Source organism: Fringilla coelebs (genome assembly GCF_963513975.1).
Source record: "Fringilla coelebs genome assembly, chromosome: 5".
Lineage (NCBI taxonomy): Eukaryota > Metazoa > Chordata > Aves > Passeriformes > Fringillidae > Fringilla > Fringilla coelebs.
Window position 1 is genome coordinate 31065070 of NC_140033.1, and position 72089 is coordinate 31137158.

The 72089-nt window shown below is 38.4% G+C and overlaps 1 protein-coding gene across 1 annotated transcript; it reads right to left on the minus strand.

Moving 5' to 3' along the window:
- Nucleotides 1-1602: 1602 nt before the first annotated feature.
- Nucleotides 1603-39199, minus strand: LRIG3 (leucine rich repeats and immunoglobulin like domains 3; the record flags this gene model as incomplete). Its single annotated transcript, XM_084206278.1, has 19 exons — nucleotides 1603-2234; nucleotides 4709-4984; nucleotides 5069-5212; nucleotides 6296-6454; nucleotides 6664-7116; nucleotides 7566-7847; nucleotides 8371-8691; nucleotides 11552-11715; nucleotides 12642-12713; nucleotides 13089-13160; nucleotides 13853-13933; nucleotides 15182-15325; nucleotides 15752-15895; nucleotides 16208-16351; nucleotides 18264-18407; nucleotides 19042-19176; nucleotides 31520-31594; nucleotides 31866-31937; nucleotides 39012-39199. The coding sequence occupies 19 exons, from the start codon at nucleotides 39197-39199 to the stop codon at nucleotides 1990-1992; spliced, it is 3315 nt and encodes a 1104-aa protein (XP_084062404.1). The 3' UTR covers nucleotides 1603-1989.
- Nucleotides 39200-72089: the final 32890 nt, after the last annotated feature.

Below are 72089 nucleotides of genomic sequence, written 5' to 3' on the forward strand. Positions count from 1 at the left end.
GTTGCTATTTTTAACTTGGGTATTTTTTAATATGTCAGAAAGCAATGTCTGGTTTTAAACAGGAGCTATCACTGGCCCCAGCTCTCTTCTCCCTAAAAACAGGGCCACTGGGGAGTGGGGTTTGGGGGAGAAAAAGGAGAGATATTCAGTGAATCAAATGTTAAGATTTCTTGCCCTACTGACCTACAGGTTTGTGCTTGAGGAAAAATTAATCTCTTTCAAATGCACTTAATTATAATCAAATACCCATACCAATGTCTTTCACCACATCAGCACATCTGGCAGCAATGAAAACAAATTAACAATAAGTCAAAAAATCTGGCAATATGATCAACTAAAGCACGCAAAATCCATTCTGTACGCTCAGACCACCAGTGACTAAGGATGGATTAACTTCCTGTCTCTAATACTGGTGCCTAAATTAAAGGGAAATTGCATTGCAATCTGGGTACCAGGTTTCTGGCTGCAGACAACTAAAGCCCTTAGTTCAGCTGTACCAGACAACAAAATCTTTGCTCTCGCTTTAGCCCTGATGCCTGTGATGGCCTACCCTAACAGCTGCTTTTAATTTAGTTTAAAAGAAGCTATTTGGCAACCATGTAAGTTTGCACCTTCAAAGCAGACAGATTTAAAAAGCCAATGTCCTGCAGAATTAACCATTTTGAAGTCTCGCTGTTTTAGTGCAGTGATGACAACACGATTCACAGCTTTTTAAAACAATAGGCATCTGTACATGGAAACACAAAATAAAGACTGTTTTCACTCAGTTTAAACTACTATTTATAGTAAGAAATCTGCAATCCTCTTTGTCTTGTATAGGTAAAGATACTGCATTCATTATACAAATATAATCCAGCAAGAGTCTACAATTGCTCAACTTGACTGAACAATTAAATAAAGCACAGATCTCATCTGTAACCAGAGAAGGGCAGCCAAGTAAGGAACAGAAGCATGAATTAAACCAAAAAAAACATTATCTTGTTCTTGGATTACCTCCTCATGTGGAGCAGGGAGTGGTTGCAGAAGCAAAAAAGAGGGAGAAAGGGTATGGGAAAGCAAAGACTCAGGCATGCACTGCATATTTGGCAAACACTTGACACTAAGCCACTCAGAGAAAAGCTAGGTTACCAGGCAGATATCCAGTGCCTTTTTTCTCTTTTACTAAATAGCTCAATATGAATTTGTGCATCTACCAGATGCAGGCACACTAACAAAGGCACAAGGAAACTGCCAGTACTACAGCCTCACAGGCATGAAAACTGAGAGCATGTGTGTGCACATCTGACAGGGGGAATTCACAAACGGGAGGATTTACAGCCTTGCTTTGGTTCAAATAGCTGCAAACCACCTTACCAGTAGCTGTGGCAGAACCACACCCACTCTTTGAAGATGAACATATTTTACACAGTAGATCTAGAGGTTTAAGTCAAATGAAGGTGCAAACATGCATCAGAAAGCACCTACATTTGCAACAATGTCTACAAATGCAAGTCACACTTTTCATTCTTCATACACTAATGTGGGTCAGAGACCACATGGCAGCATATTTTATTAAAGTAATGTGCAAATAAGATGCATGGTACCTGCAAATAGCATGGAGTTTCCATTTGTAAAAAGGTACAAATAACAGTACAAAATTAGAATGCTTACTACTCATTTCAAGAAAATGAAGTGTGACATAGAAATACATACACTGTATTATTTACACCATTAATTTACAAAACATATTATTTTCATTAAAAAAAGGCTATAAAATAATTACAAATACAGTATTTTTTTAAGGATTTTTCCCTGTATAACCAATGTAGAGCATCTTGGAAATTATGCTTCATGGAAAAAAAAAATTTTTTTTTCTTCTGATTTCAGAGCATCATGTGGTTTCTTTCTTCCCTTCTTCTCCTTATTCCCTTTTTAAATAAAGTTCCATACTGAGGTAGTAGTATGTCAAATTATTTCTTTGGTTCCAGAAATCATTAAGTCCAAAAGGAGCTATGTATCTGAATCACACGATTGGAAAGTAGAAGTCCTAAAGTTTTCAAAGGACTGTTTGCAAGTATAAAAGCTATTTTCTCCTCTAGAAACTGTCCTTTCCTTTCCCTCTTCATCTGCCTCTGCATCAAAGTCCAGTGAGACATGATGATTATTATGGGAGGTTTTTGGTTGGCAATTTGCTGGCTGTCGACAGCTTGAAAGAGAGTCCAGCTGAGGCCTCCATAAAGGCTTTCCAAATGTTCCTGAAAGACAGTAAAACAGTGAGCACAGAAATATTGATGCTAAAAGATTTGTGTTTCACCCTAGTGTACATAAGTGACATTGAAACGCAAGACTGACAGAAACTGATGTGACATTGAAATGCAAGATTGACAGGAAGTTCACCAAAGTGAGATTTTACTTAAATGCTGTTCCACCATTTAAAAAAAAACATCCATGTGATCACAAGCATAAGGCAAGATTCTGCCACAACAGATATTAAAAAGATTTCCAAGTAGTTGTATAGCTACCAACAACTTCATTTCTTTTGTTTTCATGACTACTTCCATACTCATTTTTCTTTGGGGAGGGTGGTGAGGGGGGAGATAGGAACAGGGATTAACCTGCAAACACATTACAAGACACTTTCTAATGCAAAAGTCACTCCCTGTTTTGTTCTTCAATAAATGAATGGCACGTGCAATCTACCATGCGGTTCAGAAAAAATAAAATAGGAATTAAAAAAAAAATGCAACCCCACAACCCCTATCAGGTTACACAACATTGTCCCACAGTCCAATCTGAATGCTAACACAATCTTTTTCTGGCTAGAATCTCCCATTAATAAAAAAGATGCAGATAGCCACATGCTGCATTCACCACTGATCAACCAGTCAGTTGTGGGCAAAGAGAATAGTAGCAACCCAAAGAGAATTACACATTTCAGTTTAACTATAATTAATAATTATCTGTATTTACTAGCCAGTAAACAATCACTGTGTGTGTCATTCTTCATCATTGGGAAGCTGTTAGTATCAACACTTCTGCAAGAAAGGCCTTATACACCCATCCTAAGTCAAAATGTCTGTAAGGACTTATTTTCAGAGGACAATGTGTCACAGGCTGACTTTGAAGAACTCAAGTTTTTATTAATAATTTAACACTACATTTTAAAATAAATTTTTGAACCCAAAATGCAACACTTCTGCTTTTGTTTAGTTGCTAGAACCAAAGGTTTCAAGTAAAACTCTGAACTAAGAAGTTACTAAAAATGGAACTGGACAAAACCCCTATTTCCATCAATAGTTTTGACCTAATGCAGTATGAAACGATGCTCCCCACAGCACCAAAGCTACAAATGAACTGTCTTAAAAAAAAAAAATCCAAGACACAAACTTTCTGGCAACTGGGATGCTAATGCCAGCTGTTGACTTCACTGATTGCACAGGCAAAATGGGGCTTGAATTTGAGGACCATTTTGAAGAAGCAAATCCACAACTAAAGACAAGAAGAAATCTATCACAACTTCTTCCACAGCCACCACATCCCAAGATCTAGCCATAGGCTCTTTGAAGGAAGAGTGCTAATGATTATGAAGCATCCAAGGCAATGACAATGCAACGTAAGTGGGGTAGTACACTCAGAGAACTGATCAAAGAAGTAACTCTGCATAAATTTTTAGGGCAGAGGACTATGCACCCTTGAGGTGACATTAATTCCTGGATATATGAACATACAGTTGGACTGCTTTCTGTAGGAGACACACTAAAGCCCTATCTGCACGTTCCCACCACAGCAAAAGTGGCAGGCAGCCAGGAGGCCAGCCATGTGCAGTCCCAGGGTCTCTGCCAGATGTCCTGGCATCTGCAACATTTTACAATTCAAACATCTGGCTTTTGAAGGGGGAAGACTTCAGAGTTTGTGCCTCCCTCCCCACCCCCTGAGAACAAAGAGCCCAGTGATGCACATTCCCCCAGGTCCCCTTCAGAGCCAACAGACCCAGATCTTGATCAGCCGGTGCTGACACACCAGCCGGGAGACAATCCATGGTACCAGGGCTGTTTTTGGCGCTAAGATATCCCAAAGATGAAAGCAATATGTGGTTTTGTATGCATTTTAAACCAAGCAACCAAACCAACTTCCAAAATTTAATGAGCTTCAAGGATAAAGCAATGCTTTTCTTCTTCCCCCACCCCTCCCTGCAATCTGGATTAGAATTGTAAACCCTAAACTAAACTTCAGGAATTCTTTTATCATGCACATCATGAGAAAATGACAAAGGAGGGATAAGGGAGGGCATTTTTACATAGTGCCCATTTTTACATAGTTCTGGCTGACTGTGTTATACAATATATACGCATACAAGTTCAAGTCTCCCCACCTGCACTCCCCTCCTTACACACCTTTTGCCTGTCAGGCAAATCTTCTGGTATGCCTGAAGTTTCTAAAGGTGTATTTAAGTTATGTATGCTAACGTTTACAGAAATCTGCCAGCTATATTAAGACAGAAGATAAGAATCGCATTACTGATGAGATTTTTACATAAGTGTGAGCTATTAAGATCTGGTAATCTAAATATCCTCATTACACAGTTTTACTATAGTCACTTTTCTGTTCCTCAGCATCAAACATTTGGGAAAGAAAGAAGTGAGAAATCAGTTTTGCTTGGTGTTGTAGGTAGGAAACAAGACAGCAAAGACAAAGGCAGTTTGAATAAAAAACAATAGCTAGAACATACCCATGAAAGTGCTTTTACTTGTAATAGATGACGGTTCCAAACTTCTGTTTAAATCAAATACGTCTGAATTGAGACTTCTGCTTTTCAGTCCAGTTCCTTCATTTTGAGTATAAATAGAGTTCATCAATCTGCTACTTGTAGCCTGTGTTCCAATAATGCCAACACACTGGTCAAAGGGATCTTCCTGTGGAGGTGAGTATTGACAACATTCCTTTTTCTTTAAATATCCAGACTCATAAGGGCCCAAGCCTGCTGTTCTCTGGTCTGGGCTGCAACCTAAAGGAAATGTAAAATTCATTTTATATAGATTCATCTTAACAAAGACTGAGTTAGGATTAAAGCTTCTCCCCACCAACTTACTTGTACTGTATGCTTCAAATGTATCAGAACTGTAGGCACTGCCTTTTACATACAAAGTCCCCGAAGTCCCCAGATAGTGGCACAGGAATGGATCTGCAACACCCTCCAAATCTGTTTCACTGCTGTTATCTAGATGACAAATGCCTTAAAAATAAAATTGATGTGTCAGCACACAGTCTTTTCTGAATCTCCAGCTTAGAGTTTCTTGAGTAAATTTTAAGAACCCCACGTGTTCAACTGCATTTCATAGTGTAGTTTAGATTTTGCTTAGGTTTAACCTAACTTTTGGATGAGAATTCTAATTCCAGCAACTGTTCAATTAATTAGGCATGACAGAGAATGTGTCACTTCACTGTACAATCCCTGAATAACAAAACAAAACAAAACCAATTACAGGGATCAGAACCAGGGACTTCCTCCTTCCAAGGCACAGAAGACAAATTCATTATCTGTCTCACAGCCTCTTTCAAAGCAGAATGTCAATGTCAAAGTCCTGGCTGAAAGAATCTGAGGGAGTCACTGGCTGCCTGAACAGCTATAAAGATTTTTAGTTCAATGGCTCCTGAAAGCTTTGGACACAGTCTCTGGCTCTTGATCCACAAAAAGGCTGATCCTCTCACTACCCCACAACTGTAAAACTATCTCACCATCACTCCGTTCTCACCTGTCCCAGCTCCTGAATGTATCTCAACCCCAAGCCCTTTCCTAGAAAGGCGTTTTTTCCTCCCTTGTGCAGGTATATATGGGATTCTACAGGTATAAATGTCAAGTACTGCAGCTTTTAACTTGCAGTCACCTTAAATTCTTTATTGACTCTGACCGTAATGATTTTTTTTAACCAGCCAGTTTAAACAGTTACACTAAAGTTCCACTGGTATTACCACACAAGCCTACACTCCACTTTTCAAGCTGTAAGAGAGGAAGACACGCTGTGGTAATTTCTTTTGGACATTTCTTTTTTTGCATATGTCCTCATCAGTTTAAACTCACCCTTGAGACTAGTGAAAAGCTTCCTGATTTAAATAAACACCATAACGTCATCTGGATGAACAAAACCAAGCTCCAAAAACCAAGTTATTATCGTGTTGAAAAAATCCCAAGCAATAAATTTCATGTCTTCTATTAAATTGTGTAAACATGCTTCTTCAGTGTTCTTTCTATTAATTAGAAAGACAATAGCCAAACTGCAGCTCCTCAAGTTACATGAAAAATCTATTTTCTACCTACCATTACTGTCCCTTTGCTGCAGGAAATACCCTCCTACAGAAGATGAGAGGAACTGATGGTGACTGCCATTTTCAGATGAGCCATATCCATCCTGCCTTTCAGCCAATGTTCCCTGGGATGACAAGTAACTTGGAATGTCAGCAGGCAAATTTGTTTCATCTGTGGGGGAGCAAAACACATACAAAAGCCATCAACACACTTCAGTTTGTAGAAACATTTTTAAACTTGTCAGCAAAGCACTGAAAGTAACAAATAATTCACCTTTCTGCCTCTGAGTCAAAGTACACAAATGTTCCTACAATAAAGTCACCACAAGGTAACCACAAACATTTGTTTTCCTTTCCAAGGTAAACCTTCAGTTTACACACCTGTATTTGTGATGCTGCAATCTTCATTTCTCCTTCTGGTGTGGTAGATGATGACCACCCACACCAAGGAAGTGCCCACCACACAGCAAACCACAACTATGATCACAATGCCAACTGTGGCCCATCCATCATCATCAAGTGATGGGGCAACGTTTTGAGGAGAGTCACAGGTGGGAGTAGGAATTACATTAAGACGGATGTTGCCTCGTTCCGTTCCAAGTGTATTAGACATTTCACAAGTGTATTTCCCAGCATCTTCTACATCTGTATCCACAATAATTAGTAACTGATTGCCTGCAGCAAAGAAGTGTCTTTCTGTTACCATAAGAGGGCTGTCATCCTTAGTCCAGTTCAGTCGGGGTGGAGGGCTACCACCAGCAATGCACTGCAAGACTGCAGTTTCACCTTTTGTTACAGTTCGATCCAACAAAGGCCGCAAAAATGATGGTGTTTCTGAGAAGAAAGCACAAGCCTTATATTCTAAATGATTTCAAAAGAGTAAGAAGTGTCCCTTTCCTTCACAGCTCAAGAGGAAAAGCTAAATTAAATGCATCAGTGAGGCCTAATAAAGCCTACTCTCATTCTAAGAAGAAACTCAAGAATTTGTACTTAAAGACTACAATTTACTTGCCAATTGATCCGATTTACATGCTTGATTACCTTACAAGGCAAAAATACTAAATCATACATGCTTAAGATTGCAGAGAACTACAATAAAAATGATTAACAAAATGTCAATAAATCAAAAGTGAAAAAAATCAACTGTCTCTAAACGAAAACAGAAGCCCCTTCTTCCCTCCATCCCATGCATACCAGGTGTGTATACACTAAGAAACATAACTAACTTTTATTATTTTGAATCATAATATTGATTGTGCTGTTAAGGCTTGCCAATATCTTACCTAGTACTGTTAATGTTGCGTTAGCTGAAATGCTTCCAGCAGTGTTTTGAGCTGTACAGCTGTAAACACCTGTGTCCTCGATCTTTACATCAACAATAAAGAATACATCATCTTCAGGCATGACATGCATACGCCTCTTGCGTGCTGCAGGAAAATCTGTTCCACCATCTTTCTGCCAAGCAATCTGTGGGATAGGATGCCCAACTGCAGCACATTCCAAACGTGCCATTGCCCCAGCTCGAATGGTTAAGTCCATGGGGATTTTTGTAAATGAAGGCAGCACTAAAGAAAAGTTGGTGATACCAAAATCAATACATGAAACATACTTTTTCCTGTTTTGTACAGCCTTTTCTTAACACCCCTCATGGGTCTAAAAACACTAGAGAAACATACAATCTAAATTGATCAACAGCCAGCAGAAAGGGAGGGAACTGTTAAGTATGTGAGACTACCTAGATCAAAATCTCATTTTTGCTAACAGCCTCCCATATGACCTTTCCATAGCACCTTGAAACAGAGCATACACTTACCTCCTGTGAGAAAAAGTTAACATTTTTTCATCTTGTAACATTGATTTTGCCAGGTTTACTACAAATTAGGTATGTTGCTTTTTCCTATACTATGCTTCAGCACACTGGGACCAGAGGTAAAACTGAATGGTGACCTTGGAAATGGATAAATTTTTAAGAAATAATCTCATATTATAGATCTTCTAAAAGATGCAGATGACGAGAATGGAAAATCTATGAATCCTTATCTTGATGAAAATCATTCTAAGTCCACGAACAAAACATAACATACTTACTGTTTACTGTAAGTTTGGCTTTGACAGAGTAGGATGAACCAAAATGATTTGAAATAACACACTGGTATTTCCCCTCATTAGTGAATTCCACATTGCGCAGTCGAAGGATGGTGGTGTACTCCATCACTTCTCCACCCTGGGCCCGGAGGTGTGCGTAATTCTCCATTTCAGCGTCTTGCAGTAATTCGTTGTCTTTCTTCCATGCAAAAGTCATTGGGGAATCACTGCTGCTGGCTGCTGAACACACAAAACTCAAATTGGAGCCTTTAATTGCTGACTGGGTTTCTGGCTGGACAGTGATCTGTGGCTTAGGAAAATCATCTGCACAGAGGAAAAGAAAAAAAATATTATGTGATGCCTGAGGACTCTTTCCAGAGTTAGTAAGCCTTGTTTTATAGGTTTGAGAGAAGAGTCAGATAAGTATTTATTAAATGGATCCACAATGCTTTTGTTTTAAATTTTGTTAGCCTTAGGGCATTTGAAGATGCAGTATTTATGAGTTTATTGTGCCAAGCCATCTCTTATTGAGGAGAAAGCACATTTAAAAGCAGACTGTGCGCATAGCTTCTTCAATAGCAGCACTAAAGATAGAAGAACTACCCCCTGACATCCATAAGAGCTATTCTGAACATCAATCATGAAGCCTACCTCTCATCTTTACAACACCTCAGGCTGCTGGGAGTTTTTCTTTATTGAAAGCATAGTTCTTCTACTATCAGAAACTGCAAGTTACAGTTGAGCATTTCACCCAAACCCACAAAAAAAATCATGTACAAAAGTCAGTGTTCCAGTGATGTGCGACTGTTTGGGCCAAAGGGGATGTAAGGTCCCTTAAGCAGGGCAGAACACAAGAATTTTAAGAATTCCTGGAGGTCCCTTTACTATAGGAATGTTACCTTCAAAGTGCCATGTTATGAGTTTACAGATTTAGCTTCCTTCTGAATTATTTATTCAATTGTGTGTACACTGCATGCTCAAAAGGAGTGGGAGAGTAAATGCCTGGTCTCCCAAAACCAAAAGCCTTGGTATATTCCCAACTTTCAATAAGTGTCCAATCTCCAGACAAAGAAAAGCCCTGTGCTCCAGAAATTCCTCCCTGCAGATCCTGCTGTCTCTCACATTTGTCTTATTATAGCTCAAATGACTGGGAACAAATATGGGGTCAAAGTGCTATTTCCTTGAAGAACCTCCACTCTGTTACAAATGAAAATGGGATGTGCAGATAGCCTAACCTTGAACCATCTGCAAAACTCCAGCAGGTATGATGCTGTGCTCCAGTGACAAGGCAACATGGATCTGGGACTCTAAGCATGGGCTTTAAGAACATCCCAGGCCATTTGCTTTTCACGCTTCATACCCATGTCTTCATACCATTTGCAAACTGAGTGAAGACATTCAGCGACTTTGCACAGGAAAAACTAAGTAAAACACTCCAAGTACTTAAATTAGCCTTGTGAAAGGACAGCAGAACATAATTCAGTCTTAATTATCTGACAGGAAGGGTGATAAAAAGGTCACTCAAATAAGCAAACAGTACAGAATACAGAACACACTAGGATAAGACTAGCATTGTGTTTTGTGAGAACAGAATAATCCAAGAGCATATTTGAATGAATGTATCACAAAGACATCCACATATATACACGCCTTTTAAATTCAGACAGGAGTCAACACACTCCACTTAAAAATTCTATAAGCGCAAAAGCAGCCTTTGTAAACTTGTAAGGCAAGGTGGGTACACCAGAACGTCTAGTGTTAACAGACTTTATAGGTATAACTGAAACACTCAATGATTTTATTAGGAGAATTTAGTTATTTCTGCATGGCAATTGAGAAAGTTAAGTATCAAGCACAAAAACTGATTCAGTATTCTTTTTGCTAATACATCTTAAATGGTTTAAAATTAATTACTTAAAAATAGCATTTGGCAGCCAAAAGAAAGATCACAATTCCCCCAATTTAACAAATGGAAGACATCCATTTAAATCCCCAGCTTAGTTTTTTGACAGAATGCATTTCGTATAAATTAGGAAGTCTACTTCATATATATTCCTCTAGCCATTGAGTAATCTGTAATTCCCTGCATTACGTCAACCTCTGCTTCTCGGCAGTAGCTAGAATCTGATGATTATTTATTAAACATCTGGTACACTATTTTATATTCTGGACTTGCTTTCCCACTGAAAAAGGGCAGCAACAGTAAAAATTAACCAGCTATGTTTACCATGAGATGAAATTATTGAGAAGACACTTATCTTTTTGTGTCCAAAGAATATAATGTTTGAATTTTCTTTACTAAGAAAAATAAAACTTATTCAACAAAAATACATTAAATGCAATTAGTTGGCTTTTAAATTACCTGATATTTTCAAAGTTCCCACTTTATATATCAGAGTAATCAAACACGCCCTTACTCTGAATGCTTAGCTTCACTTTGCTTTAGAGAATGTAACACAGGCGTTCGTGAATGCTACTAAACACACATAGAAAAATTTCCTTTTTAAAGCAGATACTAGCAACTCAAATTCTCAGGTCCTGAAGTAAAAGTATTTTACTAGTACTTTTGCTAGCATTTACTATCTGGCAAACCAAAATAAAAAATACCAGTATCGTAACTGTGGTAATGAGGTATTTTTTAAACACAGTTTAAAAGGCAGTGATTTACATACTCCAAATAATTTTTAAAACCCAACAAACACACATAAAAAACATCAGAGCTGAGGCCAGGACGGCTTTTTTACCTTGAAATTTTATCAGCGGTGGAATAACCTCAAGACTAATGGAGTATGAAAAAAATTTACAAATAACCAAACCCAAAACTACATTTTAATTTTGCCAAAATATGTCTCACTTGAAAACACAGTGATCTAAACAATATCTTTTAAATCTAGAGGCACATACATTTACCCTCACAAAGTACTGAGCTTTCACTTGCTCGCTATGAAATAATGTTCTATGTAAGCAAGCTGTACTTAGTATAAAAGTCAAAATATCATCACTCCCTGTCTTGAACAAAGCCTCAAGCTTTAAACATCTACATCATTGCGAATGGAAGAAAATGTTAGTAAGTATCACATCTCTATTTTGTTATAGAAATCACAACATACCAAGGAACCACAAAAAAATCCCAAGCACACAGCAATATTTGTTTTATAGAATGAGAAATAGAGGCTACACTCACCACAGACAAACCCATCCAGGCTGACAGCAAAAATACTTCTCCCTTTTAGCAGCTGAGGATGGGCACAACTAGCATTTACAAAGCTCTGGAAGTTGTTCTCTGACATCCACTGTGGTAGCCATTTCAACTGACAGTCACACAAGAGACTTGATGTGTTGAAGTGCCTAAGAAAAAGCAATTAAAATCAAAGCCTGTTTGTTTGTTTTTTTCTGTTTGTAATACAGACCTGTATGAGCACACTTTCATAACAAAACTAAGGCTTTAGGTTAAACACACATATTGCAAGAGAAAGAGAGCAATATTGCTCAGCTCAAACCCCCTCCCTTGCCCAGCTGCTGATGCTGTGCCTGATGCTCCCCGAGGATATGGGTGGCTCTCCTCCCAGTTTTGCACCCTCTGTGAACTTGCTCAGTATCCTTTCCAGTCCTGAGTCCAAGTCATTTATGAAGAGCACAGGGCTGATGATGGAGCCCTGCTGAACCCCACCAGTGACAGCTTGCCAATTCGATGCCATCCCTTTCAGTATAACCCTCTGCACCCAGCCTGTGAGCCAGTGTTGCTCTGCATTGATCAACAGAAAAAAAGGGTGAGAGGACAAAAACTCATCTTCACTAAAATACATTTTCCCCAGTGACCGCTTCACAACTTCTCTGAATATCTGTCTCTCTGCTACTACAGGAGAGAAGGACTCAATTACAAGCAGTGATAACCAGGTCTTTACAAAAGAATTACAGCACTGCATTTCACTGGTCCAGCACTGCTGGTCTTAGAGCACGTTACATTAAAGTCTCCTTCATCTAAAACCTGTTAAGAGAAGACCCAATTTAAAATAAGGACTTTAGAGACAACAAATGGAGCAGAAAATTAATGTAGCCGCCTATCCTACATTCTCTCACTTAAATACATCCATCATACTAAAAAAAGAAAAAAACTCCAAAACACCAGATAAGCTTTTAATGTTATTTCAGAGATTACAGCAGGTGTTTATCACTGCACCAGGTGACATCTTACAAGGCTTTTATTTATACATTCATATGTTTAGATAATAGCTATATACTTAATAGAGATTATGGCTTTGATAGCAACTTACAATTCTTTGAGTTTCTTCATTTGTGAAAATGCATTTCCTTGAACTGACATAATTGCATTGTTACTTAGATCTCTAGGAAGAAAAAAAGAAAAATAGGATTAGATGAAAATAATAGATTTATTAAACTGAATGGATTTAAGACTCAAGCAGTAATTTGCTATTTTAGTGATATACAAAGGACTCAAGCTCAAGCTCAAAATCAAAAGAGATGCAAATAAGGAGTTTCATAGCATGCTTAATATGTAAGAATTTCTGCCTTAATTCCAAAATTCCCACTCAGTGTAACTTCAAAACTGAAAAAATCTTCTGAAGATCATAGTAGCAACCATGGTGAGTGTATTTTATCCCAAATTATAAGTAAAGCTTGTTAGTCCTACTTTAAATTCAGTTAGTATCAAAATTCATTTTTTTCCTATTCTGGGTTAAATGTGAATTTCTACTACTTACAAGTGTTCAAGTGCATCCAAACCAGAAAATGCTTTCTTTGTAATGGATCTAATCCTGTTTCCTTGGAGTATCCTGAAAAATTTAAGCACATGATGCAAAAAGAAATGCAATTAAATGGGAGCATTTTTGAGCTGAATAATTGCATTTTTGGCATCTATTTTTCAACTGTGACTAGTATTCACCACTCACACATTTCCAATGCAGCAAAATGTATCACATCTAAAAGATACTAATTTATTCCCCTTGAATAAATAACTAGATTTTACAATGATTTTAGAAGACATTTAAGATGTGCAGTTAAGTGACATGGATTATTCTAAATGTAAAACTATAAACATTTTTTCATTTCATAAATCTGCATTTGAACATATTAATGCAATGGAGCCACTTCCACTGGATGTTGCTTTACCCTACTGAAGACTAAGCCTGCCACTATGCCACTGTCATATGATACACTTATTATTTTTTAGTATGGGAAAACCAAATTCTTTGATAAATATGTCCATAAATATTAATAATACTTAAAATATTTCAGATTAGTTTGACTTGGAGAACCTTGAATTTCTTTTATTGAAAAGGAAGATATTATAATGAGGTAAGGGAGAAAACAATGAGGTAAGGGAGAACAATGAGATAAGGGAGAAAAAAATAATCTCTGCTATGGAAAATTTAATATCCGTAAGTGTAGGGCTTGTCCCTTGAAAGACACATAATAAGCTATATTTTAAGGCATGATGAGATACAAATATTGTAGCAATACTCACAGTTTTTTAAGTTTATCTAGGCCAGAGAAAGCACCATTCATATCTTCAATAGTCCATGATATTTCATTGTTTTTCAGATCCCTGTTTAAGAGGGGAGTGGAAATCAAACCACAAAAGCTATTAAAAAGAGCAAGGTACATACTTCTCCAACAGCAGGTGTTACTTAAAAAAAATCAAAAATAGCTTTCTAGGTTGGATTTTTGTTCAGTCAGTTTTTGTGGGTTTTTTAAAACAAGTTTTTCCTGATTAACTTTATCATTTCCATTTCTACTGAGAGACTTTTAAGACTATTAGTATTTTTCCCACTGATAATTAAAAAGATCACAAACTCAACAATTTTTAGAATTGTGAGCAAACTAACCCCCATACCCCTCCAAAGGTATTCAGATACAGGACTATTTAAGCAAACACGCACTGCAAGGAAGGGAGAGGACCAACTGTTGTCCCTTTGAAACAGAACATCCTCATGACTTTTTAAGTCCTTAATATTAACACCCAGAGAGCCATTTTAACATCCCAAAACACTTGCTTAATTATCTATGAAGCATAAAGAGACTTGTGTGGAGAATAAGTGTGTCTGCCAACAATCTACAGGGCTGGATGAGAAAGAAGAATCTAAGAGAAAATGCCTAATACTTAATACCTAAACAGCTCACAATTCTCTAACTTCCTCTCTTTATCAGCTCCAACTCTCTATATTCTTAACAAACACAGTGTACACTCCTCTAATTTGCATCTTTCCTAGATGCCCTAAGTGTGAGTATGTGAGCAAACCCCTGATAATAATGCCTAGAGGCAAAGGCAACAGTTTTGTTCATCTGGCTGACAGATGGGTCAGTGGTATGCAATGGGAAGGCTTTAATGAAGAGGAATGTATTTAGATTAGTTCTTTCCCTTCCTTTAAAAAATGCTATTTCAAAACATGCTCTAATACTTAAAGCAATTGTCCAGTCCTGACAATGAGTTTTGTCTTCTTATTTCTGCTGTGAGAGAAAATGATTCAGTTAAGACACAACTATGATCCAGATCCCTAAAACTGTGGGTACCGTGCTCTGCTTGCTGCCTTCAAAAGATTATGCCCCTCCCACAACAATGCTACTGAAAGTCTGTACCACAGTTACCATCATCCACTGTGCACAGCCTTAACAAAAGAGGAACTCCTCCCTTTCTCAACTATTCTGGAAAGAAATCTTACTGTAAGAAAACCATACACTGATCAGGGGAAGTTAACAAAATGTTCTTGTCTCTTTCATACAGAAAAGAAATAACCTATAAATACAGGATTTTTCTTAAGGTTTTTGACCTTACAACTTGAGTTTGTCAACTTACAAAATCTGTAGACTGGAAAGTCCCTTGAAGGCACAATCAGCAATGTAATTTACTTTGTTGTTTCCAATGTACAGCCCAACCAGCACGCTTAAACCAATGAAGCTTGAATCATCTAACCTTGCTAATTGATTGGACGTCAAATCTCTGGAAATTTAAGGGGGGGAAAAAAAGCATTTTAATGTTCATGCTGCAGTGCTTATTTAACTTAGTTCAACCCACATGAATTTTCAAGGGGAAAGCACCAGTATTCCCCTGATGATTATCACAGAACCCACTACACCACTTCTGACCACAGCATTTTGCCTTGTTTCAAACAATTCACACATTACTACAGAATTAATTTCTCTCTTTTGAAAATTACTGTGTTACGGCTTTAGTACAACTGCTACAGTGAAATGGACCAATCCCAGTTAACTTCAAACTTCTTTCAACAAGATTTAACTGTCTTATACAGCAAAGCTGTAGTCATCTTGGAAACTTTGCTATGAAAAATTCACAGATCAGTGCTAAGAAGCTCACATTTTGGCATGTACCCGGCTCTTGAAACTGGAAGAGAATAAAGGTACTCACAGTTCACTGAGTTTTTGGCAAAATTCCCAGGCATCAGGACTGATCCTGCTGATGGCATTTTGGCTGAGATGGAGTTGCTGCAGCATCAGTAAGCCATAAAGCCAGCCTTTGGTTACCTCTGTTAAATTGTTATGGTCCAACTGCCTACAAACACCCACAAACAGAAAAAGACATAAGGTTCACAAACTGAGCAGTATGCATGCTATGCCACAGTCCACCTCTGACCTCACAACACTGGCTAGATAGCTGGAGCCTCTATTTAAATCTTGAGTTGTATGCATGCATTTAAAATGTGCTGCTCTACATATTCACTACTGACTGCTTGCTCCTTTTCAGACCACAACAAAACAATTCAATTCATGAACACCTTCACATTTTATCACACAATTCTATTCATTTGGTGCAAGTCTACTTAGTAAGTTATCAGCAGAATCTACCAGCAAGTTCAATACTTACAAGACTTCCATGTTGGTCAAACCCCAGAAAGCACCATCCATAAGCCTCGTAACCCCATTTCTCTGCAGTTTCAATGATTTCAAAGCAGGAAGTCCTTGGAAAGTGAGCCCATCTATTTTTTTGATTTTGTTGCGATTCAGCTCCCTGCATCAATAGAATTTACAGTTACAGCACAGTAATTTTACCTACATGCCAATAACCTTTCTTCCCTCTCTGGAACCAACTTTATTTGAACACTTTTCTTGCACATGAAACAAAGACAAGAAGTAATAAAAATCAAATATTTTATTGCAACACATTATGTTCAACCATGTTAATACTGTTCTGCCTTTTTGATACTGAGAACAAGTACTTGGTAGTTCCTTGATTTTCAGACTTAAAGAATTCCTGTAGACCTAGAATGTCATGGTTAATCCTGTTCCCAAATTCAAAACTGAGAGTGGTGTTTATCCAGCAGTAGAGCTCCTAAGGCTGGTTTGTAACTGCAATCAATAAACAGTCCCCAAAAAAGTTAAAATTTTAGTTGTGATAACTAGTCAAAATTGAACATCCTGGGTGATCTCTTTCTGTATCTGTAGTCAAGCTCTCATTACATCTCTGTCTCCTCCACAACAAGTTACACATAGTGCCTTCCCTCTTTCTCAAGTGGTCTTGGCACTTGCTCTTCTGCTGGTCTTCACCCTGTGCAGGTCAGAAACTGGGAGCAATGTGAATCCTGTGAGGGAGATGTAGGGTGTAACTAGCTGGAGGGCAAGATGCAGGGACAGGATTAGACAATACTATCAAAAGGTGGTAAAAGCAGTGATCATCTGCCCCTTCAAGGAAGTCTTAGGTCTACCAAAGGAAGAATCTGTCCTTTCAAAACTTATTTCCTCATGCCAAGTAAAGGTCTAAATAATCCTCTCCCCATAGTTATACAATCATTATTTTTCAGAGTCACAACCCTGTAAGAATTCCACTTGTCTCTATGGCAGTCTGACACAAAATCTACCTGATAACAGAGCTGAGAGAGAACCCTGCTTCTTATCCTGTGTTTAAATATGAACAAAAACTGAAAAACATTCAGTAAGAACACGCTTTAGTTCTTCCCCATTCTTCTTTGAATACTTTCAGATGATGACACAATTTTTTGGCCTTCCTTGCAGATAAGCTACCTAACGTAACTCAGTCAGCATAATAACTATGAACAAAGGGAACATTTTTAGGCAAGTATGTATCAAACATCCAAAATTCAACGTGAATCTGAAGATCAGAAAGTCTACCAAAATGATTAACAAATCCTGAGCTTTGCAGAACTATTCTCATACTCTTCTACTGAGGCCGGACTAAAACTGTTCCAGCACTTGTATACAGAAGAAACGCAGTCACTCTTTCCAGAAGTGTCAAGCACCCTAATATTTCAGCATTCTTATAACCTATCACTTTCAAGGCTAGCCTAAGAGACTGTGTAATTTTTAACTCGTGACTATCTGATATGGAATGTAATTATCCAGGATTTGACAAAGTGCAACCCCTTCTCTTGTCCATTTTCTGCACTTTCTAAATTTTCCAATTAAACCCCACAGTCTCTTTCAAATAACTTTGTTATTTATTTGGTAAAACATTTATGGACAGCACTGTATCAGTAAAGCTGAAGGTCTATTTATTCAAGCATATTGCTTATTGTCAATGCCATCTGAAAGCAAATGAATTTCCTTCATTCCAGTATGAAAGCAAAAAGCAAATAACTGCTGCAGTAAACTATATAAGTTTACTTTACTTACTATTTGCCTGATGCTTTTTCACAGAAATATTGCTCCTACCCCTTTTCCAGTCTTTTTTTTTTTTTTTACGCTTTTAATAGGCAAACACAATTTTAAACACAAAGACTGTTCACATCTCACCAACATATAAGAGTAGTTTTGTTCAGTACAACGCTGCAGTTAGTAAGGGTTGTAGTAATATGTTTTCTCTGTCTGTCTCACTCTGCCTCTGGTTAAATTAAAGGCTAAAGTTCAAGCACTGCCAGTGCTTTGGAAAACCTGAAAACAATTAGTCAATTGTAGGTTACACTTACAGGTGCTGCAGATGGGACAGTTTAAACATCTTTTGAGGAATTGCTGAAATTTTGTTCCTGTTCAGTTTCAATACTTGAAGTGTGGTAGACAAATTGTCAAAGGTACCAGGCTCCATAGAGGTTATTCGGTTACTGTTAATATACCTGTTGAAACAATGTCTAGAAGGTTAAATTTACAGTTATTTGATAAATTCTTAGCACCAAGTAGTGAAACAGAAAACTCCAGTGGTGCTTACTCATTTATAAATAGATTTTTTTCATATTAATTAGAGCTCTTGTCAGCTTTTTCTATAGTCAAATAGTATTTCACCATGACCATTTTACTCTACTCTGCCAGAGTGTGATAATGGAAGAAGATAATATGTGGCAATCCTGTACATAACAACCTGTTACTGTTTTATCAGTCAGTATATCCTGCATTCCAATATTCCTGAATAAGAATTAAAGGGCATTCACAAGAAGTCTATCCAATTCCATATAAATACAAACTAGCCTATCCATGGGGAACTTAAATTCATTTTATCACATAATTATTTCTCTCAAGAGACACATCTATTTGTTTCATCTCAAGATAATGGCCTTAGCTTTTTTTAATGAATTAAAACATCTCATTGTAACAATTCATATATTCAAGTTAGTGGCTTATGTTCAACTAGATAGATAGGAATATTAATGTCATTCCACTTAAAAGAAGATTTAGTACTTAATAAAAAGCTGCCAATCTAAATTATCCAACAAGATTTTTGAAAGTAACCTGAAAGAAAAAAAATTTACTTACAAATACTTGAGTTGTAATGATGGAAATGATGAAATTTTTAGCTCCGATATATTGTTGTTGCTTAAGTCCAAAGTTTCTAGACTCTGAAATGGCTTCAGATGTTCAGACAAAATGTTGGCAATCTTGTTACTGGTCCTGAAGTTTAAGGGCAGTAGACAAAAGACTGTCATTTCCAGAGTAAACACATCTTAACTACACAACCCTGGCAAATATTAGTTCTTAATTCCCCTATCTGAAAATAATGTTGAATTACCGAAAAGCAATAAAATATGTTCTCTATGCATAATATTAATCCAAAATCACAAATTAGAATAGTCTAAATAATTTTTCATCAATATTTCTTAAAATATAATTCCAGAAAACTATGAAAAAATTGCAATATAATCAAATTACTGCAATTCATGGCTTTTAAAAAGAGATGCAAAACTCTATAATCATGTGTTTCTGAACAGTAGAAATATCTGGCAGTTGCATGGAACAGTATGTCACAGTATTGTAAAGAAATAAGGTTAGAGCTGTTTTCTATTATAAGCAAATTAATATCATAGTAACTAGACACAGTTTAGCTTGGGTTTTTTTGAAAACTTCCTTGGCATGTAAGTCCAACTGAATTTCCAGAAAAAAACACAGAGCTAGATTATAAAGGATGGATGACAGTGCAATCCCCTGAAAAACATTCTGTAATTGTGGAATTAGACCTAGTATTCCAATCCACAGATTTTTCTAATGAGTTAGCAAAGAACAGAAATTCTGCATATTATAGATCATAACAGGAGTTTTGGACTTCATGTCTGGTCAAACTTCAGCTCAGCATCACACCCACTTTCACAACAAAAAGTATGCAACAATCTGAAGATGTGGGTATTCTAGTCTGTTCTGAGGAACACCTCTTCTTTCACTTTCACACATGAACTTTTTCCAGTGACCCTATTTCATGTTCATACCCAGCAACCTACCAGTTTTTCCACCTCAGCTGCGTGATGTACAGAATCATACACCACACATCAGCAGCATTACTGTTCAGGGCAACCACTACATAAGTAAAAGCAGATCACAACCAATTAAACAAATGCAACCTGAAATAATTCTTGTTACCTTGTAAGTCATTCTAGCTGTGGTACATTCTATACCTTGTTTGATAATTACCAAGATTTAGGAGCTTTTCCCAGATCCTAGAGATTGCAGGCAAAAGCAATTTTAGTAAAACTATCAACAAGAATATTCATTCTGGAAGGTGTTTACCTTTACTGGAAATACTTGCTCTGGACCAAAAAGTAAGCCACACATTAGGGTAGCATGGACAACTCTCATGTATTCAAGGGGCGTGGGGGAACTACTGCTCAAGACAAATAAGTCCTAACTCACAAACTGAACCAGAAGTGAGATTAATGGGCATTCTGACCACATACGGGAACGGGTAAGTGATCCTGCAGCCCCTCCAATGCTGAGCTTGTATCATGTTTCATTCCTTAGGCTGTCTGGTATAGGTACACTGCATTTTTTAACTCTTAGCTGAAAGTATTTATAATAAATGGAAACAAATTACTTTAATAAAAAACAACAACAAACACCACCACCATGTGTCAGTTCCACTGGCCAAATAAGAATGTGAGTTAGATAACGCAACAGGTCATAGAGCCTTGCCTTTATGCATTAGTTTGTTTACAAGGTAATTACTAACAAGGTATTAAAACTGCCAATTACTTGAGTGACGAATAAAATTTTCCTTGCAGTAAAAGTGTGCTCCAGCAGAAGCCAGCAATTTCCTGAACTGCCCGCCTTCTAAATTGCAGTGTGAAAGTGTTCAGTTATAAGACGGCTTGCACAGTACTGTCTTTGTGTCAGCATTGCTCCATAAAACAGAAATTCCTCACAACTGGCAGGATAATAGCCCCTGTATTACAAACTTTAGTTGGACCTAATGGAACCGAATAAAACTCATACACCATCTTCAGAGTAGCACTTAAACCAACTGGAAAATTATCTGACACAGACCAAGTTACAACAAAAACAACCAAACAAAAAACCTGCAGCTTGTTTGCTTCAGGAACGTTTTTATTTTTTTGAGATGGTAATGCCATATTGAGGGGTGATGAGCAACTTCTTTTGCTCACTGAAACTGCACTACACATCATAGTCCTAGTCCGTCTCACAGCACCAAAATCAAACCAGCCCTCACTGCACCTTCCTGCTTAATCATATTTGTAGAAGCTACTCAGTTGCAAAATAGCTGAATGGTTCACTCCCTATTGCTCCAACACCCTAGTGCTGTTTCTCTTCAAAAGAATATAAGTATAATAATTCAAACCTGAAAGATTACTCAGCACTGAAAATATCCAAATAGTTCTACTTTAAGACCCAAGTTTATTTAAAATGAGAAAGTTTAACTCTAATTTGATTTTTCTTCATAATCATCACTTAAGTAAATTGAAAAGAGCACTGTATCACCCTCCTCAAAAATGCCAAATCATTATCAAAATTAGTCAAGAAGGGCATGTTTGAAAACACAAGCCTATCTAACTGTCAAGACAGAACCAAAGAGCATGAGTGTGGACACAATGACACAAAAGTTCTTCCACTGAGAGGAGGGTGGGGGTAAGAAAAGCCAAAAGAAAATCTTTCCTGTGAAATGGTACTATCGCTGTGTTCAGACAAAAGGAGTTGCATACACTCCATTGGTTTAATTTCACAGACCTTAAAGGTGAGATGAGAGAAACAGAGGTTCCCTGCAACAAGAAAACCAGCACATCAAGTTTGTCCAGAAACGAACCTGCAGCAATTTGATAACAATTTCTTCATGTGGAAGGACCAGCAACATTCTGCAGCTTTAGGAGCAGCTAAAGCAGCAGGAGCACCAAGGAATGCAGATAAACCCACCAAAAATACCTCCATGAATTTCAATGTGCCTTTTGCAATTTGAGTGCCTATACCCCGACTTGCAGCAAAAAACTTCACAAACCAACGACCAGGAGTGCATAAAGCCTGATTTAATTACTTTTACATAAACCTGTGTGAATACTAGCCTAAGAGAGAATACCAGTTTTTTATTATAGGTATCAGAAACCTTAGCTTTCCTTCTCAACATTCATGACTTTAAGCATACCAATAGGCCAGAAATCCGATAACAGCCCTCTTAATCCTATCTTAAGGTTCATTCTAAAGAACTAGCTGCCATGTATCTGAAGTAAGACTTGTACTTTCCTTACTCTGGGGAAATACAAAGCAGGTCAGAAACTTCTGTATCCAATTTGCTGAGCATCTAGTTAAGGCCTTTCAGATATAAAAGCTCTTAAATGCTGAAACATCCACCCCACTCACCCACCCCACTCACCTCTTAAAGATATGAGATAGTCATACTGTCTCTTGATAAAGATTGTCATTATGAAATGGTTTCTAACTACGAAAAATATCTACATAAGCTTCATGGTCCTGATGAGTTGTAACTCATCATGCACACTGTAACATGGAAAATCCAGGGCACGAACAGATTAGGACCTTAAATCCTGTCTTCTATTTCTCTTTGAAATCTCAGCACAAAAAAACACTCCTGCACTTCCAGCATAATGTTTTTTTCCAGCTGTATCCTGATCTGCAGTGTTTTGAAAACTTCTTTGCTGGACCTCACCCTACTGCCCTGACAAGGAGTATGTGTAGGAGCCTGCAGGTGAAGCAAAAAACAAGCTGTATAAAAAGACAACTTTGGAGAAGAGTCCATGCAGCCTGGTTTGCATAACTGTTAGATGCAAAGTAACTAACTGTCTTAACATATGTGTATAACTGGACTAATACAGCACCTCCTGTCCCTCAACTAAGCCCTGAGAAGCAGAATAATCTGAATCACAAAAAGACAAATTAAACCATAGCGCAATCTCCGACTGGAAAACAAGAGTAAAGAGGAAAAAAAAAGCCTTCTGCTAGGACTGGATGCATTTTTCTGACCAGTGCTGAGGCCGAGACATGGAATTTCATGGATACATAGTCTGACCAGATTAGAGCTTTTGGAGGCAGCCATATCAGAGTCCTTACAAAACCAACACAACTGAGCATGTTCTGGGTGGTCTCCACTGCATGCCACTACAACTCACAGCCTCCTTTTAAATTTTTCTGGGTTTTTCACCTGCTCTTCCCATCATTCACTAGCTGACAACATATTCAAATAGCTGGCATATTCTTTCTTGCAGTCCCACTCCTCCCCTCCCAAACTCCTTTGGGAGCAATGATGTAAACACACTGTGTGAAAGAAAACGGAAGCAAAAAGAAAAAACAAATTATAGTAAATACAAAGAATCAAGACTGTAACTGGAAGTGCTGGAAGACACATACCTCATGGCTCTTAGGATTAGACTGGACAACTTTAAGGAACTCTTATCTGAAGAGCCTCAGTAACTACTACTTCAAGAAGAGCAAAAATTTTCTTTTTTCTTCAATTTCTACTCATTTGAATACTGGGCAACATTGTAATGAACAATTATATTATTTAAAATACTGAAATTTTAGTTTTTAGCTGAACACTACCCTTACAAAAAAACAGCCTCTGATATGAATGGGACTACATGCTCTTCTCACAATTAAGACACCCAACTGGACTGAATTATAAAGTCTGGGTTGTTTGGTTTTTTTTTAATATTTTTAAGTGTTAGTCATAAAAGTATTGCAAGTGAAACTGCTTTTCTCTAAGACAAAATCAGCAGAAATAGAGCCTAGATTCTGGCTCACTTCCAGTTCTACTGGCAGGTTTACAAGTCTAATGCCTGCCTCACACACGAGCTTCTTGCCTTCCTTGCGGCAAGCAGTTGTTCCTTCTTTTGAAGGTCTCCTTCATTCCATGATCCATGCCTCTCATTCCTCTTTCAAGCCAGATGTCAGAAAGACATCTGCTTTTCTATTTCGTGTTTTTTTATATTACACAGAAAACTCAGAACTCTGTAGGATACTGATACCCTGTCCAAAACTTGAAACCAAAGGTCTATTGATTCCCAAATCAAACACAAACTGTGAAAGGGGAAAAGATGCAGACTGAAACAGTGATCAGTTATGTTTTCCTCATCAAGAAGAGACAAATCCAAACTTTCAAACACATGATACTTCATAACAATTCTCTTCTGATTCCAGTCATAGTACCAATATGCAACTAATTAGGTTTTCCTTCCAAACACTCAATACCCTGATGTCTGTTTCCAATTCAGTTTCCAAAATAATCACAAGCTGCCTAGGATGTGATAGGCAAGTGAATGTGTAAGTTCATTCCTTTATTTTAATAACTGCAAACAAAAGCAATGCAAACATAACTATTTTGGCAAAAGCTGACAACAGGAATAACCCATTGCAGACTTGGTGAGCTGTGTGACAGTTAGTTAATGCTAAAATCTTGGAAAAATTTAAATATGACCTAGATAGAATCAGCATAGTGCCCTAAAGTATTATAAATCATCTTTCTAATCTAATGTATGGAGTTCCTAAGTAAAAACAATTATGCTTTATCATCACAGAGCAACCCTCCCTTTCAGAGCGTGCAGACCAAAGCCTAGCCAGTTTAGACTGCACACCCCTCTAGATGTACCCCTAACTTCAATCATTCAAAGTAAGCCATGTTCTCCCATACACTTCTCTTTCACTCAAGGCACAAGTGATTTCACTGCTCTACTGCAATCACCACCACCAATTTTCTAAAATATAATCCAAACACTTATGCCTGACCTCTCAATTTCATTCTCACTTCTCTCATTTCCCATATCATATGCCCTACTCCTCTGTAAAATTCCTACTACTCTTCCATTCTGTCATATCAGAACAGTGTTTTCTATTTTTGAAGTCCATACGATTCTTTTTAATTCACCTTTACCTTTACCACTCTGATCAAAAAATCATGACAGATTTATCCACTGCAAATAGCTCATAAAATCTGCATTCTTTCCATTCTCATTGCAAAAGCAGTAATCTAGGCTCTCACTCACACAACTCTAGCTACAACAAACTCTGGGTTTCTATGTACTTCTTCTCTTTCCCATCATTCAGCCTAAATTGCTGTCATAAAAATTGAGTTTCCATGTCTGAAAACCTGACTAAGTCAGGTTTCTTTTAAAATTCTTTCATTTACTTCCTCTTAAGTTTCCACACCAAATGTCAAAGACTGCAAGAACTAATTCCAGTAAGTTCCTCGCTCTAGCTTTTTGCTCACAACTTCAGACCAAGTCACACATGGTTTACCACCACTCTCGATTTTGGGACATTCTCCAAGTAGCCTTATGCCTGAAGCCCAGTCTGGCATTCCTCTATCCCTTCTTTCAATCCTTCTTCAAAACAAACTCTTCCAGGCAGCATCCAAATCTTAATCCTTCCCATAATAAAGTGGTAGCTGAAGAGATGACAAAGATGTAAAATATTTGACCAATGTTTTCTTCATACTGGGATCCAGACTCCAGTTTAGCATGCTAGCTTTATAAACAAACAATACCACTTTCTCTGGCAAGCATAGAAGGGAAAGGCATTCACTAGTGAATGCAAGCTTTCATTTTCAGGAGCTTCATCTAAACATCTTTCTTGTGACTGCAGCTTTCTAACTGCCTACTGGGAAAGTGTAGGTAGGGTTTTACACACAACTTTCACTCCCAGACCACTGTGAGATGACACAGAGGCAAACTTCTCATACCTATCCTTCTGTCTTTACTGAAGGCCTTTTACAGGGGTTTAAGTTACTGCCACAAGTGCAAACTATCACTCTTATTTCTAAACTTTCAGATGGGACAAATGCATGATTTACTTTGAGTGTTTGCTTCAATTAGTTGCATTTTATTTCTCAATATGACTATCTAAAGCCAGATTTGGGATGCCCATTATCAAATCACATACATAAATATACGTTTCACATTTTAAACAGAAAAGGACACACAATACTAAAAAAAAAATTTAAAAAAAAACCCCTTCGCAATCATAGAAGGACTTAATTGACACTTTTCTTCAGTAACTATGTTTGTACATAAAGTAAGATAAGTAATCAGGCTAATTTTGTAGTGGCTGATCAGAAAGCCAATTTAAAGCTGCAGTAGTTTTTCTTACTATGAAAACGTCTGACCTGTGCAGTCATCTAGGACTGGCTACTTTACAGTTCTTTTGTCCTGTTTTATCTCCTGACCTTTTCTGTTAGTACTTTTTGTTCATTTACCATTTTAAACATCCAGGATACAAGACACATCTTCAAAGCCAGGAGATTTAAATTCAGCACATATTGACAGAAAGACATTACAAACTAAAGGCTGTAAAAACCCTTCAGAGAAGTGGCTTGTGGATTCTGTTCATCGTCTAACAAACACATAGCCACATTTCAAAAAACTGTCTCAATTTTGGCAGGACTTTTAAATATCTCAGAACGCAAAAGTGAACAGTCCCTGCCTTAAAGGTTACCTGTACAGATAGAGTTGGAGGATTCCCCCAACACAGCAGAGAAAAATCTCTACCATGTCGCATTTTCATTATGTCTCTCATAAACAGATTTAACATTCTAAAAAAAAAGTGAAGCAGGAACCTAATGTAAAACACACATAAATGTAAGACTTGACAAACATTCCTGAACTGTGAATCATTCATTCACCCTTTAACTTCCACATCACGACTTCTACATTTTCCTCTCTGACTTTACTACGACCAAGTATTTGTTTGTGTTCTAGACTGACATGGTCAGTCCTTACAACATAAAAACTTGACTCACCTACGCCACATGCTCTAGTGCCTTTATATAAAGTATCTCCTATTCAATAAAATGTAAAATTACAAGTCTATTTAAAACACTCTATTCTTGAAAACTAGTCTAATGTTAGAATTTCACTATATGCACTAAAGACCTGGCCATGTACAGCACTTCGAGTCCCTACTGACTACAAGTGCATTACTATGGAACACATCCTGGATGTGAGTAATAAGAAACATGGGGGCTTTAATACCAGTTCTACACATACGTTTTGATAAGAACAATAAATTCTAGTTGGAGAGACAGGATACTTCAATACTCAAAGCTGTTCTGTCTCTTCATAGTCACTGCTACCTTCCATTCTTCATAGTACTCAAGGATGCAGTGTACTAATGATGTTGGACAGTGTCTACAACTACGTAATTTTTTTAAATTCTAAATTGAAACCCATGCAAGTAAAAGTAGCATGGGTTTCTTATTTAAACTGTATATCCTCAAACAAAATCTTACATAACATGGCTGAATTTGCAAATCAGTCTCTTCCTTACAAAGTACTAGTAACATTAGAAGTAGCTAACATTTTCAGAAGAATTTTTAAGTAAAACCCCTATGCAAATAATAGTTGGCAGTTAACAGGACTTCTAGACAAGGCTATTGTACTTAAACTATTTGGTTTCAATCTGTTTCTGGATTTTTCTCTTAGGTCCAAAACTACAACTGTGATAGACCTGAAGGGCAGTATTAGTCTTCTTCTCATGTGCCAAGATCACTGGTTCAGGCAGATTTTTAGGATAAATAGGACAGAAGTGGTACATCTTGGATAAGCAATGGAAACAATACTCAGAACTTTCACTTGTTCTCCTGGAATGAGGGCATTAGTGCCCATTTTTTTACCTGATACAAAAGCAATCCACCTATCTTGGAACAGTAAAAAGTAAACTGTTTTTTCTCCAAGAAATGAAGAATTCTCTAGTACAAAAATTTAAAGCATTTCTCCATTAATTTAACTGGTTTTACATTTACTTCAGGAATGCAAACTAGAAAACTTCTAACATATTTTACTTCTAGGGATAAATAAATGCACTTACATTACCATGTATGCTTGTCTGCACATTACATACCTGTGGTAAGCAGCTGTTAAATCCACTACTCTCCTCAAAAGCTTATGTTGCCAGCACGCAGGGGACCTGACCTCCTGGCTAGAGCTATTGTGCTGACAATCTCTGGCAAATACCCAAACTTCTCTCTTCCTGCCTTCATATACTGTTCTCTTCATGCCTTCTCTTATAGAACATATATAAAAGGGCTTGGTGGCTGTGCAAAAAGAACACCCTGCAATTTAATTTTCAGAGACTTGACCTACGCCTCCTGACCAGATATATCCCAAACTACCACCCATGTAGCTTACAGCAGTATCCAGATTCCCAGGAGGCTCACAAGCTCTAACAAGATATATACTCATCACATGAATAAAATCATAGATACATCTCCAGCCATGTAAGGAGAGTGTGCCTGAATATCCTTGTATACTCACTCCTTCACACTGACACATCTCCCAGGGTGGTTGTGAGGGGGTGTACCTGCCTGATACTTTTCATTCCCAAGATGCTCAACCCTCAACTGGCATTGGTAAAAACAAAATGTTAGCACTGCTGTTTCATGTTACAGACAGACTGGGATCATCTCCTGCTCTGGGTATGTTTATCCTGAATAATTCATTAGTATGTAAATATCTCATTTAGATAAAATATCAACTAGATAGCTAGAAATGAAGTAGCTCCAGAAATGGAAACTGGACTAACATGATAATCCACCCATGCTTGTTTATATCCTTCAAAGAATTCAGACATATACGGCTGCGTGGGGATACCTGCACTATTGTGGAGACATACCAGCAGTGTAATTTCCTCTGCAGGGCAAGAAAATTCTTGCAGAACAGGTAAAATTCTAATGATCCCCAGCTCAGTAAGAATTCTTCACAAGTGAAAGAAAAAAATCTTGTAATAGAGCTTCTTCAACAATGAAGATATTGGCAAGAAAAGAGGGTGTTGCTTCTACAGCACTTCTTGAAGATTCCTTTGGAAAAAAAACAGCTGGCTTTTCAACTGACAGTAATGAACCAAGTTTTATGTATCTCATAAGAAGTGTAAACAAATCTAGAAGACTATCACCCTCCTTTCTGCTACCCTGTGAAAGCCAGAACAAAGACTCAACATGGAAACAGTGGTTTGCTTTGGAAAGGCTTCACAACCTCCTTTCTTATAAAAGTTTAAAATGCTGGAGAAAGTCATCAGATGTTTCTCTGAAGAGCAATTCTAAAACTTATATTCTAATTGTTCCCTATGTGTTCTTTTCACATGACTTAAGATCACTTCAAATAACATCCACCACAGAAAAAACAAATGCATGTATTTTTTCACTTCTAAAAATGTTTCATTAGATTATTTGTCCATTTATGCCACTGCAATACCATATATATTTTTATACCAAACAACGGTATGTTTATTTCTCTTTATTAATACTATTTTCTATGAAATTAAATTTAGTATCCTTACATAAATAATATCCAACCAGTAAGAACAGGAGGCTCAGGAGAAACCTTATTGCTCTCTAAAATTTCCTGATGGTGAAGGTTGTGAAGCACAGACTGCAAAGGGAAAGGGATTAAGCCACCATCTCTGGAAGTACTGACAAGATGTGCATATGCGGCTTTTACAGACACGGTTTAGTGGTGGCCTTGACAGTGCTGAGTTAATGGTTGGACTTGATCATAAAGGTCTTTTTCAACTTAAATGATTCTATGATTCTACTCTAGGTTTTAAAGAAAAGCCATGCAAAAGAGACAAGATGATCTATTTTTGGACACTATAATACAACTCTAATTTTATGTTCTATGTTCATCTGTTTTGATATAGAACAAACAATTATCTTAACTACGGTAGACTGGTATTTGTAAGTTAACACAAAACATTAAAGTAATTATTTCTGCCATATTAAACTCCAGGAATCTCTGCTGTAGTCATAGAATAGGTATTAAATCTCAGCTGTAGCACAGTTACATTCAGTAATCTCCTTATCCACACACAGAATTAGAATGAAAGCCAGCTAACACCCAACTAGAGCAACTTTAACTGCATTAGTAGTGTGATAAAAGCTTTTAGAAAATACATATTTTTCTTTCAAGTGTTAGCATATACAATGCATAGCAAAGATTTTTCCATATTTGACTGCCTGAGTGAATGTCCCAAGCCAGGGACATAAGTATACGAAACAAACAATTCAACAGTGACTAATAATTATTTATTCTCACAAAGGAATACCAAATTTTTGCACAGCTGCAAAAGAATGATTTTAGCTTCCTCTAAACAACAACTGTTGAGTTTCCATGAAAAGAGAAATGCTAAGAATTCATAAAAAAAGCAACACTATATAAACCATTTTATTATGCTAATATTTCTAGCCTTGTGGTAAAAAGTACCTTAGCAGGGTGGAATATATATATATATATATGACAAATAAAAATTTCAGATCAATTAACTGCTTGAACTACAGAATGAAAAACAAAAAATGTGCTTAAATTCAACAGTTAGTTGTCAGACACCATCTGCTTTTTCTTTCATTCTTTTCTGATTCTGATCTGTAAGAAACCACATCAGTATCAAATGTCACTTAGTTCTTATTCAAACAGAGCAGCCCAGACACAGCGGCTGCACCAGCTGACTTGGCTGACCTAGGCCTAGAGTAAAAACAAACCCCTATAAATCACCAGATGTAAGCAATTGAATAGTGATCAATTTAATTAACTGAACAGGTTTCCAAAGTTTATTGTATTGTTTTAACCCTTGAGGATTCTTGAAGAAAGGTAACTTGCAATTTGTACTGAAGGACAGAATTCGGCCAGAGGGCTACATATTATTAGCTTTAGACACTTTAGATTCCCATTGATAAAACACAAATCCCACAAATGAAAATCAGGTCTTTTTTTCTAACTAACAGTATTATAGTAGATACTTTTCTACACCTTCCTTCAACAGTTTATTGAAACTAAATCACAGAAAAGAACTCCAACTAATATATTGTTAAAACATCAGGAATAAGATTTCCTTTAAAATCAACTTTTCTGGTTATGGGTTCTGTATGCCTTTTACAACTTTATACTCATATTACAAATGAACACCAAGTAACCTACTCATTTCTTTAATGAAATGCAATGAACACGGACATAATTATGTGTCACAATTTTACGTATTAACTACACTAAAAAAAAAAAAAAAAATTGTGCCACACATTAAAATGGGCTCCAAAAAAAATTTTCAAGACATTGGCAAAACATCTTACCTAGATACTTATTCTGAAGCTGCATCTCAAGGGGATTTCCCTGTATTGTCCAGTGAAATTAATGGAATTCTGCCATGATTTAACACATAAGGATCTCAGCCAAGATGCATAACGATGGATTGTAAGTCTTGCTCTAAAGGCAGCACTGTACAAGTTTTTGTAACACTTACAGATGCTTGTACAGTGCCTTGCACAACAGGACTAAGGCTTCTGGGTACTTCTGGGTACATAAATTAATTCTAATGCAGTCTTTGTATTTGGGAAGCACAAAAACTACAAGGATTAAGCTCAATTATACACATTTTAAAGAACTACTAAATAATATACATAATCGACTTCCTAACCACAAACTGCTCTATTTCTAATTATTTTACTTTAATCTCTGTAATGCAAGTATTTCTATGAACCCTGTAGAGTTAGTTCCACTAACCAGGGACAAGAGTAAGATTTACTTACAAAGACAGAAGAGTTATATTTGCCGAGACTGGTCCCAGATCTGGAATGATCTCCAGTTCATTGTTGTTCAACTTCCTATTAATATTACAAAAGGGAGAGTTAGCTTTGATGTTAATCAGAAGTATGTACATTGGACTTGCTAAACTGCTGAACTGTGTCACCTCGAAATTAAAAAATAATTCCAGTTTCACTTAATGTAAAATATCAGAACAGCAAGTATTTTTGTTGTTCAAGCAACCATCCCTAGAGAAATAACTACACAATTAGCATACACAAACACAGGCTGAGTATTTTTGGTTGGGGTTTATGTTTTGGTATGGTTTTTAATTAAGACAAATTAACTTACACTTCCTGAAGACTATGAAGGTGATCCAAGATACTGGTCTTGATTGAAGATAATTTGTTGTGACTTAAGTCCCTATGAGGTTAGAAAAATAAACACCCTGTCAGTTTTGCCATATGATATCAGGTAAAGCATTGCAATTTCAATCCAAATTATGTTCTCACTTGTCTCCAAGTACATAAAAAGGTTTTTTTATTAGCAAAATTAGAATAGAAACTCATTTGCTTACACAAGGTATAAATATAAAAATACAAATGCAAATACCTTGATCACTGCTAGCAGTGTCAAGGAAATTCCTAGTATCTCTGAACAATACAGAACTGTTCATTGGAATGTACACAGGACCCATGGAAAACATCATAAGATTTTGACTCAGATACACCAACAACCACTCTCCCACATCCCCTCACAACAAAAAAATATGGCAATATTTTTTACAACCCCTTGGTTACTTCAACAAGGAAAATTCAAAAAACAATAGTCATTACAGTCTCATTCCTTGGGTTAATCACAATATTTCACCCTTTTCACACATATCTCAAAAGCAATGCATAGATCACAAATACACAATGAGGACCACCCATAAATCGCAATTGTATTTTCATGCTTCCACAAAATTTTGGACACCATTCCCACAAAACCAAATTTAATGGAGATCTTAAGAAATAGCAGAAAAAAACAGACATAGCAAGGCTTAATTCTGAGTGTTAAGATGTCTGCATACTGGTGATATTAATACCACACTTAATTACCCTTGAAAAAGCAGCTTGAACCCTTAGCTTGTGCCATGTTGAAGATCCCAGTATATATTGATGCAGCTTATAAGCAATTGTTAACACCTTTGCAGCATTTGCTACAAAACAAGCCATGTACTAAAAATGCAACTAAAATGCAACTTCTTCTTGACCCCAAGAAATACTTTTCCTTACAGTGCCATGCATCTTTACCCTCTCAAACACTTGACATCATACGAAAGTCCTAAGGAACTTTTGCTGTAGCCTCAGAAGTACTGGAAACATAACAGAAATAAGAGTGACTGTAAAGCAAAAGAGAGAAAAGCTAACTGCAGGAACTCAAACCTGCACATCTCTAAATCTCTGCACAAGTGGTACAGACTCACAACTCATCTTGTGACCATGACTAGCTCTGCTGAAGGCCTCCCCCTTCTCAGTCACTCATCCACCAACACGTGCAGTTTTCTGTTCCCCTACTACAGACTATCCCGACCTCACCAGCATCAATCCAGCCATCTGCAAGCATTTGTTCCAAGTTAAAACACTGCATTTATCCAAGCCAGCTAACAAAAATGACATTACTTTAGTGAGTTCTTAAATTCACTCCAGTGAGTGTCTGTAATGCAGACACATAAAGAAATGAATCAGTGCACCTCAGCAGTGAGCAGCTATAGTATCAGGTAAAGGGTGCTTTAAAAAGCACCCTTTTGAAAAAAAATTGCTCACACTCCATGATACTTTTCCCCATGCTAATTAAGCACTTAAGAGTCATCCACCATACCTGGGGTCCTCATCAAGCCACACAAGGATGAAGTGTCATTTCAAATTAAATCTATGTGGAAACTACATGACTTCTTACTTTTTCTGGGTAAGATGACTCAGTAGAGTCATCTGTGCTGAGCATGCCAAACACAGGTCTGACTGCCATGGACGTGTCTGCTCTCTATCCACAGTTCGAGAAGTGAAGAAAGCTGATGAAGAGCATATCCCTGCTGCACACAGACCAGAGCTGGCTTAAGCAAAGCCAAGTTCAGGGTCTGTGCTAGGCATTCTGGTCTGTGACTAAGCCCTGACACCCTGCCAGCCACATAGGTTTCCTTAGCAGAACATGTGGATAGTGAAACTCTGTTTTAGAGTCTCCCAACTGACTTGTTCAATGTTGCCAGGATAGTTTCATTGTCACTTTTGTTCCTCTCCTATAGTTGGCAATTAAAAAATCCCACAGTAATAATAAGATTAAGTATAAAAATTAATCCCAGGCATGTATGGGTATTATGAGGTTACCACCACTACTCAGCTGTAAGGTGTGCTCTGAGCCAGCCAACTGGACCAGACCCAGCAAGCTGCTGAGCTGTGGCATGAGAACTGGTTCAGAGCCACAGACAGGGAAAAGAGATGCGCTGCATTTCCCAAGCCAGGACTGCACAGGGCAGAGCTGCAGGTGTGAATGGCATTTTCCAGAACAAAAGAAGGGGCTGAGGGCTGGGGGAGACCCACCCTACAGAAGTGAACACATTCCACCACCTTCAGGTGGCCACAGAAGGGATGTTTTCAGAGACTCAGCTCTGGACTCAAGCACCTAATATATATCTGTGCCTTGACTTTCAGGTGTCTAAACCCCCTCTTAACAATGGAAAACCAATACAGTGTCAATGTTTTCAAAAGCCCACTAATTTTAGTTCCACCATTATGATTTTGAGTTCTCCTGTATTAGGTTAACCACATTAAAGTTAGAGGATTGCATCTTTCACTGCTTAAAAATCTAGTGCAAACAATCTCCAGGCCATACACAGGAGAAAAATCCCTTTGTTTAACATGTGAAGGCATTAGCTGCACAGATTTGAAATTCTCACGCTGCATTCTTAAGTGTAAATACTGAAAAAGTATGCTGCTACAAAAATCTAGACAGCAATCTAACCTGGTCCTTAAAGGCAGAGTAGAGACAGTTTTTGCCCTTAAACTTAATTCAATATTTGGCTTTAGTCTGTAGGGATTATAAGAACTATGCAAATAAACAGCAAAAATTCAGTTAAATTATGGCTGTTAGTGCCTAACATGTTACTGTTGTTCACGCTTCAGACAAGACTTAGGAATCAGTAATTATTTCAACAAAGAGCTTTCAACATTAGTGCTAAAACCCTGCATTTCTTCATTTCACCCAAAAACTCTGCAAAAGGTTTATTTAAGGCAAGTTTGCTTAAAGGACCCACCAGACAGTAACAGACGTGAGTAGATTTGTTCTGCTGGAGTTAAAACATGTTAAAAAAAAAAAATCTGGCAGAGTCCTTAAACTATAAAAATCCTGCAATTACAACCACTGCTGTGCATGATCACCACACTGGAGCCAGACACTTTCACTCATAGCTTAAGCTCACATCCATCTGGAGTCTATCAAGGCAACCGTGAGCGTAACTAACACTAGGTTTCAAACTACTTTTTTTGGTGTTTGTTTTTTAACACTAAAGATACATTCACATTTTCCAAGTAGCACCTACTTTAAAAAATACATACATAAAAATTTCTTATGCCTGGTTTACTTACACCAGGTTGTCAAACACAAGATGGAAAAAAAAATCCCAAAGCAAAAAACCAACAAAAAATGCCCAACCCTCCAGACAATACTGAATTGCCTGTTTCATACAGTAGATATGCTTGTCTACCAATAGTTGCATAAAATACGTATTATAAATATTTTATTAAACATTACTCAGTGCTACTGGCATAGGAAACTTAATGAAATTTTGGTAAAAAAAGCCTTGCAAGTTACATTTCAAGTTCAATCAGAGTGGTTGGAAGTGAACCAAGAGTTAAAATATTTGCCTTTTACTAATAATCGAAATGAAGCTTAAGCCTGTAGAATTTTTTCAAACTTACAAGCACTGGATTGGCACAATTTTTTTAAATATAAAAACCTATCATCGCAGTTGCAAAGCTACAAGTTTATTATCAATGCATTTCTCAACATACCTTAAAACATGTATGAAGAAAAAGTTGGAAAATGAAATCCTATTTTTCCTTCACAGAAAAGGAACTGACATTGTTCAAACATTTTTACTAGGTGTTTTCCATTTCTGAATTTTCCTTGTATGTTAAAACAAAATTACAAGAGGGGAGAAAATTCCCCTCTAGTAGCAAGTAATTACTTGCTACTAGAATCTCAAAAGTCATAGACGATAGAACATACTCTGAAAAGTCCGAAATCAGATACATATTAAGAAATTCTTTATAGCAATAGTAAGCATATATACCTGTTCTTCACCTCACATTTCTAAGAGAAGTGATTGGACATTTAAGTAGAATGGCCTCCACTTGAGAAAGCATGCCATAGTTTTTGCCCTCAAAGAACCTGTTCTATGAAAGAAACTATTTTCTTTGTTCCATTATGTTTGTATGACCATTTTTTGTAACTCACAAGTCCCAGCACTAGCTGAAACTTAAGTCTGAACATCAATGTTTGTGTGATTAAAAACTGAAAGGAAGCCTAATGGATAGAGGGAGAAGGCAAGTGCTTCTTCACACATTTTATAGATATAACTTTTAGACTCTAACTTAATTTACAACACTTAGTCACAATTATCATCTTCTTCCTTAGAGAACTCAGAAACCTGAGCCCCAAGTCAAATTTTAAAATGCAAATCCAGCAACAGTTCCTTAATCAGTCCCACTGGGGCCTATAGAGCTGCTAATTCAGCAGAAATCAGCAGAGCTGAAAAACAAAAAGCCAGGCTGTAGCTGTTTTAAGACACTGATCCAAAGTGACTCATAAATCAGCTTGCTATGTTCAAGCTTTAGTCTGGAAAATATTGAAAAACAGCTGTGAAAACCATACAGCTTTTTTTTCTGGCAATTCTGGTAGGGAACTAGAGGATTTATAAAATGTAAATACTAAAGATGTAACACAAACACAAGTGAAAACCATTTTTCAGACTTTCCCTCCTGTCCCACCGACAGTTCTAGCATTCCTGAGTGAACCTGGCAAAGGGTACTGCAGTGCCAGAAATAGTTTGCACACAGGGAGGACTCTGGCCAATGCTCAACACTCTTCCTCCTCCACCGGCTCTAACAACCCTACATTCTTGCAGTATCAGAATATACATCCTGGAATTAAATGGAAATCCAACTTCAAAACTATCTGTACACAAAGCCATTATAAATGTTTATCAGTTTTCAGCAGACTGTTACCTCTCATGAAGGCAAGGTGATAAAAGAAGGCATTTTTAGCTAAAATCATGGTGAAGTTGGCAATTACAGCCTGTTTACACTATACTTTGTGAAGACACCTCCATACAACACAGGAGACCCACACCTGCCACCAAGAAGAAGGGGACATAAGTCAGGTTTATTTTTTCCCCTCTCTTTGTCCATTCTGAGGTCACTCATATTTTATTTCAGCAGGGAATGTCAACAAAAAAAGGCATGAAAGTATGCAGCAGGAGTTTCAAAACCTGGTCTCCGTATGGGTGAGTACAGATGGGCAAAGGAAGGTGTAAAGCCTAACATAGGCCTAGACCTTCTCAGGCAGAAGAGCTTCCACTCTCCTGCTTAGGGGGTCTCACCTATGTATGTTAAGAACGTGGTAAAAATAGCTGTTCTCTCAAGAGGACTGGAAAGCCTGCAATTAAACTACTAGCCTTTGGCTATATCCACTATAGAGTTTCATGGAAAACATAGTAGACATAAAGCAATAAAATTCATAAACAGTCTTGTAATGTGCAGTTTGTTGCAACAATAATCCAAACCTTTTTTGTGTACGTAAAGCTGAACGCATTAATTACCCAATTGCACAATCCCAGGTCCAAGTACTGGGGTAGCTGGAGGTAACAGACAATGCCACACTCTTCCTTGTTCTTATTAAGAGAGCAAGGAAGAAAAAGCAGGGTAGTTCTAAGGCATTTGTCACAAACAAAAGAAATATTTACACAAAAGCGGCCAGACCACATGGTTTGGTGACACCTACAAAGATGTACTTCTGTGAGTTTAAAAGCAAGTGACACAGCTGTCCAATGAGTAATCACAGCAGGGTTTCTTACAACAGACCAAAGCTTATTTATACAAGCGGAACTTATTTTCTCACACTTTTAAAGGAATGTGAACTTACATAAGGGCAATTTACACTACCAAGGGAATTCTAATTAGAAAAATGTCCCTTGCGCTAACAAAAAAAGCCCTGCAATGTGTTTTATTGTCTCTCGGGAACATAAGTGGAAAAAACAAATTTGTATTCCTGCTAATGAAAAATGCTTTTTAAAGCAACTCTAAAAAAAATGAAGAGTTCTGTGATTTTCCCCTTTTTATTTTCCACATCTGAATTTTAACAGCATTGATGTATGCTAAGCGAAGAAATTAAACTATAAAGCTTACCTTATATCAAAACAAAATCCTTAGGTTTTGTCAGAAAACTTAAGTGGGCATACTGAAACACTTCAAAAAACTAAGAGGAATGAAATATAATAGAAAGCAAAACCAGTTGTTGAATGTAAAGCAGATGCAGTAGTAGGTATGTATGTTTCAATCACATAGGGGAAAAAAAAAAAAGTTTCTTTCCCCTCACACTTTTGTATAGCAGTCCTGGAAATATTCAACTCCCAGAGCCATTCCTGTGTTCAGTTCCATATGGTGTCAATACAGCCATCCACATTTCATGAGTAAAGCAGCATGACCTCCAGACGAGGCAATTGAACAGAATTAGCCACAACTAATTGAAAGTTTTCCTGTTTACTTTAAAGCCCTTATCTCGATCTACTTTGAAAATGTAATAGAAAATTAATACGACTAATATAGAAGATCTTTCAGTGACAAGCGATTAAAAACAAATGTGAGAAGTCCCTCGGCCATTTTCAAGCTTTTAGATAGCTGACCTAATTTATGCTTTCTCTATCAAAGTTTGTCACTGAAAGTAACTTTGCCTCAGTTTGAGTTCGCGCTACCCTGGGTTCGGCCACTGCGCGGCATCGGGCCGAGCGGGCCCGCACCATCGCCAGCGCCAAAACTACCCAGGAATGAAGAGTTGCACGAAGAAAACCGATAGGAGCTTTCCCAACACACCGTTGGGAAAATCACATCAGCGTTAACGCGATGATTACTGCACGTTGTCTAAGAAAGCCAACAGAACTTTTTCCTCCCTTTCCCGGGAGCAGCGCTCCCGGGCCCATTTCAGCGGGACGCTTATCGCCACCATCGTTCGGGGCCGCAGCCGCCCCAAGGGACGCTGTCCCGCTGCGGCCACCGGCGACCTCGCCGCGCCCGCTGACAGCTCGGCCGCAGCCGCAGTGCTGCCCGCTCCCGCACCTCGCTGCCGCCACCACACCCGCGCTCCCCGCAAAGCCCGCCCGTCCGCGGCCCCGGGGGGCAGAAGATGGCGGGCGGGCGGACGCAGACCCCAGCCCGCCACGGAGCCCGCCGCCCCGATACTCACAGCTGCACCGCCCCCCGCGGTAGCCGCTCGGGCAGCCGGCTCAACTCCAGGCGGCTGCAGGCGACGAGGTGCCCAGCGCAGCGGCAGGGCGCGGGGCAGCGAGCGGCGGCGGGGCGGCCGCCCAGCAGCAGCGGCAGTAGGAGCAGCGCCGGGAGGACGGCGAGCGCCGAGCGGGGCCGGCGGAGCATGGCGGGCTCGGAGCCGCTGCTCCCGCTCCCGTCCCTGGCGTTCGCCCCACTGACAGAGCCGAGCGCGGCACGACCTCCTGCTTCTCAGCGCGGGTGGCGGCTACCGCTCATGCCCCGGAGCGACCGCTGAGGGGGGAAGGCGGTGGGAGACGGGTGTGTAGAAAAAAGTAAAGAAAGCGGGAGGGGACCGCAGCGCCGCCACCGCCGCCAGCCACTCCGCAAACTTTCCGCCACCTCAGCCCGCCTCCGCGCGGCCGGGGGAGCCCCGCGCACGGCCCGCCCCGCCGCAGCCCCCTCCCCGTGCCATGTCCCTCCCCGACAGCTCCCTCCCCGACAGCCGCGGCCGGGCCCCGCGGGGCTGAGATGTGGGATGGCGGGCCAGGGCGCGGGTGGGCCGGCATCGTGCCCTACTGCTGCCAGGCCTCGGCGGTGCCATCCCCGGGCCTCCGCCCCGCAGCACGGCGGGCGCTACTGGGGGATTTTGCTGCCGTCCTCAGCCTCTCCATGGGCGGGCGGGAGCGGGCCCTGTGTGCCCTGAGCATCGCCCACCGCGCCCGGGCCGAGGTGAGAAGGCACGGGCGCCATGGCCGCGCTCGCGCGGGGTTTCCCTTTGCCAGCACACGAGGCAGCGTGTGTCCTGCTAATCTAGAAGCTGCTCTAGAGGCCCCAGGCTTCCCAGCCAAGCCTAGGGTCGCTGGCATGTAAAAGGTGAGGTGAGGTTAACTCCTGCCTTCCGGGTCCTACATGGCTAGTCCAGACGTCGTAATTAAGCCCATTATGTTCCCCACAGGATCCCGGCTCCAAAGGTTCAGGGAAGTGGGCTGGACGTACAGATTCCACATGTCTGAGGTAATCGATGTAATTTAAGTAAATACCTATTGTTCAAGTTCCATATGTAAGCGCGGAACCCTCCTACGGATTCAATTACTGAAGGCTTCACGCCCCCATACTGTGCAGAAGCAGCCACCATCAAACTGCTTTCCCTCCCACCTTCATACCTACACCTGGAAGATGGCAAACGTCTTAGACACTGTGAACTTGGAGCCTCAAGAAGTTTTGACAGCTCCAGTATCAAGATTTGTAAGGCTGAAACTTTGTCCTGGTTTTTATTGTTTCCTTGTATATCTCATGATACAGGGATTTTTCTGAAAGAAACAAAACTACATTTTAGCCAGGAGTCATGAGTTCGCAAGACTGACCAGTCTTAAGAAACTACAAACATTCATGTGCCACTGTCAACAAGACTGTTTCAGATGTATAGGGTGTGCAGAGTGCTGCAATCTTTTGTCAGCTTGTGCTTCATTGACCACTGGTGTTCCTTAAGGAAATTACCATGGGAAAACAAACAAATGCTGCAGGAACACAGTTTTTTCTGAATATAAAAGCAACCAAACAAGCAAAGGAACAAAATATAGGATAGAAATTAGTTAGTATGTCTTTACAAGTTATTTTTTATTTAAAGTGTATGAAAACTGTCCAGGTACCATTGGCATGTCAGTATTGCAGTTTCTTTTCCAGTCTTCCTTTGGAAAACATTAGGGTGACATTAGATCAGCAAAGCCTGTGAAACAGTGAGCTGTTCTAAACGGACACCAGGACAGTGCCCAATTTGGATTTTTGAAGCTATCCATGGTTAGTCTATACCTGTTTCCATAGAATTCAATGGGAAAGTTCCATTCAATTCTCAAGTTCTAGCATTTGTTCTAGCTGTCCAATTGTTTCACACAATAACACCAAAATAAAGTGAATATGTTGTGTTTACATATAGGTAAGATATGCTATACTTGCTAATTTTGCAAAGTAATCAGAAATTCAAGAGAAGGATCTTTATGTCGTTCCAGGTAATTATTGTAGTATCTACAGAAATTAAAATAGATTTAAAGTAACTAAGCTTTGTATTTTAGTTCCCAGAGTGCACACAAAGAGCCTGACTTTTCTGGGAAAAGTGATCTTGAGTGTTGGTGAGGGTGCTGATTCTCTAGTAGGTGGCAAGAGAATCATAAAGCTGTCAGTTTTAACATCCAAGGAAAAGAAAAATTAGAAACAAAGCATTTTGAACTTAATTTATCATAGCAGTCAATAATATATATGGTGCTTATGTGAAAGGTAGAGCAAGAGAGAATCTGAGAAACAAAAGCAGGGGGAAAAAAAGAGATGAAAAGGGCAGGAACTTCTGGTTTTGTAATTTTTAAAAACCACTCATGCAATCAGGGAATACTGTGTCCTTAGAAAAACCTAATGCATATTTAGTGCTAGTAATATATGAAACTGGTTTAAGTTAAGCAAGGTAAATCAATCCAGAAAATTAGTTCATTTGTCTTTGCAGCTTCTTTTCTCAAAATCAATCCTTCAATGCTTATATATACATATATGTATGTGTACTTCAGAGTCCATGACAGAAAGTCTTTCTTCCCACAGGGAGATTTGCTCTCTTCAGAAGTCTCAGGAACTGGTTCTGCACCTCATATGAGCACTGCAAGCTCTTGCGACCCTCAGTTCATCACTGGTTTTAGGCTGAGTGTGCACTGTGACTGTACATCAGCAAATACAAGTCACTCCTTCACAAGTTTGGCTGGACTGTGTCTTACAAGCTTAAAAGTAAGCTTATATCAAAATAAGAGGTCTCCCATTCATCTACCCTGTTATCTCCACATGTAGCAAGGAACTTCGGGTGACCATTCTTTGGCATTGGCATTAACATAATGGTGGATTCTCCAGGATTAGGGGACTGATTTGACTGAAACCCCTTAAAAATAATAACATCCCCCCCACACACACACAAATACACTTTCTTTAATTCTGAGATGGAATAATTTCCTTATCTAGTTTTCCATGTAGCTGCACAAGGAAGAGATCTTCCTTGCGGTTATGCAAAGACAGGTCCTTTCCATGACAGCTTGAATACAGGTCAGCCTGGGGCAATGATGTTGAGGAGGGGGGAGCATGGCTGCAGAGAAAAAGTCTTGTAATACTAGACTCTCAAGCTCTCTCTTTGGCAAACAAGATTAGTTTCCTTCACAACACTACCAAGCATAGTCCTATGGATGAGTTGGTAGTGGAAGACAGGGGGTTGTGTAGTGAGATACAACCCACTGTTTTGGATACTATGGCTTGATTCTAATGGTATCATTTTCAGTCTTTGATTATTGTAAATCAGAGTCAAGTTCAAACATATGTTGTTTAAAATATGTATTCACTTCAGGCAAAAGACACACCCAGAAGCTGTGTATGATTTTTTTTTGCATATCATTATTGCAGTGAAATCAGGCACTGCTTTCAAATAATCTACTTCCAGAAAAAGTCAACCCTAAATCAGACTGGGTTTAGCAGATTATTAAAAATAATTTACCTATTGCTAAATTAAGCAAAACAAAATTAAGGTACTATAGATTTTCTGTTCTGAATTCAAATTAGTACATCTTTCATAACATTAGTAAGAGTTCAGTTAATCTAATTACAGGTTTTTATGCATTTTGCAAAGGAATCTCAAGTCATTACATCAGACAATTACATATAGTTGTATATAGTTATGTGTAGTTAGATCTGCAGGATTAATATCAGAAGGTCAAAGGACTGAACAGTTACATCTACTAAATTTTAAATTATTTTGTCCACTAGGGCCACCTCAGGAATTAAAAGTCTCCCCATGTACTCCTGGATCACCTTGTAATCCAAATCTGCATCTGGTATTAATTTCAGATTTTTCTATTTTTCATGGGTAAATGAAGTGATTTGGGTAGGATTCAGCAGCAAAAAGCAGAATCAAAGCAGAACACCATTGCTTACACTCTGACACATTTAACTTCTGATTGAGTGAGATAGAAACCAATGTCCCATCTATTTACTTTCCTATCAGTAAATGACCCTGTATGAGCAGTGGCAGAATTAACGTCCTGTCTGTTTATTCCTAAACTTTCACAGTTCAGTTTTATTTATATTCAAAGAAGATGTTTAGGGCTATCTGAGAGAAGGAAATGAAGAGTTCACACTTTCAAGATCATTGTGTCTTTTGGAGATTCACCAATTTAGTCCATTAAAATAATAATCTTAAGGCTAACAATTTTTTTTTTCCTAAAACCACAGCTGGAGGGAGAGATGAACCAGTGAGACCCATCCTGCTTATAAAACAAAAGTGGAGCAGGACATGCTTTTTGTGGAGGCTGCTTGCCTACATGAAATACCTTGCAATAGGCAAGAGAAAGTTTTGCCTCAGGCATCTGTCTGGAAGTTACTGAAGAGTCCCACAAAACCTCTGTATTGTATGCAGAAGAGCCTTTTCACTTCTTTGTGTGTCACATTCAATATCTTGGAATATTTTTCATGGAAATTACTGTAAATGAAGAGCTTTTCTACCTTCCTTTACTTCTGCCCATTTGGTATTGCAATTGATACTACTTTTAGATTATAGTAGCACTAAGACTTCATGACCATTTATTTCAAACCCTGTGATTAACCATCACAATTTCATTTGCATTTGAGGAAAATAATAAAATATTCTTAAATAATTTCCTAGTAATTGTGAATCTCCTTCTAGTGTGTCATAACTCCACAGTAAATATTCCAAGGTGCATACAGAAATTTATTTTTGGTAGTAATTATAATTGACTTTATGTGATCCAACAGTGAAACCATGAAAACCAAATTATATATAATTTGAATGCACTGATTACAACCAGAAAAACCATATGAACTCTTTCTGAAAACTTTGCCTAGGGCAGAAAATGTTCAGCTTTTATAGAATTCATCCAAACAGTGAGTGTTTGCCTCCATTACAAATAAACTTAAAACATCCTAAGGCAATCTGCATTAGTGACGATTGTTAATGTCTTCAAGTCATGTCCTGTGTAGAGCTAAGTAGGAAGTTAAGTGCTTGATTGGAAGGACAATTAAACAATCAACAGCTACAATGATGTAACTTCAAAGAGAAAAAAAATAAGACTTAGTTTTATGTCATTAAAGAACACTCAAGTTGAAATGTTGTCAATTTGAATAAAAATAAGTAGATGTAATTTCAGGATGGTGCTACTGTAATAAAACACCTGCCAGGTCTGTTCTACCTGTTGTTTTAGTTTGTTGAGGGTTTTTAAATAATCTTTTAAAATAAATAAACACTTTGTGGTAAGAAAGGCCAAGAAGTGGTCCAAAAGGGAATCTGAAAGAGTGCTCTGTTGAACCTAGCAGTGGCTCTTCCAGACAGTAATGTCTTTGGCTCTTCCCTGCTGCCCTTCCTTGGGGTGGGGGATTTTGGTACCTGATGCTCCAACAGAAGTTCCTTTCTGCAGTGGGGATGAAAGTTTTTGCCTCAGGAAAAAGGGCTTGACAGCTGTATCTGCTTAAATAGTCACAGGCTAATTTTTAAGATTTATATCAGTGTTTTGCAGTCTCAATGTTAAGTATTAACTACCTTTAGGTGTGTAGCTCTCCTTGAAGTCAACTGCTTTAAGAATCTCACAGCAAGAAATCAATGGGAGTTAGGCCCTAAATGTTTGAAGAATTTATGTCTGATTGTCTCTTCTAGGGGAGAACGAGCTGCAGCTGGGACTCATCTTGTGTAATTTTAGCAATTTGGAAGTTTGGTGTCTCTTCTAAAGCATTTGTATTGGCTTCTTCTGTAGTAAGTAGAAAAATACAAATCCAGGAAGTGATTACTACCTTTCTAAAATAGACAATCAAGGAATTTAGAGTGAATCAGTCTCTGCAGATTTTCTCCTTCTGTGTAAAAAGAATCTTATGACTAGTTTAGTCTAGACCCTGTTTTTCCAGATGATTCTCAGTGTCTGCCTTCAAACATACACATTAAGCTAAATAGAATAATATGGGAGCATATTTCTCAAATTTCTTTCTATAATGGGGTTTTGCATGGCCTTGTTTTGGTAGTGGGGAAGCTACAGGGGTGGCTTCTGTGAGAAGCTTCTAGAAGCTTCTTCCATGTCCAGCAGAACCGGGCCCTGGTGGCTCAAAAAATGGACCTGCCACTGGCCAAGGCTGGGCCAATTAGAAATGCTGATAATGCCTCTGTGCTAACATTCAAGAAGAAAGTTTAAAAAAGTATTGGCATAGTTTTATTTCCTCAGGAGAAGAACGGAGTGATAATATGTGAGAAGAACTGCTCTGCAGACACCAAAGTCAGTGAAGGAGAGGTTGGAGGAGGTGCTCCAGGTGCTGGAGCTGAGATTCCCCTGCATGCCATGGTGATAACCATGGTGAAGCAGCTGTGCTGCTACAGCCCATGGATGTCTGTGGGGAGGCAGCGATCCACCTCAGCCTATAGAGGACCCCCACACTAGAGCAGGTGGATGCCTAAGAGGAGGCTGTGGTTCCTTGGAGAGAGGAGCCCTGCTCCCATGCTGGAGCAGCCTGTCCTTGAAGGACTGCACCCCTTGGAAGAATGACCCACGCTGCAGCAGTTTTGGGAGGCCTATTGCCCATACGATGGACAAACATGGCTTCAGTTCGTGGGAAGCTGCTGCTTGTGAGTTGGACGCACATTGGAGAAGTTCATGGAGAGCTGTCTCCCATGGCAGGGATGCCGTGTGCAGCCAAGGAATGACTCTTCTCCCTGAGCAGCAGGAGAAGCCTTAGGTGGTGAACTGACCAAAACCCCCATTCCCTGCCTCCCAGTGGAGGAAGGAGCGGAGGGAAGACATTTTCAGGGTTTAGTTTACTTCTCATTATCCTTCTCTGATTTTGTTAGTTGAGCCTGTTTTGCCCATGATGGTATTTAATGAGTGATCTTTCCCAGTCCTTATCTCAACCCATGAGCTCTTCCTTATATTTTTTTCTCCTCTGTTCAGCTATAGAAGGGAGTGAGTGAGTGGCTTTGGTGGGTGCCTGGCATCTGGCCAGCATCAACCCATGACAGTATCTTAAATATCATTGTAACAATAGTAAGCAAAATTTATCAGAAATATGAATTATAGTTTTAAATTTTGTGCCCCTGTAATAGTTTACTTTGTTTCCTGCTGATGTAACAAGTTCTACTAAGGATTTATCAACAGGTTAAATCTTACAAGACTTAGTAAACCACAGGGGAAGTGCTATGCATAAGTGAGGTAACATGTACAAATACAAAATGAGGACCACATGAGGAAGAAAAATCTAGTAGTGCATCACAAACTAAATAAGTATGTGTCAACAATAACAATATAGGAAGCATTTCAGGGTATATGACTTGGAGCTTTCTATGTGAGAGAAAGAAATAGTGTTCTGGTGAGGACTGAGATGAAGTACTATATCCCATTTGGAAGTCACATATTAAAGAAGAGGAATGGAGTAGGCTACAAAAAGCTGGTAGCATGGTCAGGAGGACAGAGTTTCCAGCTCTCACGAAATGAATACCCAGTGTTGCAGTGCAGCAAGTAGCGCCTGAAATTTTACACAAAGCGCTTGAAATTTTGCACAAAGCCATTGCCATCATTGGGAAACCAGTGAGTCATAGCACACTGAAATGTCAGCTGGACATGGTCATCCCCTTCTGCTGTCTTCTGACTCTTGCTTTCCCAATGATTATACGCAACAAAATGAGCAAGCACTATCCCTATGAGGAGTTGGCCAAACACACATTGCACCACTACCACAGCTGTTCAAGTGGTTACTTGAAATAGCTGTGTTTGCCAATAAAGTCTGACTTTCCGAGCTGGAGCATCAAAGAGCAGGCTGGTTCCGACAGCAGTGCACAGCCTGCACATCTGAATGGGCTGGGTGCCAGCTACATCCCAGCAGGAGTTGCAACCAACACCAGTCCTGTGCACCAGCTGGCCAGATTGGTGAACAATGGTCTGCAGCACACTCTTTGCTTTGATCTTGTTAATATGGAATCAGAAGAAAATGCAAGGGATTCTGGTATGAATCCTTTTGGGGAACCTTATTCAAGCAAAAGTTTCTGTGGCCTCTTGAACGTCTCTTCCATTGAGACAACACGGTCTGGGAAATCTCTGAAATGGAGATGTCACTTTCAAATACCCTGTTAGCTGCCAGTGAACACTGGGAAGCTGAGGTTTGTCAGTTTCCTAATGGTCATGGTACTTCTTTTGACCCTAAGTAACTTTATCAAGTGGGTTTTTGTTCGGGCATGCTAAGCTAACACTCAGCATGGATTTCCATGATGTTTTCAGTTGTGAAGTTGTGAAGTTTCTCTTTTGTTGTTTTCCCTCACATGTTTGAAGCCTAGTAATCTCCTCTCAGTAATTTCACCCTTTCACTAACCTCTCTACAGTCTTCAATCTATAAAACAAAATATTTAGCAGGGCAGAGAGTTGTATATGTCGAGTCTTCAGACACTTTGCTGGTAGTGTACTGTAATCTCTAAAGAAGGAACTTCTGATATAGGGACTGTCCTTGCAGTTGTGTTTTCTGTTGCTGTTCAGCTTGTGTAGAGGAAATAAATAGGATACAAGGGTGCAATGCATTAGCATTGCCACAAGACAAATAGTTTAGTGTACACCTCTCCTTGGACAGAACTGACCTGAGCATTAGAAAACACAATCTTCTAAAAAGATATCAACAACACTGTCAGCATTCTACCACATCTGAGGTATGAGGATCTGAAGATGAGAAAGCACAGTGCCACAGTGGGGGATATTATGTACCTTGGTGCACACATGGCAGTGTCAAAATCAAAGCAGTGGTATCACACATGTGGGTGGTCAGGCTGGGCGCAAGTCTGGCAGTGGTGATTAAGAAACCGTGGTTTTCACTGAGTTGCAGACGCTCAATGATTGAGTTTTCCTTTGAGTGATTTACGTGTTTAAAAAAGGCTGGGTGTGGCACTCGGTGCCACATGGTTTAGTTGAGATGTTAGGGCTGGGTTGGACTCAGTGATCTTGAAGGTCTCTTCCAACCTAGTGATTCTGTGAAATAATCAGCAAAGTCTCCATATGGTTGGCTAAGCTATGCTACAGTATGAATTTCCCAATTTTGTGGGGGGGGATTAAAAGAAAGAAGCTATAAATTAAACAGGAAGATGTTTGCTGATAATTTTGAACTTTGGGAATATTACATCTTATTGTAATCATAATGAAAAATATTCCACCACAAATACACCATGTTACGACAGTAATATTTTTTGGTCTGATTTTTTGTTAGAAAAAACTGCTGATGATAAACACAAAATTACTTTTCTAGAATTTTGATAAAATCATACATACCTTACTGGGTACCACATGTGAGTAATATTTTAGCTATCCCACTGACTTCACTGAGATGGAATTAAAAGTGCTGAAATTTTCAGTGATGGATATTTCACCACAGCTGTGAGCAATGTGTTCCTCAGAGACTAATTCTCCTGGGGCAATGTTAAATCCTTGGACTAGAATCTTATTTGTAAAATAATACTATTTAAAAATAGGATCAAAAGAGGTCTAGCCAAGAAACTTAGCTTTGTGTGCATTTCAGTATATAAATTAATCCCATAAATTATAAATAAATGTTCTTTTTACACATATATGTGAATGCATGTCATAAAAAATAAACCATAAAGTATGTTAAAATAAAATCAAAAAGATGAGAGCATTCAAAGTTAAAACTAAGTGTGACTGTCTAAAAAATGTCAACAGCTAAATAGAAAAGAGTAGAATTTTGTTCAAAATTTTTAGGTATAGCTGCCTGACTTCTCTTGCATTATAAATCTCTTGAACTTATTTTACTGCTTTCCAAATACTTCATTCTCTAAATTTCTTAAACAGGTAAAATTAAGTGTATAATTGATTATAAAAATGTAAAAGCAGTTCACAGAAATTAATAATTCTACCAGAGAAGCTGCTTTGCAAATGCAGACAGTCCTTTGTTGTCATCTTTATTTAGGAGCATACACTGATCTCCAGAGCTGGACTATTGAAAAATGTCGTTTATTCAAAGAGCTCTTGAGCATGTATTTAAGGAGGAGGTTTGGACACAGAACTCTAAGCCCACTAAGATGGATGGTGAGGACCCTTTCTGAACTAGACTTGAGTGTTAGACTTGTAACAAAGCTGAATAGAGTGGACAGGGAAAGTCATTATAGCTGCCAGCATTCTGAGCATGTTTTCCCTAAGCTGTCTCTAGCACTTCTGCCTCAGCAGAGCAGGTGTGCCTGAATAACCTTTTGCCTGTGGCCTGAGGACCTTTCCATAGTTGTAGACAAGTTTTCAAGTTGACAGGGTGAGGCAGTGGAGAGCAAACAGAGTAAGTATCCCTATGAAAGGCTCCCCACACAATTTTCTCAAGCAGCCGTGGCTTCAGATTTTCCCATCCAACACATTGCCTGCTCAGACCTGCCCTAACCACCCTTTGCACAGTGTGAGCACAGCTGCTTGTGATGCCTTATCATGCTAGATCATGATTTTTTTGTTAGAGTTATTTTAACCTGTCTCTTTTCATTTGTTTGGTTTGTGATTTGGCCCCACAAATTGTGGTGGCTGCCATAATACGAACCAGCAGCAAGGGATTAGGGGTCCTAGGTGCACCTTAAATGCTTGTTACCTCTGAAAAGAGTGTGTCAAATACATTGTGCCCTAAAGAGTACCATTTAATGTGGTGGTAAATCCAGTCTTTGTGCACTGAGTCTGAGTCTAGAAACATAACAGTCCCTTGAACTTAAAAAACCTCACTCTGCCTCTTCAAATGAATTCGGTTTTTTTTCCATAGACGTCTTTGATCTTGAAGATTTGCTGTCTCAAATGTTGTCTCCCCTGGTTTTGCTTTATGCAAGATCAGAATGGATCGATCTGTAGCTCAAAAAAAGCTAGACTTAAAAATCTTACTGTCCAGTTTGGCATAATGCAGTTGTGTATTCAAACCTGATCTATCTCCAATGTGCATTTCCATTTACTCCAGTAATGCGGTGTGGTATAAATGATCATGGAACCTGCAGTACCAGAAAAACAAGCTCATTTTCATAAGCCTGGCAGACATTCATAATGCCAGTAAATAATGTGTAGGGGCTCAAAATTTAGTTGAAAAATAGTTGAAAACAAACCTGACAGCATGCAGCAGGGCTTGTACTTTAAGTTCTTCCATTTCTAGTGCTGTCTAAAACTTGTCTAAAGCCACAAAGTTTGCATGCATGCTACAGTTCTTTAATGCACAATTTTGTCCTGGTTTCTTGATTTGAATGCTCAGACATTCATTAGTATATTGCACCTGTAAATTCTTATATACACATAAATATGTTTTAAATGTAATTTAACCTTCTATGCACATGATATTTAACTTCATGTACTGCATGTGTTTTTGTCACAAGTACAGTAGGTTCCAAGTACAGCTAGTGCAGCTTTCAGCTGAGACTATCTCTGTCAGCCTCAGGCTCAACAGCCTGGCAGGAAAACCTGCAAATCCTGCTGCACCCCATGGATTTCTGTGATTTGCAGTGTTGATAGAAACATCCTCCTTGCTGAGGCGTTAGAAGTTCCCAGATGAGAAACCTTTGCTTCACTCTTCCAAACTCACCAAATTGTTATACAACTGCAACTTGGAGTCTCTTTGATGCTAAACTTGGAATATTGTTATTGCCGCACATGCAGTAAAAAAAAAAAACAAACCAAAAAGCAAACAAACTGTCAAGTAAGCTGCAGCTAATCGGTGTTTCATTGCATGCTTTTAAAAAGGCTGGTATTTCTCCACATGAAAGAAAAGCCTATGAATTTCTCATCATCAGAAAGATGCTGTTCTGTCCCACAGTTAATAGTGTTATCTCATATTGTCTACTAGTGACCTTAACACAGTCCTACAGCTGCTATGGATTTGGTGAATTATTTTGGAAATAAATTTTGTTCATTCTGGTAAATTAAGCAGAGTGGTCAATAGACTGTATCATTAAATCTGATGTGATAGGGGTTTGGTTTTTATTTTTTTTTTCCCCTTACTGATCCACCACATATCAAATTCTCAGCTGAAAACTTCAGTTAAGACCAACAAAGGGTCTGGAGAGACACTGGTAAAAAATGTACTGTAGGATCATAGAATTAGAATATCCTGAGTTGGAAGATACCCACAAGGATCATTGAAGTCCAGCTCCTGATGCCAAGGCTTGTCTTCTTTGTTTTAATTTGCAGCCTTAAAGAATGGGTAAAAAAAGTGGTTTATATATATTTATAATTAGTAAAGATTGTAAACATAACGAAGGACAGCAAATAATAAATGCAACTTGTAGATATTAGAAGTAGAGACAAGAAGTAATGTAGGCCTCCATTCTGCAAACAATTATAGAGCTGTTTAATTTTAAGAGTGTGAGGGTCTTTTAATTCCCTCAGTCTACTACTATATCTGAAGTCACAAAAGACAGGAGCACAGTGTTTTCTGGATATTATTTGTTAAATCCATATATATAGTGAAATGTACTTTGAAAATTATAGTGCCTTAAAGGAGACTGCTTAGAGTCTCCTTTAAGGAAAATTCAGATAAAAGTAGGTGTGCAAGTGACAGACTGGAGAAGTGCCCTGCTTTAGCTGCAGCACAGGGGAAAGTTTGGAATCTGTTCACCCAACGGGACATTTGACACTTTGATTAAGTTCACATGTGGGTGTGACAAGCCGCTTAAGAAGCATTTGCAAATAATGTTTGCTTTTAAGGAGGAGGCAGAGCACTCCTATGTGACAGTGAATAATAATTCTAACTGGGCACTTATAAGGTATTTATCTGCTATTTATTTGCTTTTGGAGGTTGCCTTCCATTGAGAGGTCCTAAGAAGCTTTCAGGAGCCCTTTCCAAGGCACAACAGTAATTAGAGCCGCCCGGTTAGCTCGGGCTGCCCGGGGCGCTGGGAGCGAGCGGGGGCGCGATCCCGATCCCCGGTGTCGCGGTCCCTGGGGTGTCCTCCGGGACACAGAAGTCGGGCCGAGCTCCCACTGAAGTCCGTGGGGTGCTTGTTTGTTACTGACAGAATAAGAAAACCCTTAAATTAATTCGGTTAGACAGAATAAGTAGGCAATAAAGATGTTACGAAACAAGTTCTTCTTTCTGAAAAGAATTCTGTTCGTACAATTAAACACACTTCAGGTATTAACTGCTTTTGATTTTACAAATTCACTATTTAGAAGCTGATTAATCAGCATATTAAATGGCACTAATCCTTCCAGAAAGCACCTTGGTAATTACCTTTTAAGAGCATCACTATTACATTCGAGTCTGTCTATTCCTCTGAGCTCAGCGCAGCAAAAAGCTTTTAGTATAGTGAAATGCTTGCTCCTTTTCATGTTAGCTGAAAGAGGTAATAAAGATGTGCTTTAACAAAATGAGAGACCTGTTGTGAAGTCTCAAGATGTTTTTTGCCTAAGAAAGGGCGGGGGGGGGGAACCCTTTTAACACTTTTTAGAAGTTGTTTAATTTAAAAATTAATTTAGTGTGGCTACAAAATATTGAAAGGAAATAGAATAAGAAAATTTGACCCATAGAAATTCTGAAGTCAATGCCTGTCACTGGATAGCTGTCACTCTTCAGATTTTTAAAAGCAGTCAACTTTTCATTTTTTTCCTTACAGAATAGAGCAAAATGTAGTTAAAACAACTTCATTTGCATACATGGTAAAACCAACTGCTCTTGAGGACTGCCAGGGCTCAGCCATGGCAGATTTAAAGGGAACCTCTACTAAGGTTATTGAGGGAAAAGATTATTATGGAAAACAATCGTATCCCTGGTTGTACTGGTGGGAAATTGCCAAGGAATATATTAATCAAGTGTTTCACTCTACCTCCAAACAAAAAGGACTTCATTTAGGGGAGCAAGGTTTTGCATTTCAGTAATGGAAAAAAAAGAGCACACAAACTTTTGTTAAGAGAATTTCTTATACAAAAAAAACCCCAAAACCATAAACAAACCCACAACCACCCACCCCAAAAATAAAGCAAAGCAAAGCAAAAAACCCCACCCCAACCAACCAACCAACCAACCAACCAACCAACCAACCAACCAACCAACCAACCAAATAACCAAAACCCTCAATGCAAATGTGACAATGCGTACCAGTCAGGAACTTGCAGTGCTTCAGTTCTAACTAGTTTATTTCCTTGGTTTTTGACCAAATATCTTATCCATAAGACAGTGAGACTGTGATGCCTGTGAGATGCCCGTTTACTCCATGCAGGTTTTGTGACTGCACAGACTTCTGAAAGGATGGAATTCATAGAAGGACTACGGCTTTATAGTCCAATTTCACAGGAACTTGTCAAAGCTGGGAAAAACATGTCTTTTGCTTTCTTAATGGACTAAGTAAGAAAAGTAACTTCCTTTGCTATTCCTGAGTTGGAATTTGGTACCTGAGACAATAGGACATATTTTTTTTCAAACCAAGCAAGACCCATTCCCACTGCCCGCAAAATTGGTAATTTGGTAATTTTCAAGCCAAGACAAGTCATAGGTATAAAACATCTTAAAAAAGAGTCTTGCAGATAATTTATTGCCTTTCCTAAATAAACACGTAATAAAATAATAAGTAATAAATACATATTAATTACCTCATAACTGTGTATAGTAAATTAGGTCTCTCAGTGCAGGGATATGGAGTTCTCTGGGAATCGCACTGCCTGTAGACGGCATGAAGTCTGGTTTGGAGGTGTTTCCAAGAGGATGGTTTTGGAGAATACACAACTTAATGCTTTTTTCAGAAAATATAAAGTCTTCATTGCATATTGCTTATAGCTTCTCTCCACTGAGATAGTATGAGCTCAGCATGTACTTCATTAATAGCTTTGTTGTAAGGGAACATCTGTTCACACCTTAGGAATAACTAATGAACAGTTCCAGGCCATATCCCTTGATTTGAGTTGTATGCACAGGTTCCTTTAATAACTACTTTGTGTTCTGTGTGAAAGCCTTCTGGAGCCAGGCTTCACGGTGCACGGATGTTCCAGGAATCTATCCTCTCCTTTCACATCGTTATGGTTGTGCTAGTCTTCTCCATGTGATTGTTTGGGTTCTATTTAATGTTATCTCTGGATTTCTGCTGATGTTGTTTGCAAATATTGCAGAAAAATCAGAAGCACTGGGTGTCACTGACCAATGATATTCCTGTTAAGTTCAAATCCTGGCTGCATATTACGAGGTCACCCATAACTCTTCATTACTTGCCTTTCCTCCTGCAGGGCAATCTGCCATGTGTCACCTATGCAGTTTTTTCCAATGCAGTTTAGGCTTTGCATTCTTAATTGAAAGTACTTAAAAGTACTTCTTGAGGACTGTACTCAGATCTGAGGACCTGAGTACGTGGGCATTGGATCATTATCATCCCCTATATTTTACTGCTTTTTTTTTTTCTGTCATTCATTCTCCTGCTAATGTGAAACAAAAACATTGTTATTTGATGCCTTCTTTTCTGAGGTCTTTAATTGTATGCTTGGTAACTGCTGTGACAATCTAGGATGTCTTGCAAGTCTGTCTTCATTTGCTCACAAAGCACCTATTAGATGATAATTTGTGCTTAAGTTCCCTATTGACACTGACTGATTTGTGTTCTACTGTGGGGGATAGAGGCCTGTTGTCTCAGCAAGTCAGCTTTGTTACACATCTTTCAAAGATCAAAAGAGTCTCTGCCTGAATTTGTAAGCCAGAATCAGTGCACACAAGTAGAACTAATGATAGGGAAGTGCAAAGAAGAAATAAGAAACTCCTGGTCAGAGTGGTGTTAGGTCACAACACAACCAGAGCAACCAGCTGATAGGCTTTATAAGCAATACAGACACCTTTGCCTATGACCTTAGTTTTGCCCTCCATTCAGTGCACTTCATAGAAAATGGAGTATTAATCTGCTGAAATCTTGTAATTCTTGTAACTTTTAATATAAAAGAGATATTACAGATCTCCTAGTTCTGTTGATTGCTTGACTAGGAATAATTTTTCATAAATCTGCATATGCTACTGATTTAGCATTTCTTCTGCTGATGGGCCTCAGCTCATTTCAAACATGTGATGCAAGCTTTTGTGCCAGCTTCCAAATCCTCTAGAGCTGCTGCTTTATCCTGCCTTTTTAAACAAAACTCCATCTTATGGCTAATCCATAATAGGGACTAACTTCCTGAGGAGTTTTCTCCTGAGATATGGCTACTTCTGGAGTATGAAAACTCAGCCATTCTCAGCACTCTTAATAGATAAGCCAAGTATTTATTTTATTTTGCAGATATTTTCTTCTTTATAGAGCTGTAAGAGTGCTTGTCTCCAGAAGACATGCTTTGATGTGTATCTCTGTCATTAGCAATGCTGCTAGAGAGTTGTTCCTTATCCTGGCAGTAGCATCTCAGTAAAGTGAATTGCAGCATGTGGTGGTTCCTTTGTGATGGTTAATGATGATGAGACCATGCATCCAAGTAACTCATCCCTTTCTAGAGAACATGAACTTAGGTTTTCATGCTGTGTACTACTGTGCCAGAAAGTGCAATTCTAGCCACTCTGTACATTTGGAACATTTTCTCTCTCATCAAAGAACTGAAATTATATGATATTTTCTGAAAATCATCTAAAAATCCTGAAGATGTAAAAAATCCTGGATCGGGTCTATCAGTGACCTCATCACTGGATGCATTGCTGCTTTCTAAGTTCTTACTAGGACATTAAGATACAATGGAGTTCTGGTTTTCATACTTTTAATATATGTAATTTTTTCCTGTCTTTGTTTTGTGGTCCACAATATGGAATCGTACCATCCTAGCCAAGACATTTGCAGTCAGTCTGTCTCTTCAATTTCTTTATCCTTGCTTGTTCTCTTAGAATAACTTCAAATTGGAATTTGGGGAAAAAAAGTTGGCTCCTTGATTAAAAAAAAAATCTGTTATTTTCTTATATAGATTAAGAAATTATCTCTTTCCAAACCAGTCATATTTGTTAATGTCATCACTTCCAGATGCATCCCTACTACTTTATTCTTACATAAATGATGTATTTATAACAAATGTTGTATAATCTTCCTAGAATAGGAACTGTTTCTGATAAAAAGTCAGGAATACCAAATACAGTCAAACTTTTGAATCATGGAGTAAAATATTTTCTAGTTCCAGAGGAACACAACGGAAGTACCATTACAGAGGTACATGAAACTGTCACATACAGCAGGAAAAATTCCATTTTCCATGTGGGATATGCTTCCAGGATTTTACTCTTTCTGGTGTTAGCTGTGGTTTCCAGATGGAAATTATTATTATTATTATTATTATTATTATTATTATTATTATTATTATTATTATTATTATTATTATTATTATATTTTTCTGGTTGTGTTGTTTCATTTAATGTAAAATTACTTATTCCAGAGAGAAATATGTCTCTTTTGTTCTGTGGAAAACATAACAGCTCACATTTTCTTTAAGTTTGGAAACATTGAGTTGTTACTTCAACTTGTTTAATAAAGGGGAATTTCTCATATTGGCAGAGAATAACTTTGTGGAAATGCCTTTCTCTCTGCAGTAAGGATTCAAATTGCCCAAGATACTCAACTCTTTGAAAGTACCATTACCATTTCATTTTTCAGATTTCCGTTTGTGCGAATATGAGAAAATGAAGGAATGCCTTTTTTCTGATTGGTTTCTTTGCAGAATTTCGGTGCCTCTCTTCTTCAGCTTGTTCTCTTAGTTCTATTTGCCCTTGTAACTTAAAACCAAAAAGGAAGGGAATAGTTTGAAAGAAAGATATTTGCTTAACAGCTAGTGGCTCCAGCTAAAATATCTGCAGTGTCCCATTGCGCTCGCATGCTGGGTGAGGCAGCCTGAGGTTTGATTGCAAAGCTTATAAAGAATTGTGTATTTCTTACTTTAAGTAGATGCTTTTTTGAGACTTCTGCAGTGATTTTGGTAATGTTTTGGGTGCTTTATTCTACGTTTTTCTAAGAAAATGAAGTTTAAAGGATTGAGCAATCATTCCATGTTTTTGTCTGTCCGGTCATCAAGGATTACGGTTGTCTTGTGTAGGGCCAGGAGTTTGACTCAATGATCTTTGTGGGTCACTTCCAAGTCAGACACTCTATGACCACCTCCTATCATTTTGAACCTACTATCAGTTTTAATCAAGACATGGGTATTCAGTCCTTAGAATCAGAGCAGAGGTAGTCCAAAATGAATCCCTGAAGTACGTACCACATTAGTTTTCTTCTAGGCATCCACAGCAATTGCTCATGTAGTGTGAGTGTAAACCATTGGTTTTTCTTTAATAAATGACTGTAAAAATATCCTTTTGGGGCTCACTTTGTGGCTAAATCAAGTCAGTTTATGAGCAATTTTTAATAGGGTTCTGCTGTGTTCATTCTACCTAGCATCTGGCAAACCAGTTGTAGTTAAACTCTCAGTATTTGGGTATTTTCCCCTTTTTGATCACCCCACTGCAGTTGCTGTAGGAACAGAAGGTATGTTAATGTAGTCCAATTAAAAATATTTCAACCCCTTTATTATTTTCTAAATTATTTTTATGGTAATAAATTTCAGGCCCATTTATTATAAGTATTCTATTATTGCTGCCATAATAGAATAAATCTGAATTATTCTAATGTCAACAGTCTTTAGGTATGTTGTGGAAGAGACTTTTCCACCATAAAAAGTCAGAGATTTGTAATTTTTTTCATCCAAAAAAGACCCCAGGGGGGTTTTGGAGCAGAGTTTTGACTATCTGAAGTATCTAGTTTGCATGTGATTCAAACCTACACACTGAAAATAGAAGACTAACTTTGTTACAGTTAATACATCTTCAAAAAGTTATTCAAATAACTTAAATTAGCCTCCATTCTCATACAGGGAATATACACATACAGTGTAAAATTCCCCACCCCAGGAGAGGTACCTGGGTGTTCACACCTCTACCTGAACATATATTAACCCATTGGACTTTATGTTTCCTCCACTCCTGATGGACCAAGACTGCAATCATCACTTTGACCAGCAGACATCGGAATTGCAACAACTAACTCTTGCTGCTGGACCCATGGGTGGTGATTATTTACCTTTCTACTCTTGTCCTTTCTTTCTCTTTCCTCCTTTTCTCTTAAACATTTTCTGAAGTGTTATTTTTATGGTTTTATATTTTTGCAGTTCTAACCAAAATGGCTACATTTTAAAATTTGTCTAGTACCTTATTCTACCTTAATGTTCTAAAGTTTGCGAGTAAAAGTTTGTTTTTGAACCTCAGGAATTTTGTATCTCCTGTGTACCACCCAGAGTGAGCCAAACAGTTCATCCCCAAACTCACTGAGCAGAACGGGGCATAACAATTTACTAACTTCAGCATGTGTGACCATATCCATGCAATAACACTGTACAGTGGGAAAAACCCTCTTTCCAGGTTTTTGGGAGCAAGTTTGTGTTGATTCTGCACATTTCAAAAGAGGAAAAGAGTTGTCCATACATTCTACAGCAAAACCTGGTTCTTTGCCTCTGGAGTAGTAACAGAATGGCTTGTGTTTATAAACTATTGTTTGGAAAAGTGTGTTGCTATAAAGATTAAGTCACATACAGTGTGGATAATGTTCTTCACATACAGTGTGAATAATGTTCTGCACATACTAAACTGACCCATGGGCTGGTTAATGAAAACTGGTCAGGAATTCAAGGGACATGTTTTGATGTAGAAGGTTCAGTGGTAGAACTGGTAGAAAAAGAGTTAAATAGGTACCCAATTGATTTATTTATTCATGGGGTTTTTACATTTGTCCTGATTAAAATTGGGAGAGTTAAAGATCGGCCTTGAAAAGTAATTAGAATAAAAAGTCATAAAGAATGTAAAGAATAAATGATGTAAAGAAATTATATTTATTCTGTTCTGAAATCTTCTCTGTTTTATTCAAGTTTCATTACTTGTTTTTGTCTGGAATAAGTTCACTTGATTGTGTATCTCTTGATACTATATATATTTATCTTTTGATCTCTATATTTTCCTCACTGATATAATGAGAAGTCTGAAATATTGGAGCCCAAATTCATCACTCACTTGCTCCTTTATGTGGCAATCTCACCACATTGTGTGGTTACAGGTAAACAAATAGGCTTCTCTCTAGGTAAAAACATATGTTCAATTAAGTTTGTGTTTCAAAATAAATGATGTGTAAATCTTTTTATAGCTTCCTAATTTAATGTGGGTTTAGTTAGTTAAAAGCTTCAATAGTAAAAGAAGAGCTAAATGTATGTAGCAAAACTGGTCTGTGTGAATTCAGGTAAACTTTTGGAAAGCAGCTTTGGAAATATGAAGTGTATCATGTCACATCATTTTCTCTGAAAATGAAAATCTTAAAAAACTCCAAAACACAGTAGTTCCATCTCCCTGAATAAAATAGGTTTACTCTTTATCTCTGAACATCCTTTATTTGATATAACCCTAAGGAATGGTCTGTGGAGCTAATCCTGTATTCTTCATCTGAGGAGCAGTACAGTTGTGATGAGATACAGTCAGCTCTCTCATTGAAACTATCTGGACCCTGCATTGTGAAACAGAGTAAAGGACTTGAACCATTAAAAAAAATGTTGGAATGGTAAAATAAGGAAACCTCTCCTTTTATTCCCTATTGGTCTTCTATCTTAATTTCTAGTCTGTAATCTACTGTATTTCTCCTGCATTTGCCTTTCCCAAAATCCATCTCTTGATGTCTGCATGACCCTGTCTTCCTGCTGTCATTACTATGCTTCTTTACTTATCTGCTATCAAGAAAATAACATTCTTGTTAGCTTCTGAATGGTAGGACCTCTTAAGATGTCCTCTGTATGCATTTCATTCTGGATGATGCTTGTGGGCTCCCCTGCATTTCTTTTGCTTTCAGCTGCTCTAGAGCTTTCTTTTAGAATATTGAAAGATAATGTCTGATTGCAGTCCCCTTCACTTGGGTGAAAGATTTTAGTTCATGGAGTTTCTTAGTTATTCCAGGTCCAATATCAGAGAAACACTGAAGTCTCAAATTCTTCAAGACCCAATTTGCAGACGGATAATGGAACAAGAAGTAAGAGTAAACCAAACTGGATTTATCCTTCTGATTAGTGTGCACTGACTGTCAACTGGACTGAGGGATCATTCACTTTATCAAATGGATTTTCACAACATCTATCTAGCAGTTCTCATTACTACAGGTACAGAAGTACCGGGACTTTTAAATTTTTCCCACCTGTCAAAGACCTCACTGACAATAATGAAAGTGGTATCTGAACTATCTTGATAACTTCTTTTCCTTTCAGACTCTTAAGATTTTGAAAATCTGAATTCAGATATTCCAGTAAAGCATGTTTATCTACTTGCTTATTGGCTTATATTCTTGTAAACTGGCAAAAATATTTAAATATTATTTGCAGCATTTTGAAGTGGAATAGAATGTATAAAGTATTATTTCAACTTCCAGTGTTTTCAGTGTTTGGAATTATTTTCAGGACCAATAAGGCATATGCAGGGGTGCTACCCCAGATATATACCAGTACCTAAACTCCATGTCAAATATTCTGAGTACCTGGAGAATATTGAAGAGACTGTCCTGTTCTTCGTAGTACTATAGATTTATGTTTCTTTTCCATGTAATGCAACAATGGTATTTTAGAGGAAGAACAATCAGAGATTGACTGATATTCAAAATAAACATGAATTATGAACTGACAAAGTCTGTTAAACAGATGATATACCAACCATATATTTTACTTAAATACTGTCACTGTATGTACTAGACTTCTGTGTTTAATTCATGAAAACATTAATTACAGTGCTAAACCTCTTCTGACACGCACAGTATAACAAGTCTTCAAATAATAAAACACACCTAATTTCATCTCAACCCCTTTTCTATAAGCAAATGCATGAGGATGTCTCCAGAAGTGCATAATCTCATCTACATGGAAACCGAAATATTTAAAATTAGTATCGCTACTGAGGGAGGGGCGGAGGGTTTACTATGGAGCAATGTAATCTACAGCTGCTGTTTAATACCAGCTAACTTAAATCTCATGCCAAAAATCTCTGGTGTTTGTTTTCTTTTGTGAAGAAGCAGATGATTGTCCAGATGATATCCAGATGATTAAAAGGAAGCTGAATCTGTATCCTATCAATGCTCCTCTGAAGCTCATGCATAATTTCTCCTTTCTCCCACTGTACATACTTTCATGTGCAAAAAGCTTCAGACAAACCCGAGGCTACAAAAAGAATGCAGTAATGTACTGAAATTGAATTTCTACAGTAAATTGCTATGTGATCAATATCCAATACATTAAATATCTCCCTTACAATGACAATTATCCTGTGTCCTATCCTGCTTCATAAATTACCCCAGAAACAGCAGCTGATGTAAAAACCTTTGTGGTCTAGGCCAACTTGTGTAATATTTCCCTATGAACCAAATAATAGCATATTTGTAGTAGATTTGTTTGCCGGGGACTTTTTTTAAAGATTGAAACTTCCATATCTTGTTATGTCAAAGACAAGATTTCTGCTGTTGAGAACAGATTTTTTAAAAATAATGTGAATGTCATTTTTAGGGACCATAGTATTAATTTAGCACTTTAGAATACCTCCTGCATATCTTCTGTGCAGAATAAACACATCAGTTGTATTTTTAGTTTATGTGGTAGGAAATTCTTTTTTAGAGGTCTCTGTAACTTACAGTTTTGTCCAACTTTATTCTCCTTTAGTGTGAATAATTGCACTATGCCTTCTTTACTGAAGTAGGGAATTTTAGAGCATAGTTCATCTCACCTGTTTTAGACAGTTACTTTAAGAGGGGATGAATCACTCTTTAGATTCTATTGATCATATACACAAGATTTCAAATTATTATTATAAAGAGAGACAGTTCAATATAATCAAATAGACTCTAATGCACATTGTATCCTGTCTTCTATCACCTGACCTCACTGGAGAAGGAATATATACAATTTTCCTCAAAGAGTTTGATAAGCCATCTCTCATGCGGATAAAGGCCAAGACAGCTGGGACTGTTCAGCCTGGCAGGTGGTGTCTCATTTATGTGTACAAATATCTGAAGGAAAGGTACAAATAAAAAGGAGTCTGTGTCTTTTCAGTGGTGCTGAGTGACAGGACCAGAGGCAACAGACACAAACTGAAACTCAGCAGGACCCCTCTGAACTTCAGCTTTTACTGTGAGGGTGACAGAGCACTGGCAGAAGTTTCTCAGAAAAGTTGTGTACAACCAACTCTAGGCAGCCCTGCTTGAGCAGAAGGGTTGGACCAAGTGACCCTCACAGGTCACTTCCAACCTCAACCATTCTGTGATACTATATCTAGATTCTATTAATGATTTTTATGTCAGGATGTTACTGGATTAAACAATATGTAGGATCTTTGAGGGTGGAGTTTTGCTTTACAGAAAGACCTCTCAACTTATGTTCCTTCTGCTCTTATGAAAGGGTAGCAGCATAATCATAATCACTGATGGTTTTGTTCACTTGAGTGAGTTGTCTTACTCTTAAATGAACTGGGTTCAGCTTTCTGGATCATCAGCATACTAAACCCATGGAGGGAAAAAAAATAATTTTTCTTCTTGTTTAGCTTCTTAAATCTGCTCGCGTGCATCACATGCATCAGTGGTATAAGGGAATTCACAGCCAATGGCAAAAAGTAATTTCCCCTTCTTTTGTTGTCTCCCATGTCAGAATTTATCCTAGCAAAAGGAACAAGTTAATGGGCAACTTTAATTTTTCTACTTACTCAACTAGATTCTGTGGTCAACAGTGCTGATGGCAGCATATGCATCAACAATTTACTGTATCCACTTGCAAAAGAGCTTGATCCTCTGAACAGTACTGTCTTGGCTTAACACCTCAGTCTGGACCTACCTGCTCCAAAACTCAGCCCAGGTTGTCTGGAAGCATTTTAGAAAACTCATTTGTGAACTTAATTCCCTACCTTCTCTAAAAATAAGATGTCTGGTTTTGCATGATTTCAGAATGAAACCAAGTGAAACTCAGTGGCTGGGATTCTGTTTTACTTAGACCTCCTCCACCCAGGGTGCATGTGGATCTGCAGTGGGGAGCTGGGGCTGGTGGTGCTGGGAGCCACATAGAGCAGAGCAATGAACAAGCCAATGGACCAAACAGGCAGCTCATGTCTTGGAAAGAGAATCTGCAACTGCACAGGCAATTTAGCTAGTACAGTTTATTCTAATTTATTACAGTAAACTACATATTAGCAAATGTTAACAGATCAGGGCAGATTTATGTCAGGGAAGGCTACTGTGCTAATGAATGGCCCCCTCATTAGCATTGCCTGGAGCAGCACATGCTCTCTCTTGGCCTCTCCTTACCACATTTTCCCATTTCCATCACAGTAGAAACAAGCCTTTCACATCTTGTAATCTCTGACTAAGAGGAAACTCGTTTAGAAGGTAAAGGAGGGAACTAGCAGATGGCTATTTATATGAACTACAGCTCTGGTTGGGCATTTACTTGAAGGAGCACAGGAATTACTGGGTACTGAGCACCTCTCAAAATCCATATTACAGTCATGGTTACTGCTGGAGTGGTTGTAGTTTGTACATGTTTGCATTCTTGCTAACTGACTGTGACTATCAACTTTTCTACTGTTTTTTTTTTCTCCTCTGTATACAAAATAGGATTCCCAACACCTGTCACAACAAAAGATTCTTTTCACTATCATGCATTTTCTTTTTCATTAGTGCATACAAAGTATTTGCATTTTCAGCATTACAGTATTTGGCTTAAAGAGGGAGAAATATTCTGTAGTTTTTGCTAATTAACTACTATAAAGCATTTGAGATTTTGGATTGGCAGGTGCTGTCAAAGCATAATATATGATCAACATACCTTCAAATCAATGAAAGGCCAAGAGTATCACAATTCAGAGAGCAAACAAACCTAATTGTTTTCATTCTGCTGCAGTCTGTAAGTGCAGACTCAAAATTAATGTAGTATACTTTAGCCACCCAGCTAAAACCCACAAAAATCCATATAAAACACCTTCCAAATTCCTCAATGCCACATTGTTCTAGTTTAAGAAAACTCTTTCTGTGATACCTTTTCTTCTTTTAAATATCTTGGTTTTTATTAAATACCAATTAAATAGCAATTTGAAAGGATAGGAGTGACATTTTCACACATTCATAATCCAGCTGTTGATAAAACTACTCTAATGGTAGAGTCTGCATTTCCCCCACTCTCTTGCCAGACAACTCTAAAGAAAACTTTACACACTGAGTATTAGCAAATTGACTGAAGACAACACTGATTTTTTTTTTTTTAATGACCTGTGAGTACATGATTAAGTCCTGGTTTGTAGCACTCATTAACTTATTGTCAGTCCTTTTGTCAGGCAGTCTGGATTTCACTCTGTGAACATGTGCAAGGTTCCTTATTTGTTTTTTCTCTTCAAGACAATTTACATTTGCCATAAAACACCTCATTGAAGACAGCAAAAAGGAGAGAAATGCAGATGCCCAGATTTTCCTAACTGCTGTAGCCGCTTTGAATCGCCCCATAAAACGTCCAGATCCTTTTCCTTGGGGAAGAGTGCAGGTGGTGGTGGGTTGCAGGAGTTGCTCCTAAGCTAAGCTCTTGCCAGCCACCAGCAGAGAGGGTGGAGAGGGGAGGGAGAAGGTGTTGGTGGGGCTGTGGGTGTCTGGCTGCTGCCCTGTGTGGGTTTTGGCAGCTGGTGAGAGGCAGGGCTGCTCAGAACCAGCTGGGGGGAAGCAGCCAGCGGCTGGAGACTGGAGACTCAGTTTTCCTAGAACTGCTCCGTAACATTTTCAAAAATGAAATCTTGGTATTTCCACTTTGGAAAACCTTGAGTTATCTAAAAATTTGTTAAGATTTGCTTTGCAATTTTCTTGTTAAAATAATAACTAGAAAAATAATTACTATTCCATGTGCAGTCCACTGATTCTGTCAGGTTGGATAAAGCTTTGTGAGGGTATTTTTTTGCCCTATACATAAATTAATATATTTTAAGACCAGAAGGGACTGTTCATCTGACCTCATACATAACAAAGGCATCTCGTTTGCTGTATATTTACTTCCTCAAGTCTGATTCAACTGCAGCATACTACAGAGAAATCTTCCCACTTCAATCCATTATCCCCCTGTTTATATGTCAATGAGCTCTATTGTCCTTTTTTTGCAACCATCACTTTGGGAAGTCTTACTTGCCAGGGGCTCAGGTCCAGTCGAAGTCTGCTTCTCTTGGTTCCCCTTCTCCAGTCCTGGGATAACAATTGGTTAGCCTTCCTGATTAAGTACATGACTTAACTTTTGATCATGACAAAAGCCATATGGTTACCCAAGGAAATGATGTAAAACAATGCCAGCAAAGCTGCCCTTTTCTGTTTTTTTTTTACCATTCCTCTCACTAAAGTGCCAAAAGCAAACCATAGTGACATCTGACTTGTTTTTTTTCCCTCATTTAATTAGTTAATTAAAAAATATATGCAAATTAGGGCTAAAGGTTGTCCCTGTAGGACTTTACTCAAAAATTACTCCATGTTTATAGGTGCATTTCAAGAGCTGCTGGTTTCTAATCTGTGCTGTGTGCTTTATTGACTTTATAGCACTCTAGTTTATTGTTCATAACATTGTGTGGTGTCATGTCAAGTAATATTTGATTTATTTACATTGTTACCTTTATCAAACCCGTAATTTCACTAGCTATTAAATACCTCATTGCTGTTGTAGACAAATTGCCTCTTGGCTTTTTTTCTTTAGAGAGAAGGGAAAGCAGAGGTGACAGGCTGGAGTTGTGACAAGGCAAGAACCTGGGAAGGATACAAAGAAAAGGATCTGACTGAGGGCACTGTGGTCAATAGTGGGCTTAAACAGAGCCAGCTTAAGCAGAGCCCCAAGTTAACACCATGGCTCCCTGGGAAGCACAGGAGAGGAAGCACTATGGTCCTGGTAGGAGTGTGGAGGAAGAAACTCCACCTGACAGTCAGGTTGAACTTTCAGACACTGGCATATGTGAGTAATTCCTGTGAATATAAATGTCTACGTGATTCCTCATCTTTCTCTCCCATGTTAAGTCTGGCCTCCTCTAACGACACCACACCAGATGTATTACAGAATATCCATAAGATTTCTCCCTGTTCTTATTTCTGTACATTATAACATGTACCATGAGATGGAATTATATAGTTAGTTATTTTCTAGATGCTCAGGATATTCAGGTATTAGACTCAATTTGTGCTCTTGGAACAGCAGATGTATTAGTTTCTCCAGTAAGACATTCCTCTTCTAGCACAGAAAAAAACATAAGAAATCAGGAATGATATTTATGTTGTATTACAGTCAGCACCCCTAATTTAATGAACTTTTGATAATAGTCTCAATAAGGTAGTCTGCTGCTTTGTTGAAAATTACATCGTGCAAAATTCCTACCAACAGCAACTAAACAGAGATCATCCATACAAATACTTTCATTAAGTGGCAGCTCTGATACAAATATTTTATATTTAACCACTAAATTTAAATGAATACAGCACACTGGGAAAAAAATCTATTTTCTTTGAGTGGCTTAGTTCAACTGGCTTCTAGCAGAGGTTTTGGTTGGTTGTTTTTTTTTCTTTTTTCTGTGAATACAAGAATGATCAGAAGCCAAAGCAGCAGGGCATTGAAGTTTGTCTCACTTTGATCTGCTTCATCTAGAAGGGAACAGATACAACAGTGTGCCAGTCTAAGGTACTTTCCCAGTTGTGCACATTAAAAACTAGTACTGGAGTAATGCACTGGCCTCTCTAGTAAGAAGAAACGTTCTAGGATGTATTTGGGAGAGAGAGAGGACAAAAAAGATGAAGGAAATGAGATATTGTCCTACAACAGTGGGAAGCCTGATGAGAAAATAAAGGGATTTTCTTAACAAATGGATCAAGACTCCAAAGCATTTTTTAACAAGACAGGCACGAAGAATAAGGAAAAAACCACATTCCCTCTACCAGTGCAGAGGCAATATTTAAAGGTGTATAATTCTGAAAAGGTGGTTGTGGGGTTTTTTTTCCCCATCCAACTCCCTTTTTTTAGAGAGGAAGAGGGTATTGTTCTTCCAGTTTAGATTTGGTGAAATAGGACTTTTCACCACACCTATACACGAACGTGAAGGGCAAATCATGCAGGTGTTTCACCGGATGCCCTCCAAGTGGTAGCGCCTGTGGGCAAATGCCTGGGCTGCTATTCTGAGAAGATCCTTGGAGTCAGCATGTGGCTTGTCCAGTACCAGACATGCTGGGTCAGGCAGTCATGATATCCTCACATAGCAAGACCAATTCCTTGGACCTTCTCTGGCTATAGGCAGTGGCTATGAATGTGTGCACCAGGTGTATGTTAAGTGGAATCTCACTGAGTGCACATATTCATAAAAGGTGTTGCTGGCATCCTTTAGCTCCTGTAGGTTTTATAATAAATTTCTATTTTGCTTACACTCTGTTGTATTTTCTTGCCATTCCCTTGGTGGGTAATTAAGATTTTGCTTCCATGATAACGCTTACAGAGCCTCTGCTTTACCAGGTGACTCTGCAGTACAAATAGGATATGGATTAGTTTTGTGCAAATAATCACATACATGCTGAATTACCCAGAGCACACAACAAACAAAGTATGTTGACATTGTGCCTCTATCTAGACTTTCTGGCAGTTGCAGGTGCTGCAAAATGCTACCTGATCTGGCACAAAGTTAGAGTGGAGTAGCAAACAATACCCAATTCTGCATAAAGCCTGACAGCATAACAAGAACCCCAGCTTTGGTTTGGTTTTAACAGGTTTGCGGTAGATTGAGTTCAGGCTATGTTAGAGGGCTTTTTTATTCTGTAGCCAAGATATTTTTAGAATGTGGTACTAAAATCCCTAATCTGGATTTACTGTATTGTCAAACAATGACTTGAGTTTAATAGGAGGAAGGGTTGTTGAGAAAATGTATTACAAGTGAATAGAGCAAATTCACTTGGAAAACATGATTCTCTTATTGGTTTGTCTGCTTTGACAAATAACTCTTAAGAGTCAGCTGAAAGAAGAGAAAATTGTTGATTCTGGCTTTCTGATTCAAAAAGCTGATTATTATGTATTCAGCATTATTTAAAGCTATTTGCTTTTAACATAAGCTGTTCACAAACATAACCCAGCTATGACTTTATACCTACAAATCAGTCTGTGGCATATTCTGCTTCCTTGAATTAACCTATGCATTGGTGGGCAGTACATGGAAAATGGCACTGACAGCTCATGCCATCTGGCTTAATCTTCTCCCTCCCCATCTCTTACAAAATAAAAATTTGGCAAACTACTTCATGTTAATTGAGATGAATAATACAATACAATACAATACAATACAATACAATACAATACAATACAATACAATACAATATATTTTATACATATATAATATATATAATCTGACCTGTATTTTAATTCTCTAAAATATCAGTGTTTGATATTTTTAAATATATCACTGTGCTTGATATACTCTAAAAGAGTATCTCTGTTGAAGAAGGTCGGCAGTTATTTATAGACCAGGCACCATAGCTCTTAACTGTTTTGCATCCAAAGTGTAGAATGAAATCCAAAATTTCAGTTAATTTCCCCTGACAGATCTGGGGAAACAGATACTTCACATGGAACCCCAGATCCTTATACTGTGCAGAGACCTGCTCAGGGTCACTAGAGAAGTCAGACATATATATTAAGCTGACATACACTGAGGTGCTCAATGAATGTCTGCCAAAAGGGCTTCTGTCTGTTTGAGACCTGCCACTTGCTCTCCTTCCCCCTGCAGTGGAAACTTGAAACCATTCCCTTAAGTAATTGAGCAGGATTCAGCTTTTCTTCTGAAAGTTATTGACTGGACAAGGACCTTTTTACACAAAAGCCTGGGGATTAGGCCAGTTGCAAAGGCAGCACTTAATTAATTTTGCTTCTCACCCTGAAAGAATTCATATGCATATCTGCCACCTCCCTCCCAGGGAAATGTGAACCCCTGAGCCACACACTGACAGAGGATGAAGGACAGAGCAGTGAGACACACAAAGTGCTCACAGACCCTTCTTGTGGATCTGGAGCATGCAATTTCACAAGTCAGTGAGCCATACAAACCTGGCTTTAGAGTCTGGTGGTTAGTCAGTCATATGGAAAGAGGTATCCTGGGTTTTGACTCATCTATTTTATACTAAATAACAAGATTTAGACTATCTGTATGAGGATTTGTGCAGCCACAGTGCTGACAACTGCAATGTTCACAGCTTAGTTCCGGCACCAACGCTGCAGCTTCATTTAACTGCAGTAATATGCTTGCTGCACCGAGTCCTGCATCAACAGAGGACCTACACGTATGCTTCCCTGGACTGCAGCTAAACTTATCCTTCCCTGGGCCTTCAAGGACATGCCTGCAAAATAGTTTCATCTTGAGTATCACTTTTGCTCTGTCCTGTGATCAAGGATGCTCCTTTTATGAATATCCTCCCTCAAGTACCTCAATCACGTGACTTCTACAGAGGATGCTTCTGCAGCAGGTTCTGGGAGCCTGGATTTACATGCTATCACCAAACATTTTGGGTGCTTGAATTCAGACCTGAAACTAACTAATACTGAGTGTAGGATTGTTCATATCTATATTAAGTAGAAAATATAAAAGCAGGTAAGAGGATTCTGTCTATTTTTTTAGACAGAAAAACATAGCACAGAAGATGCCTGTGACACAGTACAAAAAATCGGAGTTATGCTACTCCCTCTGTAAAGAGAAGTCAAAGGTGGACAAATATCATACAGACCTTGCATTAGTGGCACAATATGGCTGCAGTCAGACATGATAGCTAAAACAAAAGAAATGGGATTCTGATGGCATTGGTGTTTCAGGATTAATCAAACCTTTGTCACTTTGCAAAGCATCCTACCCATATTTTAAGCATGTGGCCTCTACCAATTTCAGAATTTTTTTTTACATTTTAGAAATATTACTGTAATGATCCCAGTCGTTCCATGACATTTTCATCGATCACAGTTTTGCATAATTGGAGTTATGTCTCAGAAGTATGAGTGGCTTGTCTGTGTGTAAATCCTGCCAACAGCTGATCTATTCTAATCTCACTTTTGCCATTAACTTATGTTGTGGATCTGAGTTCATAATTTAAGTTTGATTACTGATCTCACTTAAATTGGAGCTCTGCCACTGAATTCAATAGAGATAACTTAGGCCTTTATCCATTTAATCTCCGTAGAAGAGATGAAAAATTATTGTGCTGGATGCAGAAAGAGTGGTCAGGTCAGAAAGGATATTATGCAGCTTGAATCTTTAAATGTGTAGGCATTTTATATTAAACTGTGACTGTCTAGTGAACACGAGTGGCACTGGGAGTCAGGGATAGAAGCCCAGCCCTGCAACTCCAACCCAAAGGTCCAGCTTCAAACATGAGCTGCAGCAGGGACTTCTCCAGTCTGCTCTTCTATCCTTGTCACTCCTGCCTGCACGTCCCAGGGGATGTGATCTTCTCCAGGTTACCCTGTTGCTTGGTACCTTGGTGCTGCTCTGCTGGAGATGTGCATTTATTCCCTTGGATAACTCAGAAATAGATTTCAGTTCTCTCACTTTCTGAGAGAACTTCCTGGGGGGTATTCTAGCAACTAAGCACTTATGCACTCTCTGCTACCATAGGATCAGGTGTGATTAATTGTAGTCCTGGCCACAATTAACATTTGAGTCTTCTCTGGGGACTTCTAACTGAGTTCAAATACCAATCCAACTCACCATTAAATGAGAGGAACTGGGGAAAAATAAGCATCCATTTTCCACTTCTAAGTATACATGGGAGACTAAAGGTAAATACCTCAGAAGTTTTTAAGCTAAAAGGGCTAAAAGTTTTTAAGCTAACAAATTTATGTTGTTTACATGGGACAGCCCTGGAAATTAGGGCAGACTGTACTTTTCTCTGAGTCTGTGACAAGATTTGGACATCCATTTCACATTTTAGATGGAACTTGTTCTGAGCAAGTATGTCTAAGAGAATCAGTGGAAAAAATTATCACTATTATATTTTTCCTTCAAGATTTATGAACATGTTACTTGTGATATTATGATAAATTAATATTCTTGCTTCAGATATCTGCTAGGCTTTACATCTTTGTACATCTATGGATTTAGTTCACTGGCTGCATCTCTTGCTTTCTCACAAAAGAGCAGATAGGTAGTGAGACAGGAGCTCTCATGTAATTCTCCTCAGCCTTTAAGTGTTTCTATACTATCTATATTAATAAGTGAGAACTTGTTTCAGATTGAGATCCTGGAAACCTGGAAACTTCAAAAACTATTATACTGAGATGTATGCTAGAATATCGACAAATGCAAATGCAAACACAAATGCAAATGCAACCCCACCTAGAAAAAGAAAAAACAACAAAAAACCAACCAAACAAACAAAAAAATGAAACCAAACCAAACAAAAAAATCCAAAATAAAATAAGAAAAAACCCAAACAAAATCAAAAACTAACCCAAAGAAACAAAATCCTCACAAAATTCCACACTCCCACCCCCTCCCCCCCCAAATTTCTAATTTCAACACTGTTCTTCATATAATATTCCCAGATTACTGGAGTAAGAGTTTAATGCAAATTCCTCAGACAGGTAAACAAGCCTGGGAAAACACCACCCTCTGGGAAAGGTGCCCTGATTCATAAAGCCAGATAAACACAGAAATTTTTTTAATGAGATAAGTGGGAGACAGGACCTCAGCCTGAAGCAGAATGGAGAGGACAAGCAAAGAGAGTAGAGCAGTTTAATGAATTTGTGTTTACAGCTACTGACACACAGTAAACTGAAGATGTGTACAATTGGGTCTCTCATGGCTTGTTTTCCTGTATCTCTTTGTCCTAAAATTAGAGATATGCTCCAGCATGAAAGCTGTATGGTGGCAAATCCACTGTGTTAAGATCTCTGGGAGAGAATAGGAGTAATTCTACTGAACTTGGTCATAAATACTAGATGATGAACACAAACAGTGAAAATTTGGTCTGAGCAGGAGCAGCCATTTTATGCAGCAGAAGAGT